Source organism: Pinus tabuliformis, chromosome 1_1, assembly GCF_031772625.1.
Source record: "Pinus tabuliformis cultivar Carrire ecotype Pingquan chromosome 1_1, CPIR1, whole genome shotgun sequence".
In the NCBI taxonomy this organism is placed as follows: Eukaryota; Viridiplantae; Streptophyta; class Pinopsida; order Pinales; family Pinaceae; genus Pinus; species Pinus tabuliformis.
In genome coordinates this window covers 605,849,738-605,921,826 of record NC_142297.1, presented here as the reverse complement: position 1 = coordinate 605,921,826, position 72,089 = coordinate 605,849,738, and the positions used below count along the sequence as shown (strand labels likewise).

The 72,089-nt window shown below is 36.9% G+C and overlaps 1 protein-coding gene and 1 long non-coding RNA gene across 2 annotated transcripts; both read right to left on the bottom strand.

The window, feature by feature from the left end:
* Nucleotides 1-35,027: 35,027 nt before the first annotated feature.
* LOC149214742 (uncharacterized) lies at nucleotides 35,028-36,800 on the bottom strand. Its single transcript, XR_016250414.1, has 2 exons — nucleotides 35,607-36,800; nucleotides 35,028-35,309 (listed from the first exon to the last, which is right to left on the bottom strand). It is a non-coding gene; the product is annotated as an uncharacterized LOC149214742 (long non-coding RNA).
* A 4,169-nt stretch (nucleotides 36,801-40,969) lies between these two features.
* On the bottom strand, nucleotides 40,970-44,088 carry LOC149214741 (photosystem I reaction center subunit IV, chloroplastic-like). Its single transcript, XM_089392386.1, has 3 exons — nucleotides 43,723-44,088; nucleotides 43,562-43,627; nucleotides 40,970-41,297 (listed from the first exon to the last, which is right to left on the bottom strand). Exons 1-3 carry the CDS (start codon nucleotides 44,017-44,019, stop codon nucleotides 41,193-41,195), a joined length of 468 nt encoding a protein of 155 aa, XP_089248512.1. The 5' UTR covers nucleotides 44,020-44,088; the 3' UTR covers nucleotides 40,970-41,192.
* Nucleotides 44,089-72,089: the final 28,001 nt, after the last annotated feature.

The window sequence follows — 72,089 nt, the reverse complement described above, 5'->3', positions numbered from 1 at the left end:
ACCAATCATAAAAACAAGTGGGAAACCCGCACCACCATGGGTATCTAGGAAATGGCTAGGGAAAGCTAAAACCACTATCACTTTAGGAAAACTTTCATACCAATGACAACACATAACCAGAGAATCAAATACATATACAATGTATCCAAAATCAACAAGGAAATCACACATGTAACATGTACCTAAAAAGTATCCCTGTTGTAGTTGTTGATCCAAGTATTCCCTTGTGCTTTGGTTCTTTCCTTTGCTTTCTTATTCAATCCAAGTGAATACTATAGTGCTCCAAGATGCGCCAATATTTATTTAAGTGTGCAAGAGTATGAGAGAGCAAAGCTAAACCGACAAACACAGGGGCTTCACTCAATTAACCTTTGACATATCACTTGTGTTCATGGCATATTAAACAATACCCTTACTTTGACTACATATTGGAAAATACCTCTAAAAATCACATTATTTAACCCCTACCAATACGAACCCAATACACCTTCCCAATTTAAAAAACCCTTACTTTCACTAGATATTCTAGGCAGCTAATTTTCCATTAACATTTTTTATACCCCTTTATATTTTTTTATTAACTTTGAGCTCCAATTTTTGTACTGCCAATATAAAAACCCTTTACCCCCTATATATCCCCCAACGTATTATATCATTTTTTCCTCAATATATACCCCCCAATATGAATTCATGTGGTATGGTATTTCCCACCTAGTGAAGCCCCTGTGCCGACAAAAAACTAGCAAATTTTGAAATAAGGAATCGTTGAGAGGGTGTGGGGGTGAATCAATAATTATGAAACTCTTTTCTTTTTTTGTTATGTTTATAGTCACTTCTTATATTCTTTTACTTGTGAGAGAAATCATTCACTAACACAATGAATCAAAAATTTCAAACACACACGTTCATACAACAATCACAAGAGCAACACACACACACACATTTGACACAATGTTTTTCACGTGGAAACCTATAGGGAAAAAACCACCGAATTTGTTGTTTGCTTATGATGTAAATTAAACACCCACTTAATTACATATGTTTGTTTGTAAGCACCAACTCACAGGAGGCATTGACCCCCTTAGGTTAGCAAGCACCAACTTTCCAAGAGGCACTAACCTCTTCAATGTGCAGGCACCAACCTGCTCTCTCCACTGTTCTACTATTTCATACAATTTTCAAACTGAAAACAAAGGCACACAATATTACAAGTAAAATACCAAAATGGTTGATTGAAAATTCAACTTCTACACTGTCTTATGTGCTCTCATGTAGCAAGGATTTTCTTGTTGCTCATAGCAACACTCCCTCTGCGGTCTGCCTCCTCTGACAAGGGCTCTCTGCTGATTTCTCTTCAACACTACCCTTACAATTCTCCACACAACACTCTTGTTGCACTGGTTGTTTCACAAAGTGTTCTCCTTGGTGATTCGACTTCTCTATCTCAATACACACCTCTCACAACACAACACACTCGCAATTAGCTCAACTCCCCCATCTTCTCCATTGCATGTGATGGTTTTGTTTCACTGAGGCACTCTGTCTAAGGAATTCTTTTCTTTTTGTTCTTTAGCTATCCAACTGTACTTAGGCATGGCTTCCCTAGCCATTGTTGTGTCTCCTGGTAGTTTCTTGTCACAATACTGGAATAAAGATGGACCTTGCATTTCTTTATTGTCTGACTGCTTAGAGCTCCATGCTGAGAAATTAATTTGCAGGTGACCTACACACTCCTCCGAGAATCCCATTCTCATTTAACGCTTCACAAAACTTGACAGCTCACAAAGGTGACCGCTTTGTTCTCATTTATAACAACCATTCATGCACACGAATTAGCGAATTGCTTCCTTCATTCTCCCGAATTCATCTCTCGTAGAAATGTTGTCCTCTTTTTCTTATTACAGAGTCTTCTGTAGGTTTAGCCCCTTTCAACAATCAACTCCTCTAAGCCTGCATTCAATTCCACAGTTGTCAATCCATACATCCTTTAACTTATTGTACTACTTCATCGGAGAAATGTCAAATGGTAACTTCACATAGGTGGAACGTTACGATATTTCTTAGCCTCGATATCCTCAACTCCTTTGATGATTAGCTCCTTGAGAATTTCTCCTCCATGGTGTTAGAGTCGGTCTAGTAGCCCTCCATCAGCGATCAAAACTCTTTGCATTTGCATAAGTAGGTGTCTCATCAGTGTCGTTTCATTGCATTCCATTAGGCATGCCATAACCTTGATGGAGGAGCTGGTGTCTTTATTCCCCTCTTGGCACTGCTGGATCAAGTTGTTTCAGTCTATAAATTCTTTCAAGGTTCCTTGTCTTGTCAAAGTCCTAGGTCTAGGGTTTAGGTCCAATTTGTCTTTGAGGTCATGTCTTTAAAGGTCAATAAATGCCCAACAGGCCAGAGGGATGAATGTCAAAGTTTTTCTTCAAAGATTTCATCTTGTACAGCTAATTTTAACCTTGGATTTAAAAACCCTGTTTTTAAAAGACAAGGTCTTTTTTCTCATTTTTGTAAAAATTGTAAAAATTCAAAAGTTTTCAAAAGAAAGCATGCAGCCCTGGTCCCCTTTGCCAAGATTCCTCAGAAGCTATCCCTACAAAAATTTTCAAGACAAAGCATCAGTTCAAACAATTTCAGGACAAAAGGAAACCATAAAGTCAGCAGCATTTAAATTTTGAAAAAGTGTCAAGTTAAAAACATTAGAAAGAGGGTTTGAGGATAAATTAATTTAAATCAAGCCTATAAAGCCTCTCTCTCCCTCTATTTGATCATCATTTGCCTTAAAGAAATAGTGAAGAGCGATTTGGAGAGAAATTGAGCAAAATTTGCAAGCAGAGCCCGCGCGCGACCTGTCAATACTTGCGCGCGACCTGTTGGGTGCGTGCGACCTGTCAAGGGGGTTCATTCAGTTAGGAAAATACACTGGCACGACCTATTGAGCGTGCACGACCTGTCAGCACCTGCGCGCGACCTGTTGGGAGTTCATCCACATAAAATCGCCTGCAAACTCCCAAACGACCACAAAATTTTTCAAGATTGCAGGTAGGCCTCTGATCATCAAAGTATTTTACTTGATAAAGAAAAATGAGCATGGGAAAGGTGTTTTAATGTCGTCAAATTGAAATGAGATGTTCGTGTATATTTGCTTTAAAAATGTCAAAATGATTGTAGAACTATGGTTTGTTTTGTTGTTTCAAGGTCATCCTTGTCACCCCACTTTTTCCCCACTTCTCTTTACCATCTCCTATATCATTTCTACCTAATCTCCCTACCAAAATATCAAAAGCCCCTAAAACCCTACCCCTATTCCTAAAAATCAAGAATCAAACCCTAAACCCTACTTCCTATAACATCCTTGCAAATGAAATTGTATGATGATATGTATGTCATGATTCTTCCCCTTAACTCCCTATTTCCCTATTTCATATATTTTTCCCAATTTCCCTTCAAAGTCTCCCTTCCCTAACATTTCCCTTGTGCTATTTGTCCCCTTGAAACAGCATTACAAACAGGGAAAAATAGCAGGTCATTTGAGCAAAAGCAGCAGTACATTTCAGCCACTTTGCCCCTGAAACCATGTCAGAAACCGAAACCGACTATGAGCAAAGTGATGACCATGAGTCAACACCAGAAATTGAGATACGAAGGAGGCCTCACAGGGGTGGCAAGAGTGGTCACCATAAGAGAGAGGAGCCCACCTCTTTGACCGATTTGCAGGCTTGTCCACTTGCGGTCACATGTTTCCGCTACCTCTCATGTTATGAATTTTGCGAGAGGATTTGTCAAATTCAGCATCATAGGGAATTGGCTTGCTTGTTTGTTTTTCATTTGCATAATGGGCATGTAAATCTTGCAGGGATGGATTTTATATTGTCATCTGAAAGTATTGCTCAAGCAACAGGAATACCAAATGTGGGAGAAGAGTGGAACAAACGTAAAGTGTTGGACAGATTTTAGCATGAGCCCTTCGTTAAACCTGCCTACATGAGGTCCATAACTGGTATGTTTCCTTTCAGATTTTTGAGGGATGAGTATGCTCCCTTGATGAGGCTCATCATGCTCTATTTCACCTGTGAGGGCAGGTTTGCATATGTGTATTCGTACCATATTCGCTTGTTGATGCATTTCACACGGGTACGAATGATGAACATACCATGGTTCATGTGCCGGGATATTGAGAGGATGGTGCCCTTGGTGCAGAGAAGGAGCCCAGCACAGCAACACAGGAGCATTTATCATTATGGTTTGATCCAGCTTGTGGTCATGCATCAGTTGGCTCAGCAGGGTATCCCTTGGGAGGATTTTATCTCTCGAGATTTTTTCACAGCATCAGCATCATCTCCCCCTGATGTTGTTCATGAGGAGGGAGGGCCTTCACAGCAGCATGATAGTCCTGAGACCAGACATGTCAGCTCTCCTCCATTGGTCACTTACCAGAGAGGCCACAGAGCCTTATTTGCATCAGCTAGGCGAGTATTATCTCCACACCAGGTGGAAGGGGTCTCGCCTTCTTCATCAGCACCACGAGTGTTATCTCCACACCAGGTGGAAAGGGCCTCGTCGCTGACAGCAGCACAGGTGTCAGAGAGGGGCAAACAACCCAGGATTGATGAGGGGCCATCAGGTGTTCCAGACATAGAGATTGTTGACCTTGATATCAGTTCTCGTAGCCTAGAGTCAAAGGAGATCATTCAGCACCTAAGAGCTGAAAATGATTCATTGCAGCGAAGATTGGAAGGAGCACAATGGATGATCACATATTTAGAGCAGCGCAACAAGCAGTTGGAGGATGAGCACACTCTTGATGAGTTGCGGAGGATTCATGAGGACTGCAACTTGGCTCGAAAGAGACCCGACGATTTGGTACTCGTTGAGCGAGAAGCTATGCTTCTCCGTGTCAATGCTCATTTGGAGAGGTTGTTGGCCAAGGCCAACCAAGATAAGGACTTGCTCAGGAACATGAAAAATCACTATTGGCCCGAATGCACGTATGCAAGGAAAAAATGAAAGTGATTCAAAGGCGGTTGGCCAAGGCACTAAAACGACGAAAAAGGCCCGATCCCCTCCACATCTTGGCTGAGGCTTCCTTGAAGGAGCATGATATTAAATGACCTCACTACATCACAAATTTCAAAAAAAATTGAGCATTTTTGGTCACTTATGAATTTTTGGGCAAAAAACATGTTTTTCTCCTTGATAGGTCGCGCGCCGCGCGCGACCTATTCGATGGGCAACTTCATTTTGGGAAAACTCACAATTTCTGGATTTTTCATGAAAATATACACCTGCTCAGCAATTACCAAGAGATTTCATCAAGTTTAATGCCTCCAGAAGGTCAAAAAACATGCAAAAATTGACTTTCTGCCACCTTTTTGACAAACAGGGAGCAGTCTTGGGAGATTGAAATTTTGGAGGGGCAAATGGCCACCAAATTCAAAAATTCCACTTGGGTTGGAAAGTAGACATCCAGAACTTTCCAACAAGCCCACTTTTGCCTCATTTGGACACCTGGAAGTGCCTCAAACGGAGCTCCAAAGAAGCGCGACCTATCAGGATTAGGGCGCGACCTATCAGGATTAGGGCGCGACCTATCAGGCAATTTTCATAATTTTTCACCTACAGCTCAGGAATTCGCCCAGCTTTGGCCAGTTTTGACTCGGGATGGGATTTTTCACCCTCTTTGATGTAATTAATGTATTTTCATGTTGATATGACACTTATTTACCTATTCTAGAAGATTCATTCATGAAATAGCAAACATTTAATGAATGAATTGGTTTCCTAGCTTATAGAGGCAAGTTGTTTTGACTGCCTAGATTTTAGTGCTCAGTTTAGAATTGGTTGAAACAAGTCCTAGAAGGATGAGCTCGACCCCTAGAGGCAAGGAAAGATGTTATATTGCCTATATTATGTACTTTCTTGGTCATTTTCATGGTTGGACTCTTGAGGGAGAAAGCTCTATTGTATTATTCATTGTATCTCTGCAATTTTTGCAAAGGAAGAAAGACCAGGGTTTTGCAGTCCTTTTTGTGATTCCTGTGGTTACATGTATTGATGGTGTGCTTCTCTTTGTACTTGTAAGTGTGTTATGTGAAATAATCCTCTTTCTTTTTCTTCTGAAGTTAGGCAAATGAAGTGTTAAAGTAGAATTCATGATTTCCATGCTCTGCTTTTAAATTTGCTTAATATCAATGTTTTCATCTATTTAAGGAGAACTCAAGGTGATTGCTTGCTCTCTTTAGCTCCTCACTAGTCATTCCTACCCATTCACTTAATTTAAAGGAATCAATACGGTCTCCTACCTTGCCCCAAAGAACCCCCTGCAAAAACTGTGTCCAATCCCCGCACCCAAAATTGCTTTTCCCTGATTTTCCACCAAAATCCAAAAAATCCCAAAACGAACTCTTTTTATCAGTTTACTAGCCTAAAATCAGTGTTTCCTTATTGGTAATCTCGCCCGTTGAAGATCTTTACCAAGATAGATCAGGAGAGAGCCCTCTCCTGCCCCGTAGGGCTAGCTACGAGGCTAAGTGGTTTGATGTTGCCTTGAAGTTTGCCTTTCTCAGCCTGAGGTGAAATTTCAAGCACTAACATATTGGCGACCATACTGGGGAGAAAAACTTATCTGTTTATTGATGTGTTTGCTTCATAAGTCTTAGACGGAGCCTGAGTTACGCCAGGTAGCCTTCGAAACGCTTTTGCTTTGCATAAGCGGAAGCAGATAAACGCTGCTTCAGTCAATCTCCATGAGCTTGTGAATACAACACTTCAATTGCATTTTACCCCAGTTCATTTGTAAACTCTGAACTTTTGGATGATTAGTTAAGAGTTTTCACAGGCTGATTGGTTATTTGTTCCTTGATTTCCAAACTGGCTTCCAATTCTGGTCGTATATTCAAATTTCATTCATGTCCAGCTATTTTTGCGTATCTTGAAGACATTGATTTTGACGAGAGTTTTGAGTTTTCCTTGTTCAAAACTAAATCTGAAAGTGCACTTGATTCTCTAGTTCCTAACCCTTATTTCGCAACTGCTCTTGAAATTGAGAGACACAATAAATTGGTTGACAATTTCATCCTAAGATCTCTTCAGTCGGATATTCACGCTACCAATCTTGCCGAGTTCGTTGAAACTATATCTGGTCATATTGGATCTACTATCACGGCGCATGAGTAGTCCAATCCTCCTTTTATTTATGTTTCTCTCATAATCACTTATCCCGCATCTACAATTGGTTCACCTTCTACATCCCATACCACTTCTCCTCCTCATACACCTCATACTATAGCTACACCTACTCCACCTGCTACTCCTAGACCCAATCTACCTAAAGCAATGGCTACCCGATTTGCTCCTCTTGCTCTTCCCCAAAATCTGCATGATATGCCAGCCGATTATCAGAGTAAAATTCCCTTGTTTGATGGCACTCCACAAAGTATCTCTGCTCAGCAACATATTGACAAAATGATGACTTTCTTTGATCTATATGAGATAGATGAAGAGGATGTAACTATGCGTTTGTTTGCACAAACATTTGATGGCGAAGTAAGAAAATGGTTCAGAGGTTTGACAGCTAGAAGCATTCCCACCTTGGAAGCACTTCAGAGCCAGTTTCTAGATCGATGGGAAATCAGAAAGGATCCACTTGAGATCAATGCTGAGTACAACAATCTCAAACGTAATCATGGTGAGTCGGTCCAAGACTACATCATCAGGTTTAACACAGTTTACAATGCTATTCCAGATGATTTGAGGCCATCTAGAAAATCATCACTTCTCAAATTCCCGGATGGTTTTGATCCGGAGATGGCTTATTCATTGCGAGATAGAGATCCGCCTACCTTGGAGGATATGCAGAAAATTGCTGTTAGTGTTGAAGCGAATTTGAATGATAAAAGAGCAAGGACGAAGGCAGAAGAGTGAGTCACAATCAAAGAGGAAGCTTCTACATCCAATCAGCTTCTTTGCAAGGTAGTAACGATGCTCGAAAATACTCATTTCAACAAGTCGGAACCGCAGATGTGTAATCCTAATTTCCGAGGTGCACAGCAGCCACAATATAGAATCAAGCAGCGTGAAACAAAGGCACAAGAGGCAGCAGTTCAGCAGCAAATTAAACCTCCTTTTCAGCAGAATTTTGTTAGCCAAGAATCAGAGGATGAAGGTGATACGGTGGGAGAGGAAAACCACTTCTTCACTCCTGATGATCTGCCTACTTATGTTACAGAAGAAGAAGAGTTGGTAAATCACTCCATCATCCCTCAGGATGAACACTATATCTTGTCAAATGATGCAGCACTTGAAGAAGAATCGAAAGAGTATCAAAGAGGGTACCTAAATGCTTTATCCGCTCAGCAGAGACAATTAAGAAACCGAGCTATTCCCATAAATCCCATTCAGAAAAGGAAAGATACTTCAGCAAAGAATGATTCAACTCCCCGACACAAAAAAGGAAAAGACATAATTGATCCTTCAACAAGTCAATCATCATCAGCAAGCAAGATAGATCAGCCATCAAACACACCGAAAGATAAAATTGAAAAAAGAGAGGTTCCGGCTAAAGAAGGTGAGAAGGTTTCAGTTTTCAGTTTGGAGAATGAAATTTCAAAGTTGAAAGTGTCCATTCCTTTGACGGAAATCATGAAGAACAACACTTACCGCAGCCAAATTTCCAAGATGCTGAATTTTGATCCAATGCTAGACACGGTGAATGTAGAAGATGATCAGCCGGAATTGATTTTTGGGCCTGCTTTAAATGGTGAGTCTCCCGAAAGTGATGTTCCTCCATTCTATATCAGTCTGTGATTGCATGAATATGTTTTACATAATGCCATGTTTGACTCAGGAGCTTCGCATAATTTGATGCCGAAAGCAATTATGGAAAAGCTGGGACTAGACATCACAAGGAAATATCATGATTTGTATTCATTTGATTCCAGCCGGGTAAAATGTATTGGTTTGATCAAGGACTTAGTAGTGAGCTTAGATCAAATCCCAACAAAGAATGTTTTGATGGATGTGGTGGTGGCGGATATTCCTCCGCGATTCGGGATGTTACTTTCTAGATCTTGGGGAGCGAAGCTCAAAGGTACACTTCAGCTCGATTTTTCTTATGCTACGATCCTGGTTTTTGGTCAGATGAGGAAGTTATATAGGGAGCAAAAGATGAAATACATGATCACTAGTAAAGAAAAGCCAGTTAATCATCCTGTAAATTATGTACATACAGATTTAGAGTCATTTGTTTTGTTTGCGGAGAATTTTAATGAGATAGATAGTCAGTTAGTTCAAGCAGAAGATATACCAGACATTTCAGAAAATTTCAGAGAAATTTTGAGAAAGGAAAGTGAAGAAAGGTCCGCTGTCATGAAGCCAACAGCTGAGATCAATGGGCAGCAAACAGAAGAGACATCACAATTTCAGCATTTAGAGGATGATGAGGATGGTCTTTGGACCATGGATTTTGATGGTGTTGTGGGCAGCGATGGTGCTGGTATAGGTGTGTGGATTCGAAGTCCATTTTCTGTCCGAAACAAAGTCCCAAGCAAGGTACGAGTATGCTCTTACAAACTGGCATTTGATTGTTCAAACAATGAGGCGGAATATGAGGCTCTCATTGCTGGTCTGAAAATCCTTCGGAAGTTGAAGGCAAAGAAGATAGCAGTATATGGCGACTCCGAGTTGGTTATAAAGCAAGTGAAAGGTGAGTTTCAGGCCAAGCATCCTCGTATGCGAGCATATCGAAATGCTGTCCTAGATATCTTAAAGCTGTTTTCTGAACATACTTTGACATGTGTGCCCCGTATCCAAAATGGTGTTGCGGATGCATTAGCTAAGGCAGCAAGTAATCTAAAAATCCCCATGAATTCCAACAATAAGTTTGAAATTTATGTGAAGCACCTTCCTACAGTCCCAGACAATCAAAGATGCTGGCAAGTTTTCCAAGATGATGAAGAAATCAAGGATTTTCTGCAAGTTGAAGGTGAGTTCAAAGACATTTCCATAGATACAGAACCTGAGGAAGTAAATCAAATGGATGTATTGTAGCTTAAGGATAATTTCCTTCCTAAAGGATTAATTCCTTTGGAGGAGTTGTTTGATCAAGATGATGTGGCTCGCAAACCAACCTTGAGGCCAACGGAAGAAGGTGTCGAAGAAGTGAATCTCGAAACAGCTGAAAATCCAAAGATGGTGAAACTATCGAAAGCATTGTCGCCTAAGGTAAAGAAAGAGTATATCAAATTGTTGTTTTCATTTTCTAATGTTTTTGCATGGGACTATTCAGATTTGAAAACTTATGACACAAGTATCATTCAGCATACCATTCCCATAAAGCCAAATCAAAAGCCTTTCCGAAAAAAGTTGAGAAGAATTAATCCTAAACTGCTGCCATTGATTGAGAAGGAAGTCAACAGGTTGTACAAATATGGAATTATAGTGCCAATCAGATTTTCCAACTGGATTTCCAACTTGGTGCCCGTGAGAAAGAAGACCAGTGAGATCCGCTTGTGTATAGACTTCAGAAATCTCAATAAGGTGTCGCTAAAGGAAAATTATCCGCTGCCCAAGATGGATCATATATTGCAGCGGGTAGTTGGGGCATCAAGGATGTCTCTACTTGATGGTTATTCCAGGTACAATCAAAGTTTGGTGCATGAGGATGACCGCGACAAGACTGCATTCACTACTCCATGGGGAACATTTCATTATGCCAAGATGCCATTTGGATTGAAGAACGCAGGTGCTACCTTTCAGCGGGCGATGGACATGGCCTTTGCTAATGAGAAGGATGTCCTTTTGGTCGTTTATCTTGATGATTTAACTCTGTTTTCTAAATCTGATGAAGAGCATTTGTATCATTTGACAGTGGTGTTTGAAAAGTGCAGAAAATATGGTATCTCATTGAATCCGAAGAAGAGCCTTTTCGCCATGAGTGAAGGCAAGCTGTTGGGCCACATCATTTCCAAAGATGGCATTCGTATAGATCCTACACGTGTGGAAGCAATTCAACAATTAGAGCAGCCCCGAAGCAAGAAGGAGATTCAGTCCTTTAATGGCAAGTTGAATTTTCTGCGTCGCTCCATCCCGAATCTTGCCGAACACCTCAGAGAAATCACTAACATGCTCAAAAAGGACAACCAGCTCAAGTGGACCGAAGAGGCGGTAAAATCTTTCAATTTGGTAAAATTAATTTTATCTTCAGCCCCAACTCTAATCAACCCGGATTACACACAAGATTTTATTTTATTTTCATTTACTTCTGAGCATACATTGGCAGCTGTGCTCATGCAAAAACGAGATGGAGTTGAGAAGCCCATAGCTTTTTTCAGTCGTATTATAAGGGATGGAGCGCTGAAGTATAATATCATTGAAAAACAAGCATTGGCACTGGTAAAAGCTTTGAAATATTTCCGTGTGTACATATTGAATTCTCATATTTTGGCATATGTTCCTAATGCGGCAGTTAAAGATGTTTTGATCCAAGCTCAGCCGGAAGGAAAACGGGGTAAGTGGATTGCTGCACTATTAGAGTATGATGTGGAAATCAAGCCTACCAAGCTGATCAAGGGCCAAGGTCTCGCTAAATTGATGGCTGAAGCAAATCTCCATGTCCTAGACATTAATTTGATTGTTGCCTTGTCTGACGAAGATGAAGAAAATTCAGCGCTACAGGTCTCTGATATCTTTGTTTCATCTCCTTGGTATGCTGATATTGTATATGTGCTTCAAAACCTGTCTTCACCTCCCGGAATGCCTCGAAACAAAGCAAGGACATTGAAGTTAAAGGCTGCCAAATTCTGCATCATCAAATCTGCACTATATTGGAAAGACCCCGGTGGCATATTGTTGAATTGTTTGGTCGAGGAAGAAGCTAAGAGAGCTGTTGAGGATTTCCACAAAGGTGACTGCGGGGGCCACTTGTTTTGGAAGACTACGACAAACAAGATCCTAAGGGCAGGTTTCTATTGGCCTTCATTGTTTTCAAATGTATATAAAGTAGTCAAAAGTTGTCATGAATGTCAAATTTTTCAAGGAAAGCAGAAATTACAGCCTTTGCCTCTCAAGCCCATTGAAGTCAACGCACCATTTCAGCAGTGGGGCTTGGACTTCATCGATGAAATTCATCCAGCATCTTCCGGACAGCATCAATGGATATTGACAACCATTGATTACTTCACAAAATGGATTGAAGCCATTCCCACCCGACAGGCCACGGACTTGGTAATTATTTCTTTCCTTGAAAATAACATATTTTCACGTTTCGGCTGTCCACATAAGTTGATTACAGATAATGCAGCAGCGTTTAAATCGAAAAAGATGATTGATTTTTTCTACAAATATAATATCAGTTTGGGGCATTCGTCCACCTATCATCCGCAAGGAAATGGGCTGGCAGAATCTTCAAATAAATCCTTGGTAAACATCATAAAGAAATTGCTGGAAATCAACAAGAAGTGTTGGCACAAAAAGTTAGTAAATGCATTATGGGCTGATCGTGTAAGTCAGAAAAGGTCAATTGGGATGTCACCTTTTGAACTGGTTGACGGGAAAGATGCATTGTTTCCTACTTCACTTAGTATTCTGGTAGCAAGGTTGCTTCAAGAAATTGGTGGTGAGGAAGATTCAATGCAAAGGCGGATTAGTCAAATGATTCATTTACAGCAGACACGGGAGGACGTTCTTCAAAATACTCTCAAGTTGCAAGAGCGCATAAAGAAAATCTATGACAGAAAAGCAAAGCCGGATGACTTTCAGATAGATGATGTTGTTTTGAGGTGGGATGCCCGAAATGAAGACAAAGGAAAACATGGAAAGTTTGATAACTTATGGAAATTCCCTTAAAAAATTGCAGCATACCGTGGTCCAAAAGCCTTTCTTCCCAAGGAAATGAATGGTGATGATTGCCTCGGAGGGTCGGTCAATGGCCGGCTGCCTCAATGATCAGCTGCTTAAAAGGTACCATGTCAGAGCATTTTTAGCTCTAGCCATTGTCATTGTAATTACCATTTTACTTTATATTTCACTGCAAGTGTGCTCTGATTTTTCATCTTTAGTCTGGGGCCCATGGTGAAGGCTATACTTCTGAAGATGGGGATTAGTTGGTGTGAGTTTTTATGTTGTTTTTATCAGTCCATTTTTTGTCCAAAGGTTGAGTTAGTTTGGGTCAAAGTTAGTCCAATTTTTAGTCAGTTGTTAAAGTCAATAAAGCTGTCTCGTTTTGGGTCACATATGTAAATAATGACTCCATCGCCCAATGGTTGGAAACACTGGTCTGCTCTCCCAGAGGTCTAAGGTTCTTGGTACCTCCAAGGAGCTACCATCCCCATTGGAGCCAATCTTAGAGTCGGTCTAGTAGACCTCCATCAGCGATCAAAACTCTTTGCATTTGCATAAGTAGATGTCTCATCAGTGTTGTTTCATTGCATTCCATTAGGCATGCCATAACCCTGATGGAGGAGCTGGTGTCTTTATTCCCCTCTTGGCACTACTGGATCAAGTTGTTTCAGTCTATAAATTCTTTCAAGGTTCCTTGTCTTGTCAAAGTCCTAGGTCTAGGGTTTAGGTCCAATTTGTCTTTGAGGTCATGTCTTTAAAGGTCAATAAATGCCTAGCAGGCCAGAGGGATGACTATCAAAGATTTTCTTCAAAGATTTCATCTTGTACAACTAATTTTAACCTTGGATTTAAAAACCCTGTTTTTAAAAGACAAGGTCTTTTTTCTCATTTTTGTAAAAATTGTAAAAATTAAAAAGTTTTCAAAAGACAGCATGCAGCCCTGGTCCCCTTTGCCAAGATTCCTTAGAAGCTATCCCTACAAAAATTTTCAAGACAAAGCATCAGTTCAAACAATTTCAGGACAAAAGGAAACCATAAAGTCAGCAGCATTTAAATTTTGAAAAAGTGTCAAGTTAAAAACATTAGAAAGAGGGTTTGAGGAGAAATTAATTTAAATCAAGCCTATAAAGCCTCTCTCTCTCCCTCTATTTGATCATCATTTGCATCAAAGCAATAGTGAAGAGCGATTTGGAGAGAAATTGAGAAAAATTTGCAAGCAGAGCCCACGCACGACCTGTCAATACCTGCGCGCGACTTGTTCGGTGCACGCGACCTGTTGGGTGCACGCGACCTGTTGGGTACACTGGCATGACCTATTGAGCGCGCGCGACCTGTCAGCACCTGCGAGCGACCTGTTGGGAGTTCATCCACAGAAAATTGCCTGCAAACTCCCAAACGACCACAAAAGTTTTCAAGATTGCAGGTAGGCCTCTGATCATCAAAGTATTTTACTTGATAAAGAAAAATGAGCATGGGAAAGGTGTTTTAATGTCGTCAAATTGAAATGAGAGGTTCATGTATATTTGCTTTAAAAATGTCAAAATGCTTGTAGAACTATGGTTTGTTTTGTTGTTTCAAGGTCATCCTTGTCACCCCACTTTTTCCCCACTTCTCTTTACCACCTCCTATATCATTTCTACCTAATCTCCCTACCAAAATATCAAAAGCCCCTAAAACCCTACCCCTATTCCTAAAAATCAAGAATCAAACCCTAAACCCTACTTCCCATAACATCCTTGCAAATGAAATTGTATGATGATATGTATGTCATGATTCTTCCCCTTAACTCCCTATTTCCCTATTTCATATATTTTTCCCAATTTCCCTTCAAAGTCTCCCTTCCCTAACATTTCCCTTGTGCTATTTGTCCCCTTGAAACAACATTACAAACAGGGAAAAACAGCAGGTCATTTGAGCAAAAGCAGCAGTACATTTCAGCCACTTTGCTCCTGAAACCATGTCAGAAACCGAAACCGACTATGAGCAAAGTGATGACCATGAGTCAACACCAGAAATTGAGATACAAAGGAGGCCTCACAGGGGTGGTAAGAGTGGTCACCATAAGAGAGAGGAGCCCACCTCTTTGACCGATTTGCAGGCTTGTCCACTTGCGGTCACATGTTTCCGCTACCTCTCATGTTATGAATTTTGCGAGAGGATTTCTCAAATTCAACATCATAGGGAATTGGCTCGCTTGTTTGTTTTGCATTTGCATAATGGGCATGTAAATCTTGCAGGGGTGGATTTTATATTGTCATCTGAAAGTATTGTTCAAGCAACAGGAATACCAAATGTGGGAGAAGAGTGGAACAAACGCAAAGTGTTGGACAGATTTCAGTATGAGCCCTTCGTTAAACCTGCCTACATCAGGTCCATAAATGGTATGTTTCCTTTCAGATTTTTGAGGGATGAGTATGCTCCCTTGATGAGGCTCATCATGCTCTATTTCACCTGTGAGGGCAGGTTTGCATATGTGTATTCGTACCAAATTCGCTTGTTGATGCATTTCACACGGGTACGAATGATGAACATACCATGGTTCATGTGCCGGGATATTGAGAGGATGGTGCCCTTGGTGCAGAGAAGGAGCCCAGCACAGCAACACAGGAGCATTTATCATTATGGTTTGATCCAGCTTGTGGTCATGCATCAGTGGGCTCAGCAGGGTATCCCTTGGGAGGATTTTATCTCTCGAGATTTTTTCATAGCATCAACATCATCTCCCCCTGAGGTTGTTCATGAGGAGGGAGGGCCTTCACAGTAGCATGATAGTCCTGAGACCAGACATGTCAACTCTCCTCCATTGGTCACTTATCAGAGAGGCCACAGAGCCTTATTTGCATCAGCTAGGCGAGTATTATCTCCACACCAGGTGGAAGGGGTCTCGCCTTCTTCATCAGCACCACGAGTGTTATCTCCACAACAGGTGGAAGGGGCCTCGTCGCCGACAGCAGCACAGGTATCAGAGAGGGGCAAACAACCCAGGATTGATGAGGGGCCATCAGGTGTTCCAGACATAGAGATTGTTGACCTTGATATCAGTTCTCCTAGCCTAGAGTCAAAGGAGATCATTCAGCACCTAAGAGCTGAAAATGATTCATTGCATCGAAGATTGTAAGGAGCACAATGGACGATCACATATTTAGAGCAGCGCAACAAGCAGTTGGAGGATGAGCACACTCTTGATGAGTTGCGGAGGATTCATGAGGACCGCAACTTGGCTCGAAAGAGGCCCGGCGATTTGGTACCCGTTGAGCGAGAGGCTATGCTTCTCCGGGTCAATGCTCATTTGGAGAGGTTGTTGGCCAAGGCCAACCAAGATAAGGACTTGCTCAGGAACATGAAAAATCACTATTGGGCCCGAATGCACGTATGCAAGGAAAAAATGAAAGTGATTCAAAGGCGGTTGGCCAAGGCACTAAAACGACGAAAAAGGCCCGATCCCCTCCACATCTTGGTTGAGGCTTCCTTGAAGGAGCATGATATTAAATGACCTCACTACAGCACAAATTTAAAAAAAAATTGAGCATTTTTGGTCACTTATGAATTTTTGGGCAAAAAACAGGTTTTTCTCCTTGATAGCGCGCGACCTATTTGATGGGCAACTTCATTTTGGGAAAACTCAGCATTTCTGGATTTTCCATGCAACGATACACCTGCTCAGCAATTACGAAGAGAATTCATCAAGTTTTGAGCCTCCATAAGGTAAAAAAACATGCAAAAATTGACTTTCTGCCACCTTTTTGACAAACAGGGAGCAGTCTTGGGAGATTGCAATTTTGGAGGGGCAAATGGCCACCAAATTCAAACATTCCACTTGGGTTGGAAAGTAGACATCCATACGTTTCCAACAAGCCCACTTTTGCCTCATTTGGAAACCTAGAAGTGCCTCAAACGGAGCTCCAAAGAAGCGCGACCTATCAGGATTAGGGCGCGACCTATCAGGCAATTTTCATAATTTTTCACCTATAGCTTAGGAATTCGCCCAGCTTTGGCCAGTTTTGACTTGGGATGGGATTTTTCACCCTATTTGATGTAATTAATGTATTTTCATGTTGATATGAGACTTATTTACCTATTCTAGAAGATTCATTCATGAAATAGCAAACATTTAATGAATGAATTGGTTTCCTAGCTTATAGAGGCAAGTTGTTTTGACTGCCTAGATTTTAGTGCTCAGTTTAGAATTGGTTGAAACAGCTCCTAGAAGGATGAGCTCGACCCCTAGAGGCAAGGAAAGATGTTAGATTGCCTATATTATGTACTTTCTTGTTCATTTTCATGGTTGGACTCTTGAGGGAGAAAGCTCTATTGTATTATTCATTGTATCTCTGCAATTTTGGCAAAGGAAGAAAGACCAGGGTTTTGCAGTCCTTTTTGGGATTCCTGTGGTTACATGTATTGATGGTGTGCTTCTCTTTGTACTTGTAAGTGTGTTATGTGAAATAATCCTCTTTCTTTTTCTTCTGAAGTTAGGCAAATGAAGTGTTAAAGTAGAATTCATGATTTCCATGCTCTGCTTTTAAATTTGCTTAATATCAATGTTTTCATCTGTTTAAGGATAACTCAAGGTGATTGCTTGCTCTCTTTAGCTCCTCACTGGTCATTCCTATCCATTCACTTAATTTAAAGGCATCAATACGGTCTCCTACCTTGCCCCAAAGAACCCCCCGCAAAAACTGTGTCCAATCCCCGCACCCAAAATTGCTTTTCCCCGATTTTCCACCAAAATCCAAAAAATCCCAAAACGAACTCTTTTTATCAGTTTACTGGCCTAAAATCAGTGTTTCCTTATTGGTTATCTCGCCCGTTGAAGATCTTTACTGAGATAGATCAGGAGAGAGCCCTCTCCTGCCCCGTAGGGCTAGCTACGAGGCTAAGTGGTTTGATGTTGCCTTGAAGTTTGCCTTTCTCAGCCTGAGGTGAAATTTCAAGCGCTAACACATGGGACCAAGAGTTGTAACCTGTGACTTAGCTTTTAAGTGCTAAGGTGTTTTGTTTCTGCGAGGAGCCAATATTCCTTTATTAACTGCTCTGCACCCTTGGTTCTTTGGATTTTCATGACCAAGAGCCAACCTATTATTGAAAGCCCCTTCCATTGTAACTTTTCCAAAACCATCTACACTGAAGTTATGGTGTCTTCATCCTCTAATATGTCGACCTTCGATATGATCTCATTACTCCATGTGGTGACTTCAAAGTGATGATACATGTCTCCCATAACTAACACATTAGGCCACCCAATAATGTTGAATCAACCTGCCACATGTCTTGTCGCACTGCCACACCATGTTGACATCAGATGACACTGCAGCTTCTCGAAGCCAATCTTATGTTGCCATGTGTCATACCAGAGGAGAGAGAAGAGGGCCCATCAAACCTTGATTTTTCAACAGGATCCTTCAATAATATTTTTTGGAATTCGTTGGTGCTTTATAGAACTATCGGGAACTGTTGGACATCGTAACTTCTTAAAATACCTCAGTTAAGAAGTTTTGATATTCTGATGTCCTAGAACTACGATATTCCGATGCCTCAGTCCTTTCGATATCCCAAGGTTACAAATTATGTTGTGCCACCTACTCCAACTCTCTGAGATTTCGATATCCAATGTGTTGATGTCCCTATGTGTTGATCTTCAATATCCTGATATCCGATATGTTGTCTACTTCGGTATTCCTTCCTTCCTAAGGCTTCAAATACTTCGACTTCGAAAGACCATATAATTTGATTCAAGCATCCATTTTTGAACTTCCGCATATCATTAGAAAACTCTTCTAGAACACTTTGCATTGGATAGGGTCCAATGTAGGCTTTGAGTCCATTTTCTACTTGTGAGATGGCTGCAAACTCTCTGCCACACTTTTCTCCTTGACTCTTCTTCTTGTGCTTGGAAGGTTGAACTCTCAACCACCATAGTGATCATTTTATGGATTCTTTAATAAGCCTGCTACTGTGATGATTCTCTACATGAAGCCTGCATCTTACATGGAATTCCATCACCGTAATCATCACTTTATGGATTTTCCAGTAAGCTTGCTACTATGATGATTTTCTACAAAATATGCCAACAACCATGGGATTCCTCCTGAACACCCAATCATCATGTTGACCCCTATTTGACATCAATTCCAACACTTACATAGCCACCCATATACCACTATCTATCCAACAAGAAATTGTTTCTCTAAAGCCTTTTTATCATTGTGGCCTCTATTTTTTTCATTTTCCTTCATTTTTTCTCTAATTTCCCATACATGCAATTATGTGTCTTTTCACCTTCTTTTTCTCCTATTTTCCTTTTTCTCATAATTAAATTCAAATTATTGTCTATTTTCCTTTTCCAATTTCCATATCCATTAATAAACCACAAATGACCCCTAATGTGATGTTCCCCCACCATTCAACATGGAATACGTGTCCCATGACCTTGGTCTTATTTTGCCTTTATTATCCTTTATTACATGAAACTTTAACCTGAGGTAGTTACAATTGTTTTATTAATTTTCAAGTCATTCTTCAACTAGCATGCAATGAAAGAAACATTGGCTCTTTCTTGAGATGCTTCTTTTCTCTCTCCAATTTCCACTAAAAAACTACTTACTTTGTTGGTGAGAATAACCTCTTATGCTACTACAACTCGATGGATAATGTTTCCTCCTTATGCTAGACATGTAGGTTGCTCTTGATCCTCTTTAATCCACTCTCCATGCTCTTCTCTTGGTTGTGTGGATTTTTGGGTGAAGATATAAATTAAGTCGCCAACATTTGGATTTCGAATGGCTACTTAGCTTGTAGTGGTGGAAAAAATTACTAGCGCTACTATACGAGTTGTTTGACACCCTTCTTTTCTCTAGGTTCCTCCAAATTTTTTATTGGTTTATGAATCCTTCTTTCTCATTATTCCTCCAAGACATCAAGGATTGTGATCGGTGGATTGATTATCCTAGTAATATGCATCAAGATGACCATCTTCCCACAAAAGAGACATGCTTTAGCACACTAAAAATTGTTAGCAATGTGATCTTTGCATTAGTGAAAAACAATATATTTCTTATTTGATGGATGATATTCCTACCACTTCTTCTAAGTTCTAGTGTACATTAAGTCTTCACAATTTCTTCATCAATTCCCATTTCCAAGCTACCATAAGAAGGATAGAGTGGGAGTGTGTTTCCCTGTTCTTTTTTTATTGTTCTTTCTTTTGATAAGTACGCAAACTATACCATGTATTTCACTTTCACAAAATTAATCTTCATGGTCATGGGATTTTCTCTAGTACCATTGAAACCTATGCCTTCATGCTTAACCCTTGGTACAACTACAATGGGGCTTAGGACACATTATCTCTCTTACTTATCCCTTGTCCATCGTAGCCCATCTACCTAACAAATTAAAACAAGTTCACATGGTATGCTTTACATATTCACCAAAATGTTCTTGTGAAAAGTCTAAAAAAGGTGATATTATTAGATTTTCCTTGATCATGGTGCTATCCCTAGTAGTGGCAATGAAAGGTAGTTTTGTTTCCTTCGTCTCTTGGATAGTTACATATAGATTTTCCAATGTTTCTTCCTTTATTTCCAACTAGTGTAGTTGACGCATCATCTGATTAGGCCCATACTCTTGTTAGTTATCCATCTCGATGACTTTCTCTCCTAATTGCAAAAGCTACACCTATTTTCATCCCGATTTGCCATGATAGTTGTGAGGGAGTCTTGGAATTCATCAAGTTGCTTCTTTAACAATATTAGTAGTTTGTCGAAGGTCTCAAGTTTCTTCTTCATAGATACCATCCTCTAGTCATACATATGAACCTTATGTTTTAATGTTTGATCTCACCTTGAAGTTGAGCATTCATGGCAACATAATAGTTTTTTCACCGTCAAAGATCCAATGGCTCTAATACATTATGATCCATAAACATGAAATTATAACCCATTCACTTCACTAAGTACTTATATCCAATTCAATTCACCAACATGGATTCACTATGGAAATTAAAACTAATTATGTGTTTCTCTAGCTTGTACAAAGATCTATTAATTTTTAGAATGACCCATTCTGGTGTGTATCTTTCATGTAAGAAACTGAATAACAAAACCAATACTAATATTTAAATTATGAGCTCAAATTTCTATATTATTATTAACCATCAAGCAAGCATGCACCAAGTGGTTGTGCTTCTTAGTTGAAGGCTTGGTTTTTCTTGTATATGTAATTCATAATTCTTTGATGAGATTGTGATTGTACATCAACCTTTTTTACTAGGGTTCACTACAATCCTAGGTCTTCTACCTTACAATTGGGCTAGAGACATCAATATGATCATATAGCTCACAATCATTATAGTCTATGAATGAGAAAATATTCTATTTACACAACAATCTGTTGAAGACTGTAATTAGAGTCGATCTTCATAATTTTATTTGAGCTATAATTAAATGTATTTATCAAAATAAATAAAAAGAAAATTTCATTACTATTATATGACTTATTAAAGCATGGGTTTCATGCTTGGGTCATCATGTTTTAGGTCAAAGTCCCCATTGAGGACTTCTAGGATTTATACGGAGTCATTAGATTCATTGTCCATTTAAAGAGACCCTTCTTGGGCTTTTGAATCATGTAAAAAGAATTAATATTGACTCAAATAAGTTAATCATCACCTCCACACCAAGTAGACCTCAAGGAGATCAAGTCGGCCTCAAACAATGTAATTTGACCTCACTAGAAGCCTATATATTGGAGCAATTCAGTTCATTTGGAGAACACACACTCACACAATTTCGATATCTAAGAGGAGCAAAAAAAGTGCGAAATTGTAGAAGAAGTAGAAGAATTGTTGGAAGGTTGAATTTCTAGGTTGTTTCGCTCTCACATGTGTGGATTTACTAGGCTATTTACTAGGTCAATGTTCTGCTACTGGGAAGGTCGAAGTTCTGGATTTGTTGGGTTGAAGTTTTGTTGTTGGGAAGGTCGAAGTTTTGTTCGATACGACCGGTGCATCGGGATTGAATCCCTTTCCTACGGATTACCTTCCCTCGACTGATGGGTTCAATCCTGCTAAAAGCAATAAGAGGTGGGAAGAATCCATGGAGCACAGCTGCACCCGTTCCCCTCCGGTTGGTTCCATGCCTTGTCGCATCAACGTAAGTCCTTCCTGGTAAACTGCTAATGCTTTCTTTCCGGATACGACTTATTTAGTTCTTCCCCGCTTGGATGCACCATATTCCGTTGTTGAGAAGGTTGAAGTTTTGTTGTTGCTTCTAGGTCGAAGTGTTGCTTCAAGATCAAAGTTTTGCATCTAGGTCAAAGTTCAATTGTTGCTACAAGTTCAAGCTTCTAGGTGTGTGGGGGAAATCTATTTCTAGGTCAACGAGTTTTGGATCATCTCGTGAAACTAGTAATGGAAGAGTTGTTGACTAGGTTTTCCACTAGATAGGGGGTTTTCCCCTAGATAGGGGTTTTTCCCTGACTATCTGCCTACATCTGGTTTCTGTGATCTTCATGTTATTGTTTTGGTAATTTCTTGATGGACTAAAGTAAAAGAAGAACACAAGAAAGAAAAATAAGAACATAAGAATATCACAAGTAATTATCAATATAAAGAAAATCTTTCTACCTTTTTTATTTTCTAAGATGGTATCAGAGCTAAGGTGAAGAAGGAGGGAAATGACAACTCAAAGATCTATTGAAAGGAGAATAAGAGGTTTTATGAAGTTTGAATAAGGATCATCAAAACGATCATATAATAACTTTAAATAAAATATTGGATCTAGTCAAAGGAAAAGTAAAGAAGCCTACAAATGAGTCAAGTGATGTAGAAAAGGAAAAGTTCAGAGAAACAAAAATATTGGCCATGACACTAATGGTGGATGGAATAAAGGATAACCTCATCCCATATATATCAAACATGGTTTATGATCAAGAGATGTATGAGGAATTATCCAAATTATTCACAATCAAGAATCTTGGTCAAATTGCAAGTCTTAAGAATGAACTGAGATCTATAAAGATGACTAAGGAAGACAACATGGCATCCTTCTTTGTGAGAATAGCTAGAATCATAGATGAATTTTGGGAAATAGATGAGATAGTACTGGAAAAGGATCTTATAATCAATGCACTTCTAAGAGTACCAACATATTGAGTGATTTTTCATTAGGTATTAACAGTTGGAAGGAAACTCCTAAATTCGAACAACTATGGAATGCATGCAATCAAGAACAAGTCAGAATTTCTCTAGTAAGCAACAAAGAGAATGAAGAGGAGAAAGTTTCAAATGCCTATTCCACTCATCACAAGAACAAAGGATCCTTCAAGAAGCCTAAAGGGCCTAGAAGGAAGATAGACCTATCCAAAATTGAATGCTACAATTATCACAAGATGGGTCATTATAGAAGTAGTTGTCGTGAGAATCCAAGAAGAGATAGGGATCAAGCAAACATTGCCAACGAAGGTTCACAAAAGAAGAAAAATATGGAAGGATGTGAAGTATCCCTCGAGATTTGATTGAGAGGAAGCCCTCACCACTTTTCAAAGATATATTATTCCTTGTATTATCCTTTTTATATTTGGTTTCCTTCTCTTATCTAAATGTGTTTATATTAGATGATAATAACATTTCTTTTTATATTTTCCTTGTTTAGGAAAAGCTTGTTGATATGCTCAATGGATATGGATAAGATCTATTGGAATTGATTTCATGTAAGGTTTGTCCATAAAAAAACTCAAAGCGGTGTTCTATATCATAAATTTTGTTCTCTTTGTGATAAAGGTATATTCATCCATCTAATGAATCTGCTTTACATTACTAACAAGAGTTATATCTAGGACCTTTGAATCTTAAATATTCTCATTTGGGTGATTAATCATTATATTGAATCTACCCTCATTAAAATCATTATTCTTGTGGAACCCTAATAGGTTTTATGTAAAACCCTAACATAAGGGCATGCTAAAGTGAAAAACCCTTGTCTACTTAGGGTTACTAATGAAATCTAGAAAATATTATTCTTTTGATGTTTGGGGTTTTGATGGTAATGTTATGTTTGGAGTTTTAGTATTGTTATGGAAACCCTAGTCCTTTAGGGTTGGATGGTAATGTGTTCCTAAACCTTGAGGTTTTGGTAAAATTAGGGTTTATGGGTAAAACCCTTATGTATCAAGAGTAAGCTCCTAGGAATGAAACCCTAGGTGAATGTGATCAAAACGCTAGTCCAATCAAGATCATTATATGTCTAACTTTAAATGTATTGCTACTTGTATCTTGGGCTTACCTAGTCGATATCGATATGCTAGTACATGATTATGAAATCCTAGATGTGCTAACTTAATTGTTGATGTTCATAGGTTTGAGGGCTTGTAACTAAGACCTAGTACAAGTTTGATATTCTAGGATGTGATGAGATGACATTATTTCTAATGTGATGATGAAATATAGGGTTTACAACAAACCCTAGTAGAAGTTCGTCATATCGTTGAAACCTTAGATTGTGCTTGGTTTTATTTATTGACATCTAATGCTTAGTGTCTCTAAGAAGAAATATAGGGTTTTCATTAAATCCTAGTAGAAGTCTATCATATGATTTCTAAAGTTGTTAGATACATTGTATGTACACTTGTTTGAATTTCTTCAAGGTTTTGCAATGAATTATAGTAGAGTATGTCAGATCTCTAGAAGAATTATTGAGACCCTAGATATAATGAAGATTGTTATCATGATTAAGTTGCTCAAAAATCTTGATGATGAAGTCTAGCATTTATGACAAAACCCTAGCAAGTAGTTGAAATATAAAAGTGTGTATCTCTTGTTGTTTGTGAACCTAACTAAGTTTAGGTATTTGATGTCTAAAATCTAATGCTTCCATTATTGTATGATTTTTATATAGTTAAGTTCATGCTTTTACATATGTACTTGGTTTTACTTGCTATCTAAGTTGTGTAGGTACATAATCTTCAAGATGTTGAAGATATTCATTGATTTGGTTGATAAGCATGACAAGGGAAGTTATATGAATGATGATGATCAAGATGACTTTGGTAAGAAGGATGGAAGGCATGAAAGATTCTCTGATGTTATAGAAAGAAGTTGATGTCCCTAAGTTAAGAGGGATCATATAAGAAGAAGGATATATCCCCAGTCGAGAGGGAGGGCATATTATAGTCATGATAAATAAATTGAAGAAGAAATTAGAGAATGTATATTGAGGTGTTGCTGAAAGAAGGAAAGATGGATCTGCTTATAGAATATGTTGTTGCATGTGAAGTAGGAAAGGAAGTTGTCTGATTGAGGAATCTGTTGCCAAAATTTGTTTGGGAAGCCTCTAAGTCCTACTGTGATAAACTGTGAAGAAACATCAAGGTGTCTGAAGACCCCGAAGGTTTGTGTTTACTCATGAGTATTTGAAAATTTTTTATTGATTGGGGTTGTGACTATTCAGGTAAATCTGTCGAAGTTTTTGAAGAGCATGCTTGAGGTTAGAGAGATTTGATGTGTTGATGCATTATGTATGTAGAATGCCTGGGAGGATATCTAGGCGACATATGTGTTGATGTCTATTTCCCAAAGTAGCAGGGAGGGTGGCGTTGGTCATAGAGCTCTGACCTTGCATTGCGTACCTAGTTCCCTGGGTTGATGGTTAACAAGTAAGCCTAATGGTACCTAGAGAGCCTGAAAGTTTTAGTCCATCTTAGTCCCACTCTAATATATTGCCCTAGTTATGAATCTAGTCTGTGGCACGATAAGTGCCTAAACTCTTCATGGTTCATGTGTTTTGAGATATTCCATGTAATTATAAATGAATACCTCCCAAGTTAAGAGAGAGTGTTAAAGAATGTAACTAGGTTCAGTCTTCATAATTGTATTTGAGTCATAATGAAATGTATTTATCAAAAGAAAGAAAAAATACATTATTATTATATGACTTATTAAAGCATGGGTTTCATGTTTGGGTAATCATTTTTTAGGTCAAAGTCCCCATTGAGGACTTATAGGATTTATACTAAGTCATTAGAGTCATTGTCCATTTAAAGAGACCCTTCTTGGGCTTTTGAACCATATAAAAATAATTAATATTGAGTCAAATAAGTTAATTGTCACCTCCACACCAAGTTGGCCTCAAGGAGATCATTCGACATCAAAAGCGGTAATTCGACCTCACCATAAGCCTATATATTGGAGCAATTTGGTCCATTTGGAGGACACACACTCACACAAGTTAAATATCTAAGAGAAGGAGTAGAAAAAGTGCAAAGTTGCAGAAGGAGATTTGTTGGAAGGTAAAATTTCTAGGTTGTCTCTCTCTCACATGTGAGGATTTACTAGGCTATTTACTGGGTCGAAGTTCTACTGTTGGGAATATTGAAGTTTTGGATTTGTTGGGTCGAATTTCTGCTGCTCAAAAGGTCGAAGTTCTGGATTTGTTGGGTCGAAGTTTTGCTGCTGAGAAGGTCGAACTTTTGTTATTGCTTCTAGGTCGAAGTGTTGCTTCAAGATAGAAGTGTTGCATCTAGGTCGAGGATCAGTCGTTGTTGCCAATTGTTGTTGCAAGGTCGAAGTTCTAGGTCGAAGGTTGTTATTGGAAGATTATCATCTTCAGAAGAAAGGAAGGGTTGACTTGGTGTGTGGAGGAATTTTATGTCTAGGTTAAGGAGTGTTGAATCATCTCGTGAAACTAGTAAACGAAGAGTTATTGATTGGGTTTTCCCCTTAGATAGGGGTTTTTTGTAATATTCCTAATTAGCTATGGCTAATTGGAATATTCGATTTTGTTCAATTTTTGCCTTCTATAGTTATTTGTAAATAAAAAGTGAGGAAGGGGGAACATAACTCACTTTAGAATAAAAAGTCACTTCCTAGGTAGCACAACGTTGTGACTTAAGGGGGAACCAAGGGGGACGCAGAAATGGGGCCCACGCAGACACATGGAGGGACTGCACAGGAGGGAAGGAACACATGGCAAGAAGGGGATCACGCAAGAGAAAGTGAGCCTAGGGATTGTGAGAGGCAGAGGCTATAAAATAGAGAGGAGCCCCCTCATTTGGGATCATTCTGGTTATGAGCATTTGTGATAGTCATTTCAACTTAGAGCACGCTGGCTATTTAGCTAGTCTGCAACACTGTTTAGTGCATTGAGTGTCTCCGTTCAGAGATCTCACCCTTAGCCTTAGGGGACTTCGAGTTTCTGCTCGAGAAAGGTATTTCCATTGGAATTCCAGTAGTAGATTCATCGGAATTTCAGTTTCATCAGCATTTCAGCAACAGTTTCATCAGCGTCTTTGAGGAACTACGCAGAACCCTAAGGGGGTGATTTTCGGGGGTCGGCCATTTCAGAAAATCTTTCTGGGTTTTCCTGGGTTTTTTTATTAGAGTCTGATTCTAGAGTTTCAGCCTTTTCTGAGGAGGGGAGCAGCCCCAAATCCTCATTCGATTTCCAGGAGCAGTAGTAGCACGACAGTTTCCCAGTAGCTGGGACGCAGATCAATGTGAGGCCATTCCAGGAAATATTTCTGGGTTTTTCTGGGTTTCTTGAGTAAAGCCTGAATCCAAAGTTTCAGCTTTTTACGAGGAGAGGAGCAGCCCCAAATCATCATTTGTTTTCTAGCAGTAGTAGCAGTACACCAGCATCATCCACGCAGAGAGGCCATTCTTCTCATTCTGAGAGTATTTCTTCACTTTCCTTGTGCAAGTCGAGGTTCCATCTATCTAATCACCTCTTGTACTCATTTATTTCTCAGTATAATAAAATGGCTTAGCATTTCTTGCTGCATTTCTTGTGTATCTGCTTATATTTCCGCTTTACATTATTATATGTTGTTCCACTGTTATTTTATCACTTCTAGGTTATTATATCATTTCCACATATTTTGTTGGAGTTTTTTTTGGGGTTTGAGGAATATTCTGGGTTAGGGATATTACAGTGGTATCAGAGCATAGATCTGGCTCAACCTGTGGAGCTAGCAATCTATGACACTAGGGGAAAAACCCTATATCTGTTACAGAGGTTAGAGATACAGAGACACTGGGTGTAGGTTGGAGAACACTTACAGAGAGGGAGACTGTGTTCCGGTGGTAGAAGCAGAACAGGAGGAGCCTGTGGTGGACGTAGAGTGGGAGGATCCGATGGCAGCTGATGACGGGAAGAGATTTGCAGATATGCTCCTCAAATCCGTGCAGGATCTGTCGAGGCAGATTGAGGTGATGGGGCAGAGATTCACGGTAGTAGAGGCTAGACAGCGTGAGAGCCCACGAGTTTTTTAGATTAGTGAGGGATCAGGTGCATCCCATCACTTTCCAGAGCAGCATGATACTGCGCAACAAGTGGCCTCACATGCCCCTACATGCTCTACTAGGCCCACTTTCTTAGGAGCAGACACGGGGGCCGTAGCCCAGCAAGAGGCAGAGCCTGGACATATGGGCGATTATTTTGCAGAGTACCAGGCCTATGGACAGGAGTTCAGGGAAGCCCTCTCATTCAGAGATTTTGTTCAGCTCCACCAGGATAGCAGACCCCGCGACCATCACAAAGGGTACCAGCATTACCATGATGGTGACACCCACCATGCAGCGAGTATATTCCACTTGCCTATGTTTTATGGCTCATCAAACAGTTCGGCAAAGTCTTGGGTGGAGAAGCTGGACATTTATTTCCAGCTTAACCAGATGTCGGAGGCAGAGGCCATCAAGGTGGCAACATTGCATTTGGATGGCAAGGCCCAGGATTGGTGGTTTCTTGGGATGGTTACACTGGGGCACTCCATAGTGACGACATATGCCGAGTTTACCAGGACACTGATGGAGCGATTTGATCGAAGGGATCCAGAGCAGCATTTCGTTGAGCTGACAAGGCTCAAACAGACAGGGAGCCCAGAGACCTACATTGCAGATTTCTTGAGGGTCTCCGTGATGGTGCCAGACCTATCCATGGCACGGAGGGTCTATATGTATGTTGAGGTGTTAGCAGAGCCACTACGGGGTTTAGTCCGATCCACTAAACTAGCCACACTCCAGAACGCTATCAGCAGGCCCCGGGACTTACAGGATGTCTTACCTAGGACCCATACACCTTACCCCTAGAGACAGAATTTTTAGTCCAAGGGGAAGGATGTGAGGATTCCTCCTCCAAAGGGGAATCCAGGACTAGTACAACTTGATGACGATGCCAGGAGGGAGTTGAAGACGAAGCGGTTGTGCTTCACCTATCAAGAGCCATGGGCACCAGGACATAGATGTGCTGCTGGCAGAGCACATTTTATTAAGGTCTTCTCCAAGAGTAGTGGAGAAGAGGATGATGAGGAGGATGTGGAGGCAGGATATAGCCATGCCATACAGGGACCTATGCCACCTCCACCACCACCAGCAGGTGGTGCATCTTTTGCACCCACCGAAGGGGCCCTTGCAGCGTTGCGAGGAGTTCTCAAGTATCTGACGCTACGCATACAAGGGACATTACGTGGCCATCGCGTATCAGTTCTGGTTGAAAGTGGGGCGACCCACAACTTCATCGATGCCCATATGGTTGAGCGGAGAGGTATACAGACAGAGAGCTTCGATGGGTTTTCAGTCTTGGTCCCAGGAGATCAGACCATGATGTGTGCTCGTTATGTTCCAGAGCTTTCAGTGACGATGGGCACCTACACATTGACTGACCACTTTTTAGTGGTCGATATTCCGAACACCAACATGACACTGGGTGTTCAGTGGTTTATCACTTTAGGGAAGGCCACGACAGATTGGAAGACCTTGGAGATCGAGTGGGATGATGAGAAGACAGGGAGGCATGAGAAGATACAGGGACAACACACATATCCGCCTCAGACTGTCTAGGCTCATCGGATGGAGGCAGTCTTCCGAAAGGGAGACATAGAGTGGGCAGTGGAGCTGCGTGCATCAGAGGAAGGAAATATAGGGCAGACGGTACACCCAGAGATACATTCTATCCTTGATCGGTATGCCATAGTGTTTGGGGAGATTCCACCAGGACAGCCACCAGATTGGGGGTTTGAGCACACCATCGAGCTTGAGCAGGGCATATAGGCCGTGATTACCACCCCCTATAGGCACCCCAAGGCCTATCAGGATGAGATTGAGCGGGCTATCCAGGAGTTGCTTGCATTGCCAGATTTCATGCAGCCATTTGTTTTGGAGTGTGATGCGTCAGGAGAGGGGATCGGCACAGTATTGATGCAGGGAGGTCACCCTACCACATTTGAGAGTTGGAAGCTCCTTCTACACGAGAGGTTGTATTCCATATACGACAAGGAGATGCTGGCCATCATGCATGCATTGGCTAAGTATCGACAATATTCGGTAGGCAACAGGTTCAGGGTGCGGACTAATCACAACAGCCTCAAGTTCTTTTTGGAGCAGAAGCCGCTACAGGAGAGGCAAGAGAAGTGGATCAGTAAGATCCAAGCATATGACTTTGACATTGAGTATGTCAAAGGTAAGAACAACGTGGTAGCAGATGCCCCTTCACATAGACCAGCCACGTTGTCTCTTATGAGATTGGATACAGATTGGAGGGCTCGACTCTTAGTAGAGTACTCCAAGGACAGATTTTCATGTGAGGTTCTGGATGGGTAGGTGGCAGATGACAGGTACAAGGTGGTCGATGAGATCATCTACTATAGGGACTGGATATTCTTGACTGAGGGGTCTTAGCTCAAGAAGAAGATACTCCAGGCATCACATGATTCCCCATTGGCAGGACATCAGGGTTTTACCAAAACCTACAGGGCCATTAGGGAGAGGTTCTCATGGAAGGGCCTCAAGGAGGACGTACCCCAACACATCCGGGAGTGCGATGTTTGCCAGAGGAACAAGGGAGAGATGAGCCATCCCATAGGATTATTGTAGCCTCTTCCCATTCCGGAGGGGAAATGGGAGAGTATTTCGATGGATTTCATCACAAGGTTGCCCATGCTACAGGGAAAGGATTGTATCTTTGTCGTCATTGATCGACTGACGAAGTACGCACATTTCTTTGCCATATCTGCACACTATATAGCAGCACAGGTGGCTGAGCTGTTCTTCAGGGAGATCTTCAGGCTACATGGTCTTCCTAAGACCATCGTTAGTGACAGGGACAGCCGTTTCATTGGCGGGTTTTGGCAGGAGCTTTTTCGATTGGTGGGGATGGAGTTGACACCGAGTACCAGCTATCACCCACAGACGGACGAACAGACGGAGATAGTTAACAAGTGGTTGGAGGGCTACTTACGTAAATATGTCAGTGGACAACAACGAGCATGACTGAAGTGGCTGCATCTGGGGAGTACTGCTACAATACTTCGTATCACATGTCCATTGGTATGTCACCATTCTACGCCTTATATGGGTATCATCCTTTATCTTTTGTCGACGTGATGTTTGGTGATAACAAGGCTCCTAGAGCCAAGATTTGGATCCAAAAGAGTCAGGATATCCTCCGAGCTCTCAAGGATAACATGGCTACAGTGCAGAACCAGCAGAAGCTGTATGCCGACAGGGGTCGAGTGGAGAGGCAGTGCGAGGTAGGGGACATGGTCTACCTACGATTATAGCCATACCGACAGGCATCGCTGAAGCAGAAGGGGGCTGAGAAGCTCAAGCCCCGCTTTTATGGGCCATACAAGGTGATACGCAGGATTAGATAGGTTGCATATGACTTGGAGCTGCCCCAAGGTAGCAAGATTCATAACATTTTTCATGTATCATGCCTGAAGAAGGCATTGGGGCAGCAGGTGATAGTGATGGATGAGCTACCACCCATGGATGATGAGGGGAATTTGATATTGCAGCCGAAGGCTATCATTGACTCTAGGGAGAGACGGTTGCGGAGCAGGATGGTCTGGGAATTCTTGGTGAGGTGGAAGAATTTTCCAGATGAGGATGCCACTTGGGAGAGTGAGGAGATCTTACAGCATCCATCACTTCAGTTGCTTGAGGACAAGCAACATTTTGTCGGGGGAGACTATAATATTCCTAATTAGCTATGGCTAATTGGGATATTCAATTTTGTTCGATTTTTGCCTTCTATAGTTATTTGTAAATAAAAAGTGAGGAAGGGGGAACATAACTCACTTTAGAATAAAAAGTCACTTCCTAGGTAGCACAACGTTGTGACTTAAGGGGGAACCAAGGGGGCCAAAGGGGGACGCAGAAATGGGGCCCACGAAGACACATGGAGGGACTACGCAGGAGGGAAGGAACACATGGCAAGAAGGGGATCATGCAAGAGAAAGTAAGCCTAGGGATTGTGAGAGGCAGAGGCTATAAAATAGAGAGGAACCCCCTCATTTGGGATCATTCTAGTTATGAGAATTTGTGATAGTCATTTCGACTTAGAGCATGTTGACTGTTTAGCAAGTTGCAGCACTGTTTAGTGCATTGAGTGTCTCCGTTCGGAGATCTCACCCTTAGCCTCGGGGGACTTCGAGTGCCTGCTCAGGTAAGGTATTTCCATTGGCATTCCAGCAGTAGATTCATCAGCATTTCAGCAGCAGTTTCATCAGCATTTCAGTAGCAATTTCATCAACATCTTTGAGGAACTACACAGAACTCTAAGGCGGTGATTTTCGGGGGTCGGCCATTTCAGAAAAGCTTTCTAGGTTTTTCTGGGTTTTTTTAGTAGAGTCTGATTCCAGAGTTTCAACGTTTTTTTAGGAGGGGAGTAGCCTCAAATCCTCATTCGATTTCCAGCAGCAACAATAGCACAACAATTTCCCAGCAACTGGGACATAGATCAGTGTGAGGCCATTCCAAGAAAGTTTTCACGGTTTTTCTGGGTTTCTTGAGTAGAGCTCGAATCCAGAGTTTCAGCGTTTTTCGAGGAGGGGAGCAGCCCCAAATCATCATTTGTTTTCTAGCAGCAGCAGCGTCCACGCAGAGAGGCCATTCTTGTCATTTTGAGAGTATTTCTTCACTTTCCTTGTGCAAGTCGAAGTTCCATCTATCTAATCACCTCTTGTACTCATTTATTGCTCAGTATAATAAAATGGCTTAGCATTTCTTGCTGCATTTCTTGTGTATCTGCTTATATTTCCGGTTTACATTATTATATGTTGTTCCACTGTTATTTTATCACTTCTGGGTTATTATAGCATTTGCACATATTTGGTTGGAGTTTTTGCTGCGGTTTGAGGAATATTCTAGGTTAGGGATATTACATTTTTCCCTAGCTATCCATCTACATATGGTGTCTGTGATCTTCGTGTTATTTTTTTGATAATTGCTTGATGGACTAAAGTAAAAGAAGAACATAAGAAAGAAAAATAAGAACATAAGAATATCACAAGTAATTATCAACAGAAAGAAAATCTTTCTACCTTTCTGATTTTCTAACACAATCAACCTTTCCTGGGAATTTTCTTCTATATGTTGTGATATAATTGTGTTTATCTACAATGAAATCCATCAATGACATACGTATCTTGCATTACACAACGTTCCACAAAAATTAATTGCAATAAATAATTCAATTGAATGTTTTTAATGCTCATTCAGTGATTGAAACTAAAACTATACATAAAGTACAATCACATATCCATTAAACACTATAAGGCGATAAATATTTTTAACCTTATAAACTAAAATGGGAAAACCATCTTTGGGTGTTTGCTCAACTTTCATTTTGGAAATCAATTTGGTACAATTCAGTTCATGGTTTTATGGCCATTCAAAAATTCACATAAATTCTCACCTCATGGCCTGAAAGACCCTTTGACAATGGAAGTATAATAAGAAATATGGAGAGCTAGGATAATGGGAAGACCAATATGCATGACCTTTAATTTTCCATTTCTCAATCTTTTCTATCCTTTTATTTAAGTTAACTTTTATTTATTTTTATTCATGTTTTCTTCTCATTCGTTTTGTTTACCTTAATTTGCATTATTTTTTACATACTTACTAACCTTCCTTAATTGTCAAATACCTTTTGCAAACAGTAAACTTCATAACCATTTTCCTACTTAAATCTATTTCAAATTAGGAAGATTTGGTGAAATTGTAGTTACTACAATGTGATATTTTTATCCACCATGGTTTTAGTTCACCTTGTAAGTATTGTGTTTTTTGTTGTACCTATAATATATGTCATAGTACTATAATAATATTTTTTTGTGTAAAGTGCCTCTTCACAAGCTTAGTACCAGGGAAAATTTTAAGAACCCCCCCTAAATTTGTATGTATAATAAATGGGTGAATCTCCATGGTATATAGGAAAAATGGAAGGCGATTTTATCAATAATATAATATGTATATATAATTTTTTGGTGAATCTCTCAACAGGCATGGCGAATATTTTACTCAATTATAAAATCTTGTAAGATCTTGCTAAGTCTTTCACTAAATAATAAAACTTTGTAAGGTCCTAGTGAATCTTAGCATTGTGAACTCTTAGAGAATTTTTTGAAAAAGTATAAAACCATATATGACAAGAGCCACATGGTGGCAATATCACTGTTTTTTTCACATTTCCACGAAATGGAACTTGTTTATAAAATTATAAAAAAAGCCAACCAAGTCCCTTATAATATGCAAGTAAGCTTATAACAGAGTCTGATACATCTACTATTCTTGTCTTCATTCAAGTGTCATAGCTGCTATACTTAACACTGTGAATCACAACTCTCTCAGAACTCAACTCTATAGTGTAATTAAAACCTTTGGAAATTGAATCTGACAACTCTATAAAAAGGATTAGTGAAATAGAAGCTTTTGTGAATGAGCCCACTAATTATCACTGCTAAACAATCAATCTAGACTATGAAGTCTTCCATCTTGATCACAATCGTTCTCATGATCAAGGGAGTGCGACCACCTAGCCTGACATAATGGCCATCATAGCTTCCAATAATCAACAACCACCTTGCAAGGACATCCTAGCTCATGTCTCATGAATTTTATTCATCAATCAACTAATATAAATCTTATAAAGATAATATTAGAATCCTCTCCGAATTCACTGTTAATACAAGGGTAAAGGAAATTTTGTAGTTCAAGGCACTAGCCAATACCAACTTTGGTATTTGTGACCCCTTTGTGGGGATGCACCTACCCTACCCCGTTGGGTTTCTGCCTTGTAACATAGTTCAAGGATCACAAGACTTTCCAATCTTCCTACTCCATTAGACACACTTTATATGCTATACATAGTGAATGGAAAAGAAGCATTATAGAACACATAATTTCACAGAAGGAAGAAAAATCTTAGCTAGTTCAATATCAAAATCTTAACCACTGATTACTTAAAGAATGTAGTGGAATGGAAAATATTACTTAGGCAACCCTTCAATATTTTCTACTAATATGTCTGTGCAAGTACATATGAAATTAAGGGCATTGTTGAATACAGAGTTTCCTTTTCTCTTGCCTCCATTTTGACAAATCAGTGTGAAATCAGTGTCACTTTGAATCTCCTTTCCTGTGTGGATGTTTTGACAAATCAATGTGAAATCAAAGTCACTTTGAATTTCCTTTCCTGCAAGGGATCACATCCACAGTTGATTAGTAAAATATAATCTACTATATATTATGTTCAAGAAACTGACTGCAATCTATAGTGGAAATGAGACCTCAATTCTTATTCTGAATTTGAATATCTCGGGACAACAAAAGAGATAAAAATGCATATGGCCTTAGTAGCTAGAAAACAATCACTCCATCATTACAAGACCACCTAGATTTCGGCACTTAATATAAATAATGGCACTAGTTGTAGTGCTTATTTGCATTAACACCATGGAAAAGCAACAACAATGTTTCAAAGTACACTTACTAGAAAAGTTGTAACGTTTTGAGAATATTTAATGATAGCATCTGAACCTCATAGCTATGGTGGGGAAACTAGGGAACCCAAATATTGGAAGATATCTCATACCAAATCTGAGAAAAAAATAAAAAAGGGAAAAAATCAAAATCTATAAATCAAACAATGAATTGTTTACAAATCAAATACAATTCCTTTAACTAACAGTTAAATTGTGGTGATATATTTAAATATTTAGTAAGAGGGTAACTTCAAACCATGGAATATTACCTTTGTCATTAATGTCATCCCTCAGTGATTGAGATTACAAATCAATACTTATGGAAAGATTATAAGAAATTCTGTGAAATAGTAAAGCATAACCTCTATTTTCAAGCAAAAAAATCAAGACATTGTTACATCAAGAGCCATAATTGATACATAATCAATGAATCAAGTCCTTGTATGGCACAAGCTTGTTTCACAACCTCTATTTTCTCAATAACAAAATCAAGACATTATATGTGGTTATTGCCAAAAGGAAACTGTGTTCTAATTTGGAAGAGGATCTTATCAAAAGACATGGATTTATTCAAAGCTACAAGCCTAATGGGTTACTGAAAAATAAGTTGGAATATGGGATCATGACACTTAAATTGAAAAAATATGCTTTCCTTTTAGAAACATTACAGTTATACAATGTTTTTTGAAAGCATTAGAATTTTAAATTGGGCCTTTCTATCAAGACAAATTTTCATTAACAGAATGTACTTTCCTACCTGAAACGTTGTAGATATCCAAGAAAAACTTTAAAAGCATAAGAGAACTTAGCATAATGTACTTTCTTTCCTTCCTAAACATTCTTAAAGAGTTGAGGTTCCCGAAGTCATCAGGTAACTTTCGAAGGAAATGACAGTTAGTAATAGTCCAATTCACAACTGAAGATGTGTCACAAATACAAGGGGGCATCTCTTCCAAATCACAAAAGTGCTCCAGGTTAAAATATAACATTATTGGAAGCTTAATGCTCCACTGGTTGTTATTGAACCCAGACATTTTTCCATTCTTCACTAAAAGCTTAAAGATAGCTTCTCTAAGTTCTACATGACTTTACTATGCTCTTGAAGTGGGGGCACATGCAGGCTCTCCAAGTGAATAGTCTAAACTAAGTGAAGATAAGGCCGATAGATCATTCAGTGTGGATCTCTTTAACCCATAATTGAATACTATTAGGACTTTCAAATTTTTCATGGAACTCAAAAATGTTGGAAGAAAGTATTTACTTCCAAAAAGAGTAAAACTAAAGCCTCTGCTTGAGGACAATTGATGTTAACACTTCTCCATGGAATCTATATAGGTAAACCACAAATGCAGAATTCCATTAGAATATTGTGTTTATTGAATACACAAATGAAATCATTGCATTTCTTTAAAATATCTTTTCAAATCAAAATTACTTCGATAACCTAGTGGGTGTAGGATAAAATTCACCCGTGTCATTCACAGAAAGCATGAGAAAAAACCTAATACTATATATAAAACCAAGAAAAATTCAAATTCAGCACTTCTAGGGACCTCGTAACCACCCTGCCAATACACAAGTATGTTTCTGTTTGCAGTTAGAAAAATTACCCAAATTACAATCTGTTTACTCCAGCATATGTTGGAAAGTTATAGAAGGATGACTAGTGCAATCAATCCATTCCTTTTAGCCCTGGATTTGTTTCAGTTTAAAACAAAAGTATAGAAATATACTTGTCCAATGTCTATGCTTTAACCATTCACCTTAAGATGTTTTAACAATATAATTTCCTAAGTCTATTTAATATCTTCATTATCATAAAAACCAACCTATATCCATCTTAACTCCACATCTACCACTCTTAGGGGGATGAAATCTATTTATCCCTCTGAGCACTTGGTAGACCCAGAATTAAGATGGATCTAAGATGATAGAATTTCCCCTTTAAATAGTCTATGCTCACATGAATACCATGGTATTACCATGGGTCAATACCATGGGTTATCATAAACCTGGAGCTTAAAAACTACTATTAGTAATTTATAAAAATTAATAAAATTAATAGTTGAATTTTTATTTTTATTTTTTTTAACCAAGCTAAAATGTTTAACATACATTAAATTACAACATCCATTTTTACTCTTGATCCACCAAGCCTCGAGAGGGTTAGTAGTTCTAGAGTAAAGATGGATCTATGCTGGTTTAATTCCCCCATTTAAATAGGCTACATTCCAGGTGAATACCATGGGTCAATACCATGTGCCATTTTTATTTTTATTAATACTAATATTAGGGTTAATAATTTTTTTTTGCATGGTATTAATAACAATCTAATCCATGGTATTTGTCCCATAGTATTTTTCCCATAGGTTTCACCTAAATATAACGCATTTTTTGAGTGTTCGTAAATATAAGGTGACTTGTGGAGTAAATATAAAAAAAAATGTTTTATTTGTTTACCATACCTCTCGTTTATTTATATTTTTATTGATTTACCATACCTCTTTTACAAATATGGTATTTGGCCCATAAGATTCACTTAAATAAAACCTCTTTCTTGAGCCTTCATAAATAGAACGAGGGTTACGGACTAAATATAAAAACAGGTTTTATTTATTTACCATACCTTTTGAGTAAGTATAAAAAGACATTTTATTTATTTACCGTACCTCCACTTTACTTATATTTTTATTTGTTTACACCCTTGCATGTATATAAGATGACTTATGGAGTAAATATAAAAAATGTTTTATTTATTTACCATACCTCTCATTTATTTATATTTTTGTTAATTTACCATACCTCTTTTATAAATATGGTATTTGGCCCATAGGATTCACTTAAATAAAACCTATTCTTGAAAATGGGCGAATGGATTCACTTAAATACAACCTATTTTTGAAAATGGGTGAATGGAAGGTTGTAACTCCTAGTTTCAAGGGCTAAATTTACCTTTTTTACCCTTTCCCTTAAAATAAGGTGGGCTACTTGAGGTGATTTGTAAAAATGTGTTATGATACAAAATATTCGCCCACTAAAAATTTAAAACCCCTTAATTTCGCCAAAGGGTGAACATTCGCCCCTAAAATTTTCTATGCTTAGTACTCATGTTGAATGGTAGTCTGTGGAATGGTTGACTAACCCTTCTACAAGCTTATTACTCGTGTTGATTAGCAATCCATGGAAGGGTTGACTAACACTTCTATACGCTTAGTATTTTCATTAAGGGGCTCCCTAGGAAGGGTTAATCAACTCTTCCTCAAGAATAACATTCACATATAGAGTGAGCATGGAGAAGGGTTGGTTGACCCTTTCTCAAGCATAGTATTCATGTCACAAATTCTTATCTAACAATTTCCCCTAGTATTGTTTAGAGTTTTTCTCTCCCATTCTTGTTTTGCAATTTCCTTCCCTTCTTGTTCAGTGAATTCCTTTTCCATTCTTGCTTACATTAGGGGAATATTAGGGGAATTTTGAGGTCTAAAATGGGCCTCCTAAGAAAATTATAAAGTAACAATGGAAATAATAAAATAAGATTAGATGTCATCATCAAATTTTAGGGGAAAAAAGAAAAAACTATTTTTCCAACTCATTTTTTCAACTCATCTCCCTATGGATTTACTCAAATTTCGAGCAACACTCATTAGATGTAGAATTTGATTCTTCATCCAAGAAATACCCATGTTGCATACTTTCGATGGACTCTGCTACCGGGGAAATGAGAAATACTTGAAAACGTGATTGCAATCACGTTTTTTCATGTGTTTCTCAATTTTCATGTAATAAAGTCCACCAAAAGCATGCAACATGAGTACTCCTTGATGAAAATCAAATTTTGCATCCAACGAGTATTTCCTCTGGAAATTTGAATAAAACCTTAAGGAGATAAGTTGAAAAAGTAGTTTTATTATTTTATTATTTTTTAATCTTTTTACTTTTTTACTTCAAAAATGGTGAATCATCCCCATAGTTGACATCATCACCTTGAATCTTATTGGTTCTTATAAAATTTATTTTGGTTGCACATTTTCTTAGGAGAACCATTTTAGACCTCAAAACTTTCATTCATTTTGCTCTCCCATTCTAGTTTCCACTCACACTAAAGTGAAACAACTATCCACAAATATAGAACTATTTTCATTTTTTTCAAATCCCTTCCCTAATATGCTATCTCCCATTTTGCACTCCATTAGAAAAGGAAGAGTTCATAGGAATGTACCTTCTTATCAATGATTTTATCCTCATTTTCAAATCCCTTCCCTAATATGCTATCTCCCATTTTGCACTCCATTAGAAAAGGAATAGTTAATAGGAATGTACCTTCTTATCAATGATTTTATCCTCAGTGATTTGAATTTATGATTGTGAGTTATCCCATTATTTTTCTAGATCATAAAGGAAATGTAAAATAATAATAAAATACTGACATTAATCCAATTTTAAAAATAGTAATAACAAAAAATCAATATCTATGTGTATAATTTTATATCAATGTTATATCTAACTTCAAATTTACCAAGAGGCAAGAGGAATCAAATCTATTGATGTGCATGGCACAAATTATACAATTGTTTCAATTATTTAATTGCTCAATATTTTAGCAAAAAACAGACACATAGAAAGCGTAGTACAACATAACGTTTTCTAGAATCTATTTCTATTTTACGATAGTTTGTGAATTATGATAAAGTTATATTCACAAGAAATAATTGAATTTGGAATGGATCTAGGTAAGATGGATAACAACATTGCCCCTGAACCTTTTAAATTATATCCAACTGATTTGAAATTAAAATAATTAATAATATATTTCTATTTTACGATAGTTTGTGAATTATGATAAAGTTATATTCACAAGAAATAAATGAATTTGGAATGGATCTAGGTAAGATGGATAACAACATTACCCTTGAACCTTTTAAATTATATCCAACTGATTTGAAATTAAATTAATTAATAATATAAAAAAAAATTATAAATATAAATGAGAAAATTAAAACATTCATTTAATCTTATATTTTTGTGAATAGAAATCATTCTCAATATCCCTTTTCATTAAAAAAAAAAACCAACATGGCCATTAAATTTTGACAACTATTTTAATAAACTTTCCTTGATTGCATTACAAACAGCTATAAACTATATTATCCCAATATCTTATAACGCAACATTATCATAAAAGAAAAAATATTACTAATATTTTTATTAATAAATCATGAATAATTACCCCAAAAAAATAATCCAAATAACATAAAATCATAAACAATTACTTTTATATATGAAAAACTAAAAATAAAATAAAAGCATCTATTTAAATTTTTTAATTACATAAATATAGCACAGTTTTAATATCATCTATGATTACCGATAATAAATAGAATTCAACTTTTCTTTTTTATAAAGAAAACCTCAATCATAAATGGACAATTCAAAATATTACCCCAAAATAAACACATAATTTTGCAAATTCACATCGTTACAGAAATTCCAAAGTATAATACAAAGACTTTCTATATTTCATGAATCCAAGAACCTGTAGTTGATGCAGACAAGCTTGAATTCCAAACACTGTTCAAGTCCAAAAACTCATGAATCTACTTAACTTCCAGAAGTTCATCAAGTGCATAGTTGTTTGTTGAGACATTTGCATAGTTTACTTTGTCAAATCTAACAACCACAGGGTATCGGGATTGAGGATCCTGAAAGCCAAATAAAATAATAGAATTAAAATAAAAGTAGAGAAAAATATTTTAAAGAAACTAACATAGTAGAAATCATAACTGCCAGTATAAATATGCATGTTATGGTTGCCATTTGTACCATTATAATTACTCCAAATAACTTAATATAAAAGAATGGACTTAGTTTTTTTTATATAAGGATTATTATATAACAATAATGATTTTATTAAAAAAATAAAAAAAATGTTACACTATATTAAAATAATTTTTTATTATATTTATAATTAAAAATATTTAAACCCATAAATTTTATTATAATTATCATTTAAATTTTATATTTAAAATAATAATTATTATCTAATTTAAAAATAATTTAAATTTTATATCGAAAAAATAATAACATATATTAAATATTATAATTAAGAGAAAGATATTTCACTACCAACTTTACAAATTCATATTAAATGAGAATTTAAAGTTTTAAGAAACAACTTTACATGTTTCACTACCAACCTTATAGATTCATGTTAAATGAGAATTTGAAGTTTTAAGAAACATTTAATAATACAATTATTAATAAATTATATAATTATCAAACAATATATTTACATGATATATATTTTTATCTATCTCTCGTATAAAAGAAAGAAAGTTATAGATTCAATTTCAGAAAAATAGTGTAGAATATGTATATTTCTCTAAATTTTAATAGTTTAGCTGTTAGTTGGAAAAGATCTTTTAAAAGAGAAATCCTAAATACTAATTTAGTATTGATTTGATTGCTACTTTAAATAAAATAGAGCTTAGAAACCAGTTTAATGTTTGTTTGACCGTATTTATATATATATATATATATATATATATATATATATAATCTTCCTATCAAATTCAAACCAATATTAAATTGGTATCTAAATTTTTATTTTTATTTTTCATTTTGAAATATAAGATTTTTTCCACCTAAAAAAATATTAAAATTATAAAGTATACATAGTTTATTTTAAACTACAAATTTTTTAAACAATATCATTACTAATAAATTATAAGATTATTAAACAATATTACTAATAAAGTAAAGTATAAGACTATTAAACTATATTTTATTTTATAAATTCAATTGGGAAAAGATAAAGTTATTTTAATAGTTTAAGTGGTAAGAATCTTTTATTTCAAAGAAATGAAAAAAATAAAAATAAAAATTCTCAGATGTCAATTTAGTATTGACTTGATTGTAATCTTATAATATTTTATATATACATTATTAAATGGTATTTTATATCATAAATTCAATTTCAGAAAACTAAAGTATTTTAGAAAACAAAGTAATATTTCTTAATTTTAATAATTTAGTTGGTAGGTAGAAGGTACTCTTGTTTTTCAAAAAAGAATTTGAGATTTTAGATACTAAATTCAATTTCAGAAAACTAAAGTAATATTTCCTAATTTTAATAGTTTAGTTGGTATCTTGTCTTTAAAAAACAGATTTTAGATCTTAGATTTAGATTGCTATATGTATATGTGGGATAAAGTTAATAATGGTTTCTTAAAAAAATTATAAATTTAATTTTAAAGGGAAGAGGAAATCTCAAATTATACTAATCTCATGTTGGTTTGACTGTAATTTTAGGATTATAATTATATATAGGTAGAACTAATGGTTTTTCTTTAAAAATTATAGTTAATGATAAAATATCTATATCTATATATATATAAGGTAGAGCTAATGGTTTTTCATTAAAAATTATAGTTTTAATTCTAGAAGGATTAAATATGTATATCTCTCTACAAAGGAAACAATTACATTAATTTACTATTAATTTCATTAAGATTGATTTTTTTTGTTTGATTTTAGATTTTTGTGATCCATACTGATTTTGATCAGGTCTTTTGAATTAATCACATCATAAGTAGCTGGTCGAACTTTAGAACCATCTAATATAGTTCATCCTTAGAACAAAGGATCCAAATGTCCACCAACAACTAGTAATGTGATTAATCCGAAATTTTTTATTAAAATTGAATCTTTTTCATCAAAAACAACAGTATTATATATATATATATGAATATGAATGATGAGCTGTACAGATTTTTGACAGGATAAATTAGAAGACAAAGAACACGCAGCTAATTCCTCAGTGTAGCTACATATATGTGCAGAGAGAAGAATGGAATTTTATCCCTATGGAGATTATACCACAAACCTATATATCTCTATATGTGTGGGTATATCAAACATATAAAAATGAACAGAAAGAGATTTAAATGGGTTTTTAAATGAAAACCTGATCAACTGCGACCACTGAGCCAGTGCCATTATACCAGTACGACTCCCGTCTCAAGATCTTGACCTGCACCCACAAATCGACCAAACCCCAATAAACAAAACCGTCGGAGGAATCGAACACAGGACATCTTATTCAGAGGTTGTGTAAGTTAACATTACCTTGGTACCGCGCTTGGGTCCTATGGGAGGAGGCTTTGCCGCCGGGGCTGCTGCTTTTGCTCCCTCCGCCGGGGCTGCTGCTTTTTCTCCCTCCGCCGGGGCTGTAGGAGGAGAGGATCCCTCTGTGGAAGCGAGCACCCGAAACCTGGTGGAACGCCCGGTAGCAATGGAGGGCTTCAATGGGGTGGTGCTCTGTATCCTCACAAACGTGGCACTGCGAGAGGAGGAAATGGAAGAATTGGAAGCGTTGGGCAGCGATAGAAGTGTGGCAGAAGCCATTGCTGTTGCAGAAGCCATGGCGAGCACAAGTCCGTATGCCGCTCCCAGCCGAGCTTCCGTCCTCAAGAACAAAGGATGTTATCCACATTATTTAGACCCACCCAAAGCAATTGCTCACTAGCCATTCATCTATAGACACGTCAGCATCCAATAGCCTCAAGATAATGTTCAATCTTCTTTGCTGTTTGTCCAATATTTTTGTTTCTTGATTACTGACCATTAATTTCCCTATGTAGTATATGGAATAGTAATTTCCTTTTATCATAATCTATATGTTTGTTTTTGAAATGGTATGTATCTAACAAATTTCAAGTTTTACACACATTGGTTGGATACACACATTGATGTAGTTTGATATATATCATCTCAATGCAAAATATACATATACACAATTGTGCATATATATGAAGTCCCCTTAATTAGATGAAGGCTTGTTTGGTGGTTTCATGATGATGATTTTGTTATCTTCTATGTTTTCATGATGATGAGTTTGTTAGTGTTTTTAATTCCTTGACACCTTTTAATTGAATTAAGCATTGTTTCAATATTTTACGCATTGTGATAGTTTTGATTACATTTTTTATTGCATTAATACATTTTGATTGTCTTATGATATTTTTTATTTGACCATGACTAATGTACAACCCAATCTTCGTTATATTAAACCAATTCAATAATATAATAGTCTTAGGGCTCTATTACAAAGGATACAAGATACAATGATAATCTCGCTGCTCTTGTGCACAATCATAGACTCTATGTCGTATCTCGTCTTGTCGGTCCTTCGCTCCTGTTCTACTCTCTAGTTGTCCCTTAGTCCATCAAAGGACAACACATAGCGTCTCCATGAGGGTTGCCACCTATCATTGTTGCAAGTCACTTCTGCCGCAATGAACACGGGTGGATCCAATCTACTCTTCTAGGTTGGCCAACACCTGAGCTCCAATCCGCCAATCTAGTAGCTTCTTTGGTCCATCAAAGAGCTACACATTACGCTACAAACTTCACCCAATCACGCAACAATCAATGTCCTTCTTGTATGCTGCTCTGAGGCTACTTTGGGCTATCAACACATTTCCCTCCAACAAACCAATGATGCCCAATGCACTTACTGCAAGATATGCTCCTAGGAGGGACTTTCAACCATCACGAAAAGTCCTTCAAATGGCTGCCACAGGCTCTTAGACAAACTAATTCAGAACTTATCCAATAACATGGATCCAACACCTACAAGAATGTACCAAAGAACATATTTTAAGCTCATTGTCTAAGGTATGTTTCTCTGCAGTCAACCTCGCCCTGGTTAGGGAAAAACCACAGTCACTTCAGCCCTTAAATTATGCCCAGATTTTCTCCTTAAGGTTGTTGTTGTCCTTCCTTGAGGATTCGTGGCAGTTTGTTGCAAGTCTAGGTTGTTCTAGCCCTCAAACAACCCTCGACCCTCCTTCAATTCACTGTGGCAGCCTCAAATCTCCTCCACAAGTCTATGACAACCTATTATAAGGACAATCCACCCTCAAACAAGTCCTTAAACACTTCAGTCCTTGAAATCTATCCCTAAACCCTCCTTTTTTGCAATTTAGTCACCAAAGAAGTCCTAACAACCTTATTTTTCCATGTTGGTTTCCCTCCTTATGTCTAGGGCCAAGATGAAATTAGTTTTCTCCTTCAATGAGCTGCTCTTGTGATGTTTTTCTCACTTTGGATGTGAGAAATGAAACTAACATCACCTTGTATTTATACCATAAACAAGGTCTTCCTCAAACTTCATCATAGGGCTTGACAAGTTGTCACATGGCTTATTATCATCAAGCTGACCTTAGTTCTTCTTGTGCAAACCCACTTCTAAACTTAAAAAATTCATAACTCCATTTCTACCACTTGGAATTAGATGATTTTCATTGTGTCAAATTCGTCTCGATGAGAGTTATCATCCTCATCCATCACATGTCGAAATGTGTCCATGGTTTTGGCCCAAATAACAATGGGTATAAAACCCCAAGCTTGGGTTCCAAGCCCACAAGAGACTCTTGTGGCGGTTTGCCCTCCAAACCCTGAACCTAGGGCTTGGAGTACCTCCCAAGCTACTCAAAGATCAACAGATGGATTGGTCTCATGCTTTTATTCATTCAATGGCCTCTCGATGGGTGGTCCTCCCAATCTCAATGAGGAAGCTCATGCTTCCCTGCTTCATGGTTCTTCTTTATTTAGTCAAATTTGTTCTGAGAAAGGTAGATTTGCAAAAAGGGAGGAAGCATCCCAAATCTTGTCCTAGGGCCCTCTATAGCGAAAAAAATCATTATTTTTCATGAAAGAGGTCTAGTTGGTAAGTTTGCAGGCCTTTGGATGATTTGTAAACTATTGTGGATATTGCACTGGACAGTTGATCATAACAAAGCTGATAAAATTATGCTTAAAATCCGAAATATACACTATGAGGGTTTATTTCTCCTTATATTTATGGATTTGTAAATTATTTTTTATTGTGTATGCATGCAAATTATAATATGTAGAAAATAGAGAATAGTGAAATAAGATTCACAAACCACAAATTAACATAGGATATAATGTGAGAAACCCTTTTGGGAGAAAACCTAGTTGGAAGGTGAGGTTGCTTTGGTCTCTTTCTCTGAACAGAAAATGGATACAAGTACAAATAAGTGATACATGTAGCCCATTGGCTACTGCAATGCACTAATCCTTAGTGTTTTCTCTCTCCGTATCCAATCTTTGATTACTCTACTCATCTATAGAACAAAATGCACTCAAATAGAATGGAATCCATTTTCCTCTTGGTGGTATGATTATAACACAACCCAATAGCCTACTAGTGGTTAGGTTTGACTCTTTTTACTCTTAGTGAGAGTTACAATATGGACACTTCTATATTTTTCTCCATCATGATCACATGGCGAGCCCCTTTTCTATGAATAATGGGGGTTGACGTGACATCCTCTTGAATTATGGTGGTCAAAACAGGAAGGTCAACTTTCAAGTGGCATAGGTTTTGCATATGAACTCTCATTGAGGTGATTCTTTCATCATTAGAGAATTATTTGCAAGTAAAATATCATAAAGATGTGCCATCCTTACGTAGCAATTTTTTACACCCAAAAAATGTCATTTGATGCCTTAAACTGCTCCCGGAAGGTTTTAGACTCCAATTTTCCAAAGTGGGTGTCACTAGTAAATATAGTCCCATGATCTAATTCCTCCACTTTTTCCACTTTGAAAGCATCGACATGGATGAAAAAAAATATAATGATCCAACCCATATCATTGAGCGGTCCTAACTCTGTCCCGGTTTGGATTTCTAAAAATTGGGGAGATCATGAACTAGTTGCTATGTTGTATTATGGAAAATGATTTTATATTTTTTTTTTTGAAAGCAAAGAGGATGGGGATATGATCTTCATATCTAAGCCCTAATTCATGGACTCCAAGGGAATGTTTCTCTCCCATTAGTCTCTATATTTTAACACTAACATGGAAATTTACTCTACCCCTATTTGGATTAGACTATTGCGTCTACCCATTATTTTCTAGAGTGATGGTATTATCAAGGCTATTGGATACAAATTAGGTCGATATATTACGTATAGAAATCCTAGGGTAATATTTTCACGTGTCAGAATCTGTGTAGAAATGGATTTTGCAAATCGTGGACTACCTAAGGTGATTCAACTCAACCTGGAGGGTTGGAGCCATCTTCAGTCCCTTGATTATGAGCATGGTCCTTTCAAACACAACTCTAGCCATGAGTATGGTCACTTTACAAAAAGTTGTCATAATGCTCAAGTAACTCAACCATTTTCTAAGCCAACTCCAACTTCTCAAATAATAACGAGCAAGGATAATTCATTCAAGTTTTAAGAAAACAAAAGAAATAATAGCTTATGAGGACACAATCTATCATCATACCTAATTCACATATGCTTAATCCCTCCATAACATATTTGGATCACTGCAATCCTCAAAGGAAGAAGTTGAGGATCTAGTCAAGAAATATTTTAAAAACCATGGCTCAAGGAATCAACTTGGATCCATCTAGTCCCCAAATTTGATTTATTGGGATTAGATCAACTGCATAGAGAGAACATCACTCCAAATAATAAGGATGAGATCCCAATTGGAGAAAAACTTGAATCTGCACGTGGAAAGGACCCATTCTTAGAAAAGAAGGATTCAAAAGCTAAAAAGGAGAAAGAGGAGGAGCAAACCATCCCTCTACTTCTCCCTCCTTTGCAAATGTTTAAAAAGAAAAGTTGTGTTCCTCCTAGGGAAAATTTTAGGGATGGAAGTTTATCTTAAAATTTAGAAACCTTGGCAAATCTTACTAGTCCCTAATATGAAAATTGTTAAATGTTTGGTGATTTTTTTGTAAAAATATTTACATTTATAATTATTTTATATTAGTCTATATAACATTTTGACGAATTTTAAGGTAAAATCATTTTGTACTATAAAATCTGGGGGAATCATTTTTAGAAGAAAAAGAAATTTGCGATTTTTTTAAGGGAAAAAACGTGGAAAATTATCCCACTTGTGAATATTATCCCCTAATATTTTCCCTGGTTCCTCCCCTCCATTAACAACAAACAAAAAATATCACAAAAAGAGATCTCCAAAATTTGGTACCCAACAATCACTTAACTACCTTAGATCTAGTGGGGGGTCGATTCCACTTACATCTTAGACATATTTTGTTTTTACATAATTTTTTGTAAACAATTGGTAATAATATACTTTTATCCTTAGAAGCAATAAGATCAAATTATAAAAAAATTAGTATCAGATCTCTCCCCTTTATAATTTATATAGAAAGAAAATTGTTTTTTTTTCTTTTCAAAATCTCTAAAGAATACAATATTTGTGTCATTCTCCCCAATATATATCAGTTACATGCTATGACCATACATGTTTTTATTAATATAAATTCTTTATTTATTCTTAACAAAAGAAAGAAATTGTAATAAGCTTTGCACTCAAAATATTTAACATCAAGAATGTTATGGTGTTCATAAGGAAAATCTAGAGAGGTTATGCTATCATACAAAGGTATAAAAGGAATGAAACTATATTAATCTATGCGTGTTTTGACAAATTTGAGACATGACACCTAAATCAAAGGAAGTCCATTCTTTGCAACAAAATCCTTAAATTTATAATTCTCAAAACTCTCTCAAAAAAATGAAAATAGCTCATTATTCTAAACTTGACATTATGTACCCTAAGTGAAAGAAAGTTCATTCTTTCTGACACAATCCCTAAATGTATCTTTCTCAAAATTTTCCCATAAAATTAAAATAACTCATTAACATAGACATTGGCATTTATGTACAATTATAATTAGTAGGACAAGTTGTTTCATTTAATGCAGAAGTTTTAAATGCAAACCATTTCAGACATGGATGTCAATCCAACATGCAACATCCAAATTCCAGAAGATAATGGATCAAATTTTTAAGCCATACTTTGATTGGCTTATTGTGTATATAGATGATGTACTCATTTTTTCAAAATAAGTTGAAGAAAATTTTAAACATGTTCATAAATTCTCACAGATAATAAAGAGTAATGGTCTAGTACTAAGTAAGAAGAAAATGGAGTTGTTTCAAACAATCATCAAATTCCTCGGCTGTAGTATTGAAAATGGGTAGATCACACTACAAAAACATGCATTAGATTTCGCCAATAAATTTCCTGATAAGATTACAGATAAGACACAACTACAAATATTCTTAGGATGCCTAAATTATGTCAGTAATTTCTATAAAGGGTGTGCTTCAGACTGAAGCCTACTGAACCAGAGGTTGAAAAAAGAACCAGTACCATGGACTGAAGAACATACTGCTGCAGTCAGGAAAATAAAATCCAAGGTAAAAACTTTACCCATTCTCTATGTTGCAGATGAAAATCTTCCAAAAATTGTAGAAAGTGATGCTAGTAATATTGGATGGGGAGGAATTTTAAAGCAAATAAAAGATGGAGAAGAACAAGTCATACAATTTGCCTTAGGAACATGGAATTTGGCCGAATAGAATTATTCAACAATTGAAAAGGAAGTCAAAGTAGCTTGGAATTGTATTGAAAAGTTCGATCTCCACCTTGTACACAAGACATTTTTCCTCAAAACGGATGCCTCTTCACTTAAAAAAGTTTTGAAAAAAGATATTAAAAAGTCTAGTGAATCCAAGTTTGCTAGATGGCAAGCATTGTTTGCAAATTTTGATTTTGATGTTGAGCATATAAAGGGAGAAAGAAATTGTCTACCAGATTTTTTGAGTTGGGAGTATTTGAAAAAAGAAAATCATCTAATGGTTATTGTCACTGAATGGGACCCTACAACACAGCAAGAAAAACTTAGAAATATCCCAGACAACACCCCATGGGCAATCTATGCAGAAAAATGGAAACCCACTTGGCAATTAAGAAACACCAAAGTTATGGATGAAAATCTATAGCCTCGTAAGGACTTACAACACCTCATACCAGAAAGAAATATTTACCCTACGTCCAACACTTTGATACATGATATGGTGTATAAAAATTCAATGATGTATTCTAATCTTGCAAACGAAGCATTAAGGGAAAGTTTTCATGATATCAGTCTCATATGGAATGATTAGTCTCATATGGAATGAGGGAAGAAATAGAACCAAAACATTCCATAAATATTATACTATCAATAAAACTAGATATCATAAACATCCTGAAAGAATAATGTGGCCACAAAAGGATCTAAACCTTGTATTTCCTGACACTGTCTATAATTTCCAAGGCTATAAAGATCTCTAGTGGGATCTCTTACGCTGAAAATAAAAAGAGGGATTGGTCTCATGCTTTTATTCATTCAATGGCCTCTCGATGGGTGGTCCTCCCAATCTCAATGAGGAAGCTCATCTTCCTTGCTTCATGGTTCTTCTTTATCTAATCAAATTTGTTTTGAGAAAGGTAGATTTGCAAAAAGGGAAGAAACACCCCTAATATTGTCTTAGGGCCCTATATAGCGAAAAAAAATCATTATTATTCGTGAAAGAGGTTTATTTGGTAAGTTTACAGGCCTTTGGATGATTCATAAACTATTGTGGATATTGCACTCGACAATTGGTCAAAACAAAGAAATTATGCTTAAAATCTGAAATATACACTATGAGGGTTTATTTCTCCTTATATTTATGGATTTGTAAATTATTTTTTATTGTTTATGCATGCAAATTATAATATGTAGAAAATAGATAATAGTGAAATAAGATTCACAAAACACAAATTAACATAGGATATAACGTGAGAAACCCTTTTGTGAGAAAACCTAGTCGGAAGGTGAGGTTGCTTTGCTCTCTTTCTCTGAATAGAAAATGGATACAAGTACAAATAAGTGAGACATGTAGCCCATTGGCTACTACAATGCACTAATCCTCAGTGTTTTCTCTCTCTGTATCCAATCTCTGATTACTCTACTCATCTATAGAACAAAATGCAATTGAATATAATGGAATCCATTTTCCTCTTGGTGGTATGATTATAACACAACCCAATAGCCTACTAGTGGTTAGGTTTGACCCCTTTTACTCTTAGTGTGAGTTACAATATGGACACTTCTATATTTTTCTCCATCATGATCACATGGCTAGCCCCTTTTCTATGAATAATGGGGGTTGACGTGACATCCTCTTGAATTATGGTGGTTAAAACAGGAAGGTCAACTTTTGAGTGGCATAGGTTTTGCATATGAACTCTCATTGAGGAAATTATTTCATCATTGGAGAGGTATTTGTAGGTAGAATATCATAAATATGTGCCATCCTTGTGTAGCAATTTTTTACCCCCAAAAATTATCGTTTGATACCTTAATATGCTCTCGGAAGGTTTTAGACTCCAATTTTCCAAAGTGTGTGCCGCTAGCAAATATGGTCCTGTGATCTAATTCCTCCATTTTTTCCACTTTGAAAGCATCGACATGGATGAAAAACAATATAACGATCCAATCCAGATCATTGGCTTGGTCCTAACTCTGTCCCGGTTTGGATTTCTAAAAATTGGGGAGATCATGAACTAGTTGCTATGTTGTATTTGTGGAAAATGATTTTATATTTTGTTTTTGAAAGCAAAGAGGATGGGGATATGATCTTCATATCTAAGCCCTAATTCATGGACTCCAAGGGAATGTTTCTCTCCCATTGGTCTCTATATTTTAACACTAACATGGAAATTTACTCTACCCCTATTTGGATGAGAATATTGTGTCTACCCATTATTTTCTAGAGTGATGTATTATCAAGGCTATTAGAGACAAGTTAGGTCGATATATTATGTATGGAAATCCTAGGGTAGTATTTTCACATGTTAGAATCTATGTAGAAATGGATTTTGCAAATCGTGGACTACCTAAGGTGATTCAACTCAACCTGGAGGGTTGAAGCCATCTTTAGTCCCTTAATTATGAGCATGGTCCTTTCAAACGCAACTGTAGCCATAAGTCTGGTCACTTTACAAAAAGTTGTCATAATGCTCAAGTATCTCGACCATTCTCTAAGCCAATTCCAACTTCTCAAATAATAGCGAGCAAGGATAATTCATTCAAGTTTTAAGAAAACAAAAGAAACAATAGCTTATGAGGACACAATTTATCATCATACCTAATTCATGTATGCTTAATCCCTCCATAACATATTTGGATCACTGCAATCCTCAAAGGAAGAAGTTGAGGATCTGGTCAAGAAATATTTTAAAAACCATGGCTCAAGGAATCAACATGGATACTTCTAGTCCCCAGATTTGACTTATCGGGATCAGATCAACTGCATAGAGAGAACATCACTCCAAATAATAAGGATGAGATCCCAATTGGGGAAAAACTTGAATCTTCACGTGGAAAGGACCCATTCTTAGGGAAGGAGGATTCAAAAGCTAAAAAGGAGAAAGAGGAGGAGAAAATCATCCCTATACTTCTCCCTCCTTTGCAAATGTTTAAAAACAAAAGTTGTGTTCCTCCGAGGGAAAATTTTAGGGATGGAAGTTTATCTTAAAATTTAGAAACCTTGGCAAATCTTAATGGTCCCTAATATGAAAATTGTTAAATGTTTGGTGATATTTTTGTAAAAATATTTACATTTATAATGATTTTATATTAGTCTATATAAAATTTTCACGAACTTTAAGGCAAAATCATTTTGTACTATAAAATTTGGGGGAATCATTTTTAGAAAAAAATAATAAAAATAAACAAAAATTGTGACTTTTTTTGGTAAAAAAGGTGGAAAATTATCCCACTTGTGAATATTAGCCCCTAAAATTTTCCCTGGTTCATCCTCTCCATTAACAACAAACAAAAAATATCACAAAAAGAGATCTCCAAAATTGGTACCCAACAATCACTTAACTACCTTAGATCTAGTGGGGGGTCCATTCCACTTACATCTAAGACATATTTTGTTTTTTGCATAATTTTTTGTAAACAATTGGTAATAATCTACTCTTATCCTTAGAAGCAATAAGATCAAATTATAAAGAATTTAGTGTCAGATCTCCCCCCTTTATCATTTAAATAGAAAGAAAATTGTTTTTTTTTTCTTTTCAAAATCTCTAAAGAATACAATATGTGTATCATTCTCCCCAATATATATTAGTTACATGCTATGACCAACATGCTTTTATTAATATAAATTCTTTATTTATTCTTAACAAAAGAAAGAAATTGTAATAAGCATTGCACTCAAAATATTTAACATCAAGAATGTTATGGTGTTCATAAGGAAAATCTAGACAGGTTATGCTATCATACAAAGGTATAAAAGGAATGAAACTATATTAATCTATGCGTGTTTTGAAAAATTTGAGACATGACACCTAAATCAAAGGAAGTCCATTCTTTGCAACAAATCCCTAAATTTATAATTCTCAAAACTCTCTCAAAAAATGAAAATAGTTCATTATTATAAACATTGACATTATGTACCCTAAGTGAAAGAAAGTTCATTCTTTCTAACACAATCCCTAAATGTATCTTTCTCAAATTTTTCTCATAAAATTAAAATAACTCATTAACATAAACATTGGCATTTATGTACAATCATAATTAATAGGACAAGTTGTTTCATTTAATGCAGAAGTTTTAAATGCAAACCATTTCAAACATGGATATCAATCCAACATGCAACATCCAAATTCCACAAGATAATGGATCAGATTTTTAAGCCATACTTTAATTGGCTTATTGTGTATATAGATGATGTACTCATTTTTTCAAAATAAGTTGAAGAACATTTTAAACATGTTCATAAATTCTCACAGATAATAAAGAATAATGGTCTAGTACTAAGCAAGAAGAAAATGGAGTTGTTTCAAACAACCATCAAATTCCTCAGCCATATTATTGAAGATGGGCAGATCACACTACAGAAACATCCATTCGAGTTCGTCGACAAATTTCCTAATAAGATTACAAATAAGACACAACTAAAAATATTCTTAGGATGCCTAAATTATGTTAGTAATTTCTATAAAGGGTGTGCTTCAGACCAAAGCCTACTGAACCAGAGGTTGAAAAAAGAACCAGTACCATGGACTAAAGAACATACTTCTGCAGTCAAGAAAACAAAATCCAAGGTAAAAACTTTACCCATTCTCTATGTTGTAGATGAAAATCTTCCAAAAATTGTAGAAAGTTATGCCAGTAATATTGGATGGGGAGGAATTTTAAAGCAAATAAAAGATGGAGAATAACAAGTCATATAATTTGCCTCAGGAACATGGACTTTGGCCGAATTGAATTATCCAACAATTGAAAAGGAAGTCAAAGCGGCTTGGAATTGTATTGAAAAGTTCAATCTCCACCTTGTACACAAGACATTTTTACTCAAAACTAATGCCTCTGCACTCAAATTTTTTTTGACAGAAGACATTAAAATGTCTAGTGAATCCAAGTTTTCTAGATGGCAAGCATTGTTTGCAAATTTTGATTTCGATGTTGAGCATATAAAGGGAGAAAGAAATTGTCTACCAGATTTTTTGAGTTGGGAGTATATGAAAAAATAAAATCATCTAATGGTTATTGTCACTGAATGAGATCCTACAACATAGCAAGAAAAACTTAGAAATATCCCAGACAACACCTCATGGGAAATCTATGTGGAAAAATGGAAACCCACTTGGCAATTAAGAAACACCAAAGTTATGAATGCAAATCTACAGCCTCATAAGGACTTACAACACCTTATACCAGAAAGAAAGATTTACCCTATGTCCAACACTTGGATACATTATATGGTGTATACGAATTCAATGGACATTGTATTCTAATCTTGTAGACGAAGCATTAGGGGAAAGTTTTCATGATATCAGTCTCATATGGAATGAGGGAATCAATAGAACCAAAACATTCCATAAATATTATACTATCAATAGAACCAGATATCCTGAACATCCTGGAAGAATAATATGGCCACAAAAGAATCAAACCATGTATTTCCTGACATTGTCTATAATTTCCAAGGCTATAAAGATCTTTGGCGAGATCTCTTATGCAGAAAATAAAAATCAGAAACACATTACACATTATTAAAATTTGGACCTGTCTTCATTACATAGTTACTGTTACAACCTACTTGGTCACAGGAATGGTGGAGATGGTATGGGATAAATAATACTGCTATGGATCCAAGGTACTTTGAAAGAGACTTTCAAAGTGATTTCCAAGAGTGCATGGAGTGTAATGGCATGGAGTGTTTTCACCTTCCCTGTAAGACTATTGCAGATCTAAATAATTTTTCTAATGATCACATATTACGCTACTTCATGAGAGTACATCATCATTGATTAACCTTAACCAAAGTAAACCATCACATTATCCTCAGGAAACCAATGATCGTTCGAAGGATTTATACAAAAGCATGGGAGACTAGTGGAGCATACCATCATAATAATGGTCAATTCCCTGGTACAAATCCATTGGGAACATAACTTAAAAGACTTCAAGGGTTCTCGTGGTATCCTCCTGAAAAGCATCCACAATGTACAATAATATCTTGTCACTTGACTTTGATAGTGACCGATTTTCGTGGGATTTTACGACAAAAAATCTCCACATTGTAAATATCTTTTCCATGGGATTTGGAACAATCTCTACTTTGTAAAAAATTCTGATTTTTGAAACTCGAAGCATTTCTCCAAATTTTGGTGTGATTTGATCCATATCTCGAAATCTCAATACGATTTTTTTTGGTGTGATTTGATCCATATCTTAGAATCTCAATATGATTGTCTGATGTTTGTCCCCTTCTCATCCTATAAAAAGAGAGAAGTAAGGCTCATTGGGGCATTCAATGTTAGAGATTCTGAGAGTGAGAATATTGTTGTTTGAAGTCTGAGATAATCTTCCCACTCTTCATCTGCGAATGTGTGTGTTTGTTCTTTTTTCATCATGAAGAAAGTCTCTTTAGATTCAAGTTTGAAAAGCCTACGTATCAAGGCCTAACAACCTTGGTAAGAACCTAAAGTGGCTAAACTCATTAAGTTTGAGTCTGTGTTTGTTTCAGAAAGTTCAAAGACAGAGTTTACAAAGGGTGAGGTAGCCTCTAGAGTGCATCTTAATATAAGGTGTATCGTCTGGTAAATTCCCAAGAAGTCTATCTCTTATTGAAGTGTCTCTAAATCTTCCATCATTATAATTCATCTTTTGAAATCAATAAAAAAGAGAAGTTTTTCAAAGTTTTCCGCATGAGTTTATGTTTTGTTATGCTATTTTAAATATTCTGTGAGAGGAGAGGTTCAGCTGAGGTTTGCCGAGGATCGAGGGATGTTTTTCTCGTGTTTGCAAGAGGTCGTTGAAGAGCATTATTGTCTGAAGATCCAAAGGTTCGTGTAAGAGTTTGTGTATTCAACACAGAAGACATAGAAATTGCACTGCAAGCTTCATTTTCTCCTTCAGAGGAAGCCCTTTCTTCCAAAATTGGTATCAGAGCTAGTAACTTCTGGTTCATACAAGTATTTATCTTTTAAACTCTCTCAAAAGAACATGGAACTATGAAGAAGATCTGTTTCATTCAGAGAACTTCAGAAAGAAGAAACACAAGAAAATAATTCTGATATGGAAAAATTTGTTTTATGGTGCATCATCTTCAATGGTTAACTCTACAAAAATAGAGTGAATATAAATTCATCGACAACCCGATGGGTTCTCCCTTCGAGAAGCCCCTACTTCAAAATTCGTATCAAAGCTAGTAATGTTTGCTTCATATGGGTATTATATTTTAAACTCTTTCAAAAGATAACATGGAACCAGGAAGAAGATATGTTTCATTCGCAGAACTTCAAAAAGAAGAAACACAAGAAAATAATTTTGATATGGCAAATCTATTTCATAGTGCATCATCTTGAATGATTAACTCTACAAAAATAGAGTTAATAGAAAGTCAGCCATCAGCCTGATGGGCTTTCCCTTCCATAAGCCCAACAAAATTTTATGGTGATTTATCTGTGTTTCATTTGAAAGCTAAAACTAGAGTCACTATTAAAGAATATGTCTCTCAGATCCAAGAAAATGTCGAATCCATTCAAACCATTTCCATTTTATATCCTAAAAAGATTCAAGAAGAAGCTCAAAGACATGGTACTTCTTATCTACATCTTGGATGTATCTAGGTGGGCATAAGTTTTTTAACCCACGGAGGACTTAATACATATGTATTAGCTACTATCAGAGATCTCACACATAACATATATAATGATTCATTAATTGGTGGTATCGTGGCTCCTTTATCAAATGGTCCTGTATGGTTTGATTGCCACCCAAATTTCTCAGTATATGTGTATGATGAACACATTAAGGACATCCTCCAATTGCAAATAAAAACTAGTGGTTTTGATATGAAAATAAAAAGGACAAACATTATAGTTCATACTAGAGGGTGTTTCAGGCACACCAACACATTATATCCAGCCATTTTGCATACACCCAGTCAAGAGTCAAAATCCAGCACCCCGATAATCACTAATGCTAACAACAAAAAAATTGAGCATTAGACCATCAAATGGGAAGATCTCAGCTTTCCTAAAAGCTGGGTAGTAGATCTACCTTAGTCAGCCAAAGTTCAAAGTATCACGACTGCTCAGATACAAGAAGGACCAAATAAAGCTACTTTGTCCTTCCCTAGAAGATTTACTTTGAATTGCAAAAGAATACAAGAAGCTTGTCAAGCCACAAAATACCATATAAACTCAAATAATATTTCATGTCATCCATCTACTTTGACATCTGTAAATACTCCATCTTTAAACTACTCACATGTTGATTTATTTGAACTTGCTCAGTTATTACATTTTTCCACTCTCGAAGTAAAATGTCATGTATGCCAAACAGTGGTTTGCTTACAATCTCTCGCAGAGCTTGTTCTCCACAAAAACTATTTTCTTGTGTTCCTCCTTTCTGAAGTTCTCTTAATGAAATAGATCTTCTTCCTAGTTCCATGTTATCTTTTGAGAGAGTTTAAAAGATAAATACCTGTATGAACCAGATGTTGCTGGCTCTAATACCAATTTTCATATGGAAAATTTGTTTCATAGTGCATCATCTTCAATGATTAACTCTGCAAAAATAGAGTTAATAGAAAGTTAGCCATTAACCCGATGGGCTTTCCCTTCCATAAGCCCATCAAAAGGTTATGGTGATTTATCTGTGTTTCATTTGAAATCTATAACTAGAGTCATTGTTAAAGAATGTGTCTCTTAATTCGAAAAAAATGTTGAATCCATTCAAACCATTTCCCTTTTAGATCCTAATAAGCTTTAGGAAGAAGCTCAAAGACATGGTACTTCTTATCTACATCTTGGTTGTATCCAGGTGGGCATAAATTCTTTAACCTATAGAGGGCTTAATACAAATGTGTTGGCTACTATCAGAGATCTCACATATAACAGATATACTGATTCATTAATTAGTGGTATCGTGGCTCCTTTATCAAATGGTCCTATATGGTTTTATTGCCACCCAAATTTCTTAGTATATGTATATGATGAACACATTAAGGACATCCTCCAATTGCAAATCAAAACTAGTGGTTTTGATATGAAAAGAAAAAGGACAAACATTGTAGTTCATACTAGAGGGTGTTTCAGGAACGCCAACACATTATATACGGCCATTCTGCATACACCCAATCAAGAGTCAAAATCTAGCACCCTGGTAATCACTAATGCTCACAATAAAAAAATTGAGCATCAAACCATCAAATGGGAAGATCTCAACTTTCCTGAAAGTTGGGTAGTAGATCTACCTTAGTCACCCAAAGATCAAAGTATCACTACTGCTCAGATACAAGAAGGACCAGTTAGAGCTACTTTATCCTTCCCTAGAAGATCTACTTTGAATTGAAAAATAATACAAGAAGCCTACCAAGCCACAAAATACCATATAAACTCATATCATATTTCATGTCATCCATCTATTTCAACATATGTAAATACTCCATCTTTAGACTGCTCACATGTTGATTTCTTTGAACTTGCTCAGTTATTACACTTTTCCACTCTCGAAGTAAAATGTCCTGTCTACCAAACAGTAGTTTGCTTAGAATCTTTAGCAGAGCTTTTTCTCCACAAAAACCATAATCCTAGGACTGGTGAAGCTCCTCCTACCACTTCTACAAATTCCTGCCCAAATCCTAATTATGCAGATATACCATTTCCTCATGATACTATCACGATGATACATGAGTTACAGTCTCTTGAAAATGAAGATCCACATCTTACTGAAATGTTTAGTAAGATGCATCCTCCTGGAACTAAGTGATATGGTTTAGGATATCTTGAACAACTTGACAGTATAATTTCTTCGTCAAGATTCCAAAACTTTGTTCCTTCAAACTGCAAAAAGCCATCAAAACCAAAGATTGTAAATTTTTCTCTCTTATGGATGGATGCCCAAAGAATAGAATTCATGCCAAATGGATGAAAAATATGCTAAATTGGGATGTGCATACTCACCCTAAGACCCAAGAATTTGTTCTTAGTACAACTGGTCAAGAGAAAAATGTACTTTCCCTACAATGGAAAAGCTTTATGGACAGCACAAACTCATCGATCTCCTTTTATACTTGGAGAAAATTAGGAGACCAAACAGAAGTGAAAATGGAAGATGCAGAATCATCATCTACACAAAACATTCCTGGATAGCCTGTGATGGAAGCAAACTAGAAACTAGCAGTACTTTCCCTCCATTCAAGGGAATTGTGCTAGGAGAAGCAACAAACACTACCAAAGCCATTCCTTTAGTGTCAAAAGATGACTCAGCCCTAGGGATAGATGGAAGGATACAGAAAGCCAGTGAACAAATCAACTGGACAAACTCTGCAATTAAAGGGCTTGAAATGAATATGGCAAAAACCACTGAGAAAAAGGAATGCTTTGATACTATACAAGTTGTTGTAAATAATGTAAATAAGAACTTGAATGATATGAATTTTTCAGTTTCAGTTTTGAAAGGATTTGTCAAAGAATCTTCAGCACAGATAAAAGAGATGGATAAAAGAATGGATTCGGGACTCAAATCCACTTAAGATCTCATAGGAGAACTTTCAAAGCATTTTGACAAGCTCACTATAACTCCAAAAGATAAAAACATCCCCACTTCCATGTTGTTTAGCCATCATGTGCCCATCCAACATGCAAATAAATCTATAGAGAAATTCCCTCTTCTCTTCCCCAAAGAAATGCCCGAAGAACAAGCTGAGTCTCCTAAAAATTCTATTTCTTCATTCCTAGAAGACATATCTGAAGAAGAAAAACCTAACTACTTGATTCACCATCTTTTTCCCATCTATGAACCATTGTCTAGTTAATACACTAGATATCCAACTCCTGATCTTAGTGGAAAAGGAAAACTTCCTAAGACACATTCTTTTCAGTTTGGCTCCTACAAAGAATGGAATATAGATGGACTAAGTGCTAGCCAAATCAGGTAAATGATTGATCAAATGTATACTAAATACAAAATGAAGTGTATGATGGGAAAGTCTTAAGTTGAATCATGTAAAACCATCATACAATGTTTCATAGGCACCTTACAGAGATGGTGGGAAGTAGAGTCTTCTCCTGCTCTAATTGATAAAATGGAAGCAGAAGTAGTCAAAGATGAAGAAGGAGATATATTCCATAAAGAGGATGGAGATCCCCAAAATAACATGATAGGAGCTTTAACCTCATTCATCCTTGAACACTAGTGTGGGGCAACTGTTGAAATTGAAAATAAACATGAAATGATTCTAATGAATCTAAAATGCAGAAAAATGTCACAATATGAAGACTTTCACAGGGATTGGACTCAAAGAATTTATGAGGTTAAAGACAGCCAAAACACCTTATGGAAACAAGTCTACTTAGCAACACTTCCATCTAAATTTGTAGAATATATCCAAAGGCAAGAAGTTTTCCAAACATCTTTTGAGACATATACATGGGGAGAAATATATTGTAACATCACAAAAGCATTGGTAGGCTTATGTACTAGCATGAAGGTAAATAAGTCTCTACAGAAATTATCTAGACTACCTGACAGTAAGTCTATCTACAACAAATATGGATTATCAATTGATGATCCTATTGTACAGAAAAGAAAGATCAGAAAAAATTTGAAGAAAAGACAAAAACAACCAACGAGAAATCTCCCTGAGAAAACAAGAAAACATCCCAGAAAAGGGTATTACAAGACCATGCCCAACACACATTATTTTGCGCCAAAGGATATTCACCTCAAATCGTGGATGCCACAAATGATCATTTGTTGGCTATGTGGGGAAAGCGGACATACAACAAATAAGTGTGCTAAGGGAAAAGAATCCAGAGAAAACAGAGGCAGGAAGTCACAAGAACAATTCCTCAAAAGAACTCAAAGACATGTAAGAAGACCACTAGTTCAATTCAAAGAGGAAGTACATTTGATGAAACAAGATTGTTTTAGTTCACTAGAATCAACTGAGTCTAGCAATTCAGACCCAGATTATAGTGATGAACATATAAACATGCATATACAACAATGTGATTGCACAGATACTGACGAATGTCATTGCAGCCTCTCTGAAACTGAATCAGACTTTGATTCAGAAGAACAAGATGAAAAAACTACACAGAAAGAAAAGGTGTGTATGGCACATACCATAGATGATGATGAATCTAAAGTACTATCAAGCATCAAGATGCTTGCAGAAGGAGAACTAAAAGAAAAACTCCTAGAAACATTCTTGCAAACCATGCACAGAGGCACTAGTAGTTCTTCAAAAGGTACCATCTCTAAAGCTTTGTTTGTGGATGCCTCTTATGAAAAGAATACAAAGTATTTTCAAAGAAACCAACAACATACAAAGCCCAGATCCTTGACCCTAGGGGAAGTCAACCATGAAATTCATCATCTAAAGAAAGAAATTGTTGAGCTCAAAACAAAAATTTCAAAAATAGAAAAAAGAAAAAGAAACAGAGCAAGGAGATTATCAGATAAATCCCAATGTAGAGATTTTTGAAGGGAAACAACATGAGAATTTGGGATTTGGGAATATGAAAATAATGACCATACAGTATCAACAACATCATGTGTTGTTAAAAATAGATATCCAAGGAGAAATATTCACAATGAGAACATTAATAGACTCAGGAGAAAATATTAATGTTTTGAATAAAAAGCTAATCCCTACAAAATTTTGGACAACTGCACACAGGCAAGTTACTGGAGTAGGAACACAAGAATTCAAATATGAAGTTCCTAAAGCCACAATCTATTTCTCAAATTACTGTATGAATGTAAAATTTGCAGTCGGCAATATTCCCATAGATTGTATCCTAGGAAATTTTTTCCTAATTGTTGTTGAGCCACATGGGTCAGCCAGATTACCAGATGGTAAGGCTGGTTATTTCATATCTGTCCCCAATAATAAAGGATTTTTGCAAACTATTACTCTGCCATTTATCTCAACGCCCAGGATCTCTACAATGGTCCAAACCATGCAAGAAGTAAGTCTGACAGCACAAAAGATAGAAGAAATGAAAGATTTCAAAAATTCCTTAAGGATAAAAGAACAACTCCAATCCCTCAAATTGAAACATAGGATTTCAGATCTAAAAGAATATCTTGAAAGACAATGTTGTTTAGAAAACCCAAATGCTTTATGGCATAGGAAGCAATGCACAGTCAAATTTCCCTTCAAAGAAGACTATGCAGGAAAGCCTTGCAAAAGTCAGGCAATTCCTATGAATAGAGAATATCAAGTATTATGTCAAAAAGAGATTGCAGATCTCTTAAAAAGAGGGTTAATTAGAGAATCTAGCAGTCCCTAGAACTGTTATGGATTTTATGTCAACAAACACTCAGAACAGATTAGAGGGGTCCCCAGATTGGTTATAAATTACAAACCTCTGAATATTGTCCTAGTCGATGACACATATCCAATCCCCCACAAAAGCAGTTTGATAAGCAGGATAGTGGGTGCAAAATCTTCTCCAAGTTCGACATGAAATCTGGTTTTTGGCAAGTTGCCATACAAGAAGAAGATAGGTTCAAAAATTATTTTAGTATTCTTTCTAGACACTATGAATGGAATGTCATACCTTTTGGTTTAAAGCATGCACCATCCAAATTCCATAAGATAATGGCTTAAATTTTTAAGCCATACTTTGATTGGTTTATTTTGTATATAGATGATGTACTCATTTTTTCAAAATCTGTTGAAGAACATTTTAAACATGTTCATAAATTCTCACAGATAATAAAGAATAATGGTCTAGTACTAAGCAAGAAGAAAATGGAGTTGTTTCAAACAACCGTCAAATTCCTCGGCCATAGTATAGAAGACGGACAGATCACACTACAAAAACATGCATTAGATTTCGCCGACAAATTTCCTGATAAAATTATAGATAAGACACAGCTACAGAGATTCTTAGGATGCCTAAATTATGTCAGTAATTTCTATAAAGGGTGTGCTTCAAACCGAAGCCTACTGAACCAGAGGTTTAAAAAAGAACTAGTACCACGCACTGAAGAACATACTGCTACAGTCAAGAAAATAAAAGACAAGGTAAAAAATTTACCCATTCTTTATGTTGCAGATGAAAATCTTCCAAAATTTGTAGAAAGTGATGCCAGTAATATTAGATGGCGAGGAATTTTAAAACAAATAAAAGATGGAGAAGAACAAGTCATACAGTTTTCCATAGGAACATGGAATTTGGCCGAACAAAATTATTCAACAATTGGAAAGGAAGTTATAGTATACCTAGGGGGGATAGTATGAGGTACAGAGGGAGGTACCAAGGGAATACTATAATAATGCGATATGCCATAGTTAATAAATAAAGTGGTTAAACCGCATCATGTAAGGGACCAAAAGTAGTTATCAATAATGTAATAAGCCCATTGTATTAGATATATTGTATTGAGAGAACCATGGTAATGACCCATGGTATTGTATGTATGAGGCCTATATATAGGCTAGAGACTCCCCATGGAAAGATGTGAAGGATTATTGTATTGGCAAGCATATGGCTTGTGGAGTCTTCTCCTTCCTTGAGGAGTGATTGTATGGTGTTTCCCTACCTCAAGGGTTTGATCAATAAAGAGAAGTTTATCTATTTCTATATTATTATTTCTGGATATTTTTGTATTCATCTATATTTCTAGGTCAAATACATTACAAGTGGTATCAAAGCACTTTCTTGGGTAAAGCGGATATATATATATATATATATATATATATATATATATATATATTTTTTTTTTTTTTTTTTTTTTTTTTTTTTTTTTTTGCAGGAGTTTTTTGGGGCGGCAAATTTGCAAATCAGATCTGAAACTTCTGGTGCAAAATTTGTAGAAACAAATTATAGATCTGGATTCTTTGCAAAAAAATACCCAAGTTCAAAATAAAAAATTAGCCGAATCGAAGTCCGGATGAGGGAGATATCATAGATTTAAAAATGAGTTGCGTTTAAATTTTTTAACAAAAATTCGAGGACGACAGATCTCCAGTTAATTTTTGTTTTCTTTTTTTAATGGGGAATTTTGAGAAACTAATTGTAGATTTGAGATCCTCTTAAAAAACTACTTAATTTCAAAAAATCATCGGTCGAATTGGATTCTGGATGAGGGAGATATCTTTGATTTAAAATCATCTTTTCTTTTCCAGAAATTTTTATGACGGTGGGATAGTTGCAGCTCAAATCTGAAATTCTAGATTGCCTAGATTGGGATTTCTATCACATGGGAAGATGTAGAATAGTTGTTTCAATTCTGAAAACATGTCATAATAAGGATTCTGAGCAATATTGACCAAATTGTGGCCATTTTAAATTTGACACATAAAGTCGGTAATTTTTTTCAAAACACTCATGGCTTCTAATAAGATGATTTTTACATGATGTGATGATGGTCCCACTATTGAAGAATTTCTAAAATATCACAAGTCTCGATCCAAATAATTTTGGACAATTTTCCTACTATTTAATATAAAATATGACGCTGCTAAATGGTGGTACTCACTTGATGATTCAATGCAATGACTTCCTCATGCAAAAATAGAAGAAATCCTTTTAGAAAAATGGTCTCATGCTAGAAAACAAGTGAATGAGATTTGTAAGGGGTTATTTTTTGATGGTATCTCATTATTACATGTTCATGGATGTATTTAGAAGGAGAAGATCATTGTGTCTATAACCCTAGTTGCAAGAAAAATCTTATAAATGTTAATTTGGCAAAAAATTTGCAAGTTCCAGTAAAACACATGGAAAACACACAAGTTGATAATGAGGATGTTCAATTTTATAAAGATTTGAAGATTTCTATGGATAAGTATGTATTGAATTTTGATTTTTATGTTTCAAATATGGATAATGTGGATGTTGTTTTGGGATACCTTTGGATGGAATCTGTTGGTACTCTCAATGTTAATATGTAGAAGAAATTCCTAAAGCTCTGGTATAAAAAGAAAAAAATTACATTATAGGATATTTCCATCAATAAACAAGTAGAGTCCAAGGAGGTTGAAGTAGAAAATGTTACAAGTACTGATACATCAGATGAGGAATTTGTGGTCGAAGTAATATTGGAAGATAAGCAACAACTGCAGGTGCCACAACATGTACCAGATACCACTCAGGCTCCATTAGGTGGTGAATTAAAGAAAACTACACTGTTGGTTAAAACTTCAGCATATCACCACCCACATCACCTCGAAAAAAACAACCAACACGATGGCAACGAATTATCCACAAGGACAACAACCCCCACATGATAGATAGAGAGAGGCGACGATCCACCCACAACACATCAACACAGAAGAGCCGCCAGGGCCAACTTCCATCTCAAGCAAGTGAGGCACCAGCTAGATTGAGGGTTCACCTTTCTCTTAGATGGCTAGATGCACGTGCATGGTACCAGTGGACTACTCTTTTGAGTAGATCTTATTATTTGTGTTCTTCTTATGTTTCGGGGATGAAACATGTTTAAGGGGGGTGGAATGTAGTATACCTAGGGGGGATAGTATGGGGTACATAGGGAGGTACCCAAGGAAATAATGTAATAATGGGATGGGCCATAGTTAATAAATAAAGGTTAACTCGCATCATGTAAATAATGTAATGTAATGCCCCACTTAAATATTTTCCTGCAAATTTTGTTAATTTTTACATTATCTGAAAATATTGAGAAATATTGGTCTAATATAAAATTCATGATTTCTATTATTCAAATTCCCAACTTACCTTCTCAAATTGAATCTTAGGTAGGATATGGTCTCCTTCCATTATTTCAAATAATATATGTATTCATCTCACATTCACCAATGTACCCTCACATTTACTAGGGAGAAGACATGGTCCTCTCCATTTAATTACATCTCACATTCCCCAATGTACCCTCACATTTACTTGGGAGAAGACATAGTCCTCTCCATTTAATTATCAATATATATATATATATATATATATATATATATATATATATATATATATATATATATTCATCTCACATTCCCAAATATACTTTCAGATTTACTTGGGAGAAGACATGGTCCTTTCCCATTAATTTCCCAATTTTATATTCATGTCACATTTCCAAATGTACTCCCAACTTTACTTGGGAGAAGAGAAGTCAATTGTAAGGATGGATGAGAATTTAATGACATTAATGAGGGGTGGTTGAGATGGAGAAGAGAGGGAGGTTATAAAAAGGGAAGCGGGAAGGGAAAAAGGGGGAGGTGGGGTCTTGCTTATGATTGTGGGGTTGGTTGTGATGTTAGGATTTGTTGTGTTTTTTGGAGACCTTAGGAACCTGTCGAGGTTTCCTGGGCTTGTTACACTAAAAAATGTCACCTTGACTACTTACAGTTAGTATGGCTCAAATCAACAGTCATGCTACCCTCTTAGGCAAGTCTCATGCCTCTGTTATCCATCTCAAACTCAAAGAAGAGAGAAAGTCTTGTAAAAACTATGTTTATCTCTGGGGTCGCAGGTTCTCTCTAGCCTTACCTGCGGGGACGCTGACCATGTTCACAAAATCTGCATCCATGGACGCTCTGTATGTTAAGGGACAGGTGCGTCCCTCTGTAAAAGGCAAAATGCACGAGTTTTATCTTGAAAAAGTTACTTGTGGTTACTTCTAGAACATTCTAGAGGTCGGTTTGATGAAATGGATGCGCCTCCAGTTGGTTCATGTATCTCTATTAAGGGGGAACTTATCCCATCAATAAGGGAGCTATCCCACCCAAAGAGGGGGATGATCCCATTGATAGTGGACCTGAATAACCTCTTTACAGCACTATAAATAAAGGCATTGAGCCAGAAGGAGAGGAGGTTGGAGCTATACATTTTCTTTGGGTAAATGCTGCAGGAATTAGGACTCCCATTTAGAACCTTTGTGAGGAGAGATTGTCTTTGCTTGATTCTACTTGGAAGTGGGTGAGCTTTGTCAAAGTAGAGGAAAACCCTTGATGGACCCTGGGAGGAACTTGCACAACACCAAGGCCAGGTTGTAAGAGTTTCTTTGTTTCGTTATTAATACAAACTGGTTTATTTTTCTCAATAGCTTGTGTTAATGAGTTATTTCATGTGTTCCTTGGTCTGCATGTTGAATATATGTTTTATTATATGAAATGCAAGTGCTTGGTAATTGTTTGATTGTTTGTGGTTGCAGGAATTGACTTGAAGGAGGAGCTCATCCGGATCGTCAAGAACGCACTTCAACAACAGCGTTTTGGAATAAGGTAAGCCTAAACACTTGTAGTTTTCATGTTGTAAAAGGTGTATTTAGAGAAAGATCACTCCATTTTGTCTTGTTTGTCATTAGAATGTCTTAGACTTCTAGGAAGGTCAGCTGTGTCCGCACCCTTGACAAATTCCGTGTGACAAATTGGCGACTCCACTGGGGATTCCATTAATGAAAAGTCTTTTCCTTTATGTGAACTTTGCTTTGAGAAAATTGGTTTATTTTTCTGGTTTTGGCTCTGTGATTCTGTCTCTGGGTGGGTTAGCTTAGGATTAGTTTTATTTTGGTTTTTCTTGAGTTTTTCAGACGGACGCATCCTCTGAGTGCTGCACAGTGCGTCCCTGGACGCACTTTTGCTGTGTGCACAGAGCGGGCCCGCACCTGTGCTAACGGGTTGCCTGCGTCTTCCTGTAAAAATTTAGGAAAACTCCTTTTTTGCCTTTTTTGCTCTTAGATTTTGTTTTTTCTTAGTTTTTTCTGCCCAGATTCATTAGTCCCTTGTCCAGAATCTTCACCTAAGCTTGTTCCTGCTCTTAGCTTTCATCAATTGGGTGTTTTGAGTCTCTTTCTTGAGAAATTCTTGATTTGATTTCCTTTGATCATTACTTGGAGGTTTGTCTCAGTCTTTTCACAATTTTGCATCTTTTTGCTTTTGTTTTTGCAAAAAAATTTCCCCCTCATTCGCCGGGGGGGGCTAAATTGTGTATGAGTGTTAATCGCCTTTGAGTGTTTTTATGTTTTGATCTTTGGAACTCTCACCCAATTTTCTCAATTTGCACTTGATTGGTTCTTAGATCACATTAGAATCGTCTTGTGTTTGAGAATTCTTTTGCATAGATCACATTTGCACAATTAGAATTCTCATTTTCAGAATATTAATGAAAAATGTGCATAGATTACATTTGCATACTTTTCAAGTGAATTGTGCATAGATTACAATTGCATAGTTTACATTCTGAAAAAATCAATTGTAGATTTAGATCAGCTTTCTTTGATTTGAATTTACACAGAAATAAAAATAAAAATAAATTGTTTGGGAATTGATTTGCATTAGTTTTTCTTGATGAAATTAGTGCATTAGAGAATTTGTTATATTTTCTCTTAGTGATCAATTTTTTGCATTGTTGGAAGTGAATGGAAACTCTATCCTTACTTTAGTTAGGATTCATCGAATTGAAAAGATTACATTATCATATTCGATTGCATTCAGTTGAGTCGGGTCATAACACCATTGGTTTCATCTCCATTTACCCATTTGAGTAATAACAGCCTTAATAACACAACGCTTAATTAAAATTCATCTAGTATTTTTTACATTTCTAGGGCTCTGAAGCACCAACATAGCTTAGGCTAGTGTCTTGGAGTAGGTGAGTACTTAACTCTCCAAGACAGTAAAACCAAACAAGTAGTAGATCTTGTGATAGCATCAAATCCAATTGTTACATTTACACTCTGGGAAAGCTCCTCTTAAAGGAGAAGCACGAGCTCGTGTCCGAACCAGTGAGGGGATCATTCCCCCCTCGTTGAGAACGACGCCAGACAGTACGTATTACAAACGGTAAACCTCGGATTAACCATTGTCGAGGAGCCAGGGGTCACTTATCGGTAAACCTTGGATTACTGTCAAGGAGCCGGTAAGGGGATTGAGCTTGCTACTCTGCCCTTGCGTGCTGTCGGAGTTTAGACTGTTCCCCCAGGTGTACTTGTGGCCGTTGGTAACCTTAGTGACCATAATCTCTAGGATTCTACCCAAGGTGACGGTGGAGGGAAGGTCCCACTGTACCTGGAGCAGACGTCGGCTATACTCACTTGGATTTTCTGGGGGGTTCACTTCACTCGAGACGGTTAAAGTGGAGGAACTTGGTCCAGTCTATTCATTAAGCAGGTTGTCGGGGTAACTGTTCCACCCACTATTTCTGTACTGGATTCTGCGAGGTTGGGCTTAATCACCAACTAGTTTTTTTCGGTCCAGAAGGCTACTGTTTGTGTGTGGTTTGACTCCTAGATTTGATAGCGCGTGTTAATTTGTTTGTTTTTACTCTTAGAGACCATAGGTGTGAATTGTGAATTTTAGTTGTTAAGTGTGAATTGTGAATTGTTAATTTTAGTTTTAAATTGTTAATAAAATTCACTGAAGTTGAATATAATGGCAAATGTTCCAGAATTTATCAACCTAGGAACCCCTCCTAATGAGAATCCTAGTACTTTTCCTTACTTTGGAAATGTTGGTCCTCCTTATATGGCTACTTTGTCATTACCTGGATTTACAATAGGTTTACCGATATGGTTATTTTCAACTTCGTTGGCCCAGAATACTCCAATTGTTCCATCTCAACCGGATACTTCACCTCCAGAGAGTTCACCATCTCAACATCACCAACCTTCTGTTGACCCTTTACCTTCTTCGCCTAATTTTTCTTCCTCCATTTCTTCCTCTTCGCCTGGTAAAAGCCTTGATGCTAGTAACCAAGAGGCTAAGAAGAAGAAGAAAGGGAAGAAGAAGAAGAAGAAGAAGAAGCAAGATAAGAAAGAAGTCAACCAACCAACCATGGCCGTAAGTGTTAGTTGTGTTGAGGAAAATTCCGACATGCATCGTAAACCCAAATACCCTTGCAGGCTTTGTAAGGGTGACCACTTCCTTGTCAATTGTCCTGGTATTCCAAAGGTCTTGGAAGTATGGTCAAAAAACTCTCATCAACTTTCCATTGATCCATCAGCCAGTGATAGTCAGGTTCCTGGGAAAAAGGGTAAAGTTAGGTTTCCTTGTAAGTTATGCAAAGGGAGTCATCAAACTCACATTTGCCCTCACATGGACGAAGCCTCAACATTGTTGGAAAACCTTACTGTTCCACAGCAAGAATTTCCAACTGGTTACCGCAAACTTTCTCCCAACCTACCGTCAACTGACGGAATGATTGATCTAAATTCAAGTACAGTCGATCACACTCTCCCATTGGAGAGTGAAACTCATGTCACTCAGGTTGATGATCCATTAGTTGATCAAGTGGTCGATTCAATTTCACATTCGGTCGATCCCACTTTCCATTTAGAGAGTGAACTTCATACTGCTCAGGTTCTTCTTATTACATCAGATTCTTCTATGCCGGGGGGCATTTCACCTGTTTCTATAGAACCCCCTCCAAGTACTGAGGTCTTTTCCTTTGATTGGAATAGACTGACAGAACCTCGTCTTCCTTCCTCCATCCCTTTCCAAATCATTGTCAAGGCTGATGGTAGGGACATACATCGTACACAGGTTGATGAAGGTGCTTCTGTTAGTATTTTATCCTCAACTGTTTGGAAAGCTTTGGGTTCCCCTCAGCTTGCGCCTATTACGCAGAATCTGAAAGCTTTTAACAGAACAATTAGTGAACCTTTAGGGATCCTTCCTAAGTTTTCTATTACCTTGGAAGGTAAAACTGTTTGTGTTGATCTTATGGTAGTTCGAGGTCCCTTGGATTTCAATTTACTCCTTGGGCGAGACTATGTTTATGCAATGAAAGCTGTCGTATCGACACTCTTTCGCGTGATGTCTTTCCCTCACAATGGCAGTATTGTGACTGTAGACCAGCTTTCGTTCCCTAGTCTTTTTTCAACTACCAATAATATGACACCCCTAAATGTTCCTGATTCTAAAGTGGTATCTACCCTGCCACGGGTTAATTATGTGGCAACCGGTCCCATGATTTCAGTTACCGATGTAAGTGAGCCTCTCACTGTTTGCTCATCTTCCTTTGATTTAGCTCCGGTAATTGACATGGAAAACTCTATGGGATTACTTGAACACGATGTTCTTATCCCTTTTGAGTCCCTTGACATGTGTTCCTTCCCAAGAAGTATTCTTCCTTCG

What these genes read in the sequence shown, in the direction of transcription:
- LOC149214741 (XM_089392386.1), bottom strand. Translation starts at nt 44,019, where the DNA reads ATGGCTTCTGCAACAGCAATGGCTTCTGCCACACTTCTATCGCTGCCC. An exon ending in GACCCAAGCGCGGTACCAAG is followed by an intron (nt 43,628 to 43,722) that starts GTAATGTTAACT and finishes TTGTGGGTGCAG; the next exon opens with GTCAAGATCTTGAGACGGGA. An exon ending in CAGTGGTCGCAGTTGATCAG is followed by an intron (nt 41,298 to 43,561) that starts GTTTTCATTTAA and finishes TTTGGCTTTCAG; the next exon opens with GATCCTCAATCCCGATACCC.